This window comes from Homarus americanus, unplaced genomic scaffold (genome assembly GCF_018991925.1).
Source record: "Homarus americanus isolate GMGI-L3 unplaced genomic scaffold, GMGI_Hamer_2.0 scaffold31037, whole genome shotgun sequence".
In the NCBI taxonomy this organism is placed as follows: Eukaryota; Metazoa; Arthropoda; class Malacostraca; order Decapoda; family Nephropidae; genus Homarus; species Homarus americanus.
This window is the reverse complement of record NW_024722227.1, coordinates 25103345-25175433: the sequence shown is the minus strand read 5'-3', so window position 1 is coordinate 25175433 and position 72089 is coordinate 25103345. Positions and strand designations below refer to the sequence as shown.

Here is a 72089-nt window from a genome sequence, read left to right as displayed (position 1 = left end):
TTTATGCTAATCATAAAACCTTGGGAACCATTTTGACCTAGCGACACATTTGTAATATATTTCCGGAGTTGCTGGCGCATGACTTTCATAATCTAACTTAACACTGATTTTAATCAATCCAAAACAACGGGTATGTCTATGGCCCAACCTCGCTGGTTGGCGTTCGGGCGTCCATCAAGGGTCGCCAGTTGACATTCTGGAGCGTCGCCTTTTAGGTGCCATTTCGGTGCAGATGCCAGCGTGGGTTATTAGGTTCCAGTGTGTGGTCATACTTGCGCGGGGTAGTGATGGGTGGGCTGAGTCGCGGTTGTTAGTACACATTGGCCTGTGCATGCATGGAGATGGATTTCACTCAACCTGGCAGACTGTGTATTCTGATGTGTCACCGAACTTTTATTTTATGAAAATTAACGCCAAAAAATAAATTCTAAATGAATTATTTAAAGGATATAAGTATTATGATCAGTAAATATATGCATTACTGGCCATCCGGACACAAAGACAAACAGAAATGGCGCTAAGTCGTGGTGACCACCAGCACTGGCTATTAAGCACTGTCCTTATCTCCCTCACTGCCTTTTGCCCCAAGTTTATAGAGATTAATATATAGTTTTCTTACTTCTTTTTATTGTTTTGTATCATTTTAAAAGGTTAAAACTTATTTTTGGAAAAGTTGTTTTCTCGATTTACTGATGTGGGGTACTGCCAGCTGACACGTAGGAGTAAGGGGTTAACCAATATTAATTTGCACAGAAATAACGCATAGAAGAAAATCGATTCATATTAAATACAGGGTCATAGTATGAGTGGTTAATAGGGACAGAAAAACCTGATAATGAAACCACTATTAGGGAATTCATTCCCATAAAATTACTGGGGTATGTAATAGGGTCGAGGATGTCATTGGGACCATCACATTGTAAGTGACACTCATAAGTTTAATTTGGTATATTTTAACAGATATATATATACCTTAGAAACATTTTATTTAAACATTTGATTACACATTATTTTGTAATTATTTAACACAACTTATTTAAAGGTGCCCTATAAGTCATATGGGGTTGGTGTGTTGATAGGCTCCGCGCTACCTAACCACACACTCACACTCATTTCAGTGTAGAAAGTGCTCTAAGTAGTTCATTGAGACATGTATACTTCTCTCTTATAGCGTGTAACTTCTAACTGCTCATCCATCCCACTTGTACTATGCTTCAGCATAGCCCACTACACCCACCTTGCTTTGGCTTACGAATTTTGCTGATAAAGCTCCAAAATAATCCACCAGTAATGCCAAAGACACCAATAAAGGATTGTCATTATAGTTCTGGGCACTTTGAAATATTGCTGGACACAGGCGACTGGTACTTGAGCATGTGTATAGTGTGTGGGAAGGACCTTCAAGGGCTGGAGCAGAATTTCAATGCGGCACTCCAAACACTTGTTCTTCCGATGATTGACGGAACACGCCTAGAATCTCTTACCTCTTGAGGACTTTTTATTTGGGTGTCCGCGTTATTTTACCACTTAGAGCAAAACTACTTTATTGAAGACACTTATAATGAGGACCCATTGTGCTGCATAGGAACCTATTGTCGCCGAGTCAGCGGCGGTATGCTTTAAAAGAGCAAATGCAGGGGTAACCAAACCAAGAAGCATTGTGTTTATGGGTCATTTTTATGACCGCTTTCGAAAATGGGTTAGTGTTGCGGTATCCGTAGAACAGTAATGAACAACTTGAGACTGATTTGTAATAAAAAGATGTTTTTGTTTTTGCTCTCCACAGATTTCCTTCTCTTTTAAAAATTATCAAGGATTTTCCTAAAACCTTGAATTTGGTTTCCCAATAGAATTACTGTATATTTTGCTAGGTTAGGTATCCCTAACCCACAATTTAAAATTCAGCATACCCTGCCACCTAACATCATATGCTTGAGACCAATTTTGATGCCATTCTAAATCTTTAATTGTGATGGCTGTATTGATGAAATCACTTTAGCGACAGCAGATATATAAACTAACCAGCTTCTATTATCATTGGGTTAGAATTTTATTATTCAGTCATCCCCGGTTTGTTATTAAATTGAGTTTAAGACATCACTTGATATAAATCTCCTTATGAAGAGAGTTGTACTGTATTGTAGTTTCATCATCAAAGCTGATAATGAGAGACTACTATGCAATGTTCACAATTTCTGACAGTAGATATGAGAGTGATGACTAATAAAACTCTGTCCATACTGCCTGTAAAATTTAGAGACAGATCTGTAGTGGGTCTGCTATAATGTGTCCACTCCAGAACAAAGCGTGTAGAAGATTATATAAAGCATCAACACTTTAATAGTAGCTAGCCTCTTCTGTACTTTGTTGTACAGCATTTAACAGCCTTGATTGGTGTTACTAAAGGGGGTGGTTTATATGGGCTCTCGGGTGGCTAACTGCAAGGAGCGAAGTAATTTATGTGTAAAAATAAATCATAGCAAGCCTGGAGTTAAGCCATCTTCGAAGCGGACACTCACCGCGTAGCTGTGGAAAAACCCGCGTTAAGTGAAAGTTCAGCTTTGGCAAGGCACCGCGTATATGCGAAAACGCGTTAAGTGAAAGCGCGTTAAGCGGGGTAAAACTGCGCCATGAAAAAGTGCAGAATTCTCCATAGAAAATATTCCAATCATTGTAAAACAAACTTGGGTTGTTGGATGGTGTGGACTTAAATCATACCATATACAGGTGCTCCCCGACTTACGACGGGGTTATTAAGGACCCAAATCCAGGTCGTAAGTCCAAATGGTCGTAAGTCCGACAGATAAAAAAAATATATAATTACCGTAAATAAATTATTATTATTTTTTTTTAATAAAAAATCTACAATGAAATACAGTACAGTAAAAGTAATAAATAATGAAGAATGGATACAGTACAGTAAAAGTAATAAATAATGAGGAATGGATACAGTGTGACTGAGCACTTACCTTTAATGTAGTCAGCTGAATGCACATGTGGCCCCCATAATTTTCTAATTATACATGGATACTACATGAACTGGAAACGTTTCGGTATAGAAAATGTGCGCGTCATTTGAAAAAAAATGGTCACAACTGCGGCGGACGTAAGTCCCAACGGTCGTAAGTCCAAGCAGTCGTAAGTCGGGGACTACCAGTATAACAGCATAAGACACAAAACAACTTACAGTAACCAAAATATGAGTTATTATTTTAATTGCACTGTACTGTATTTTATTCCTTTGAGTAATTTTGTGTTTACTTATAAAAAATGAAGATATGATAAATTGACATGCTGTATTTCTCCATAGTTACTAAATGTCTGATTTTGGAAGAGTTTTAGTGTCATGTACACTTGATAAATCTGTACAGTACAGTATACAAGTAACATCAAGTATAGTACTGTAATGGAAGCCCCTCAAAATAGAGGGTGGCTGGCCCTAGGGCCACCTAGGCGTGAATTTATTTAAGCTGTAGAAGCTGTCACCAACACAACAACCACACCCTAAGTTAATGAGCTGCATGACCCAGTGTCAAGGAATGGTCCGAGAAGACTGACAACTCGCCAACTGCACTGGCTAACCATTACCCTGGAATACGTCCGCAAATCGATTAACATCCAGGTTCCCAATTACTGCTGGGTAGACAGAGGCAAATGGCGTAAAGAAACTTGCCCATAGTTTCACCCTGCCCGAGGATCGAACTCGGCTCCGCTCGCTTGCGAGGCGAGAATGCTGTACAATCATGAACTAAGACGAATATTAAAAAAATCTGTCTTGACCAATAAGGTTCCTTGTGAGGAGCTTACCCCTGAAAACAGTTTGGTTTTTTTATGACTCCGTGAGCCAAGTTCTGGATATATAGCATCTTTATGTTGCATTCACAGTAAATTGATTATGCCTTTAAATTATTTTAGACCTCAGAGGACATAACTCAGTCGAGTGTACATACCTGGAGTTGGTGGACGCTCGCCTCACTAGATGTCACAGCTTAAGGTTGAAGAAGCCACAAGTCCAGAAAACTGTCAGGGCAAACTTTTTGGAGTGAGAATTTGGAACTCTTGGAACAATCTGCTGGAGAACGTTGTGATGGCACTGAGTGTGTGCTCTTTCAAGACCATACTTGATCAACATTGGTGCAGTTACAGATACATTCTGGAGCCAGTACGTGCCAACAGTGTGTGACAGAGACATAACTTACCACCCAAGCAGCTAACAAGCCGATCAGTCACAAAGAGAATAAAGTATAATATAAAGTTAATGTATAGTACCATGTATATCCGACAACCCTCCAAAGTAAGTCAAACTATTAGTGACTCATTTTACATTCATAAGTTGCTTTAATTACATACCATCTGTGTTTAATGATACCTTTTATTATATTTGTTACTTGTCATCCAGCTAACCATTCAGCAGGTCCCTTACTTGTTGGACGATGCCTGTTGCCAGGTACTGTACTGTACTGGGCATGCACAACTCTAGGATGTACTCAACACATGCTGGAATATCTTCTGGAATACCTTGTTTATGCAATCTATTTCTCCTATTCATGCCTTCTACTAAAGGGCAACTGTTTTACAGGGTATCCAAAATGCCTTTAATCAATGAGAAATACAATTACAGTAAACTCTTACCTTGATGGGAAAGACAAAGATTAAATGAATACAGTACATGTACAGTATTTGGCTGTGGCTAAATGTTTTATTTTTCTACCCTGCGAGAAGTATATTGGATATCTACCTAATGGGGAAATTTCCAAAGTTATGAATTTGCAGTTTTCCTTTGAGTAGAGACTTTCACAAACCCTGTACTGTACTGTACTGTTATACATGGTCTTCCTATTTTAATTGTTACCATGTATCTTTCTGACATATTTCTTCACCATGATCCTCTTTTTTTTCTTTTCATTATTACTCATTTAATTTTTTTTTTTAAAGTCTACACAGTACATTACAGTGTAGTATTGGGATTGGTGATGAGAGAAAAATGTTACAATGGAACAAGTACAGTAATATAATACAGTAATACCTTTGAATTGACTAATTGATATTAAAGTTACCATGAAATAAAGAGGAAATTAATGACAGTAATTCTACCTATTTAATATTTAGTCTTTTTTCGGGGGTAACTAAGTAGAGAATCACATCACCTAAGTTATTGTCAGTTTCATTCATTTGATGATAATTGCTTGAATAACTATACAGTCTATTAAAGTTTTCTTTACTCACCCAATGTTCTATACAGTACTGTAAATATAATGGAGTTTATGGTCCAAGAAAGCATTTTGATGCATTAACAAAGAAAGCTAATGAAATAAAATTTAAATACAGTACAAGTACATTTTTGTATCAGTAGAATTTTTCCTTATACTTTATGAATCTTTGTATATTTTTTGTAATTACACTTGCTGTAAAAGATGTTATGGGGATACTTTGTGTGGAAAACCTGTCCAGTTAATAATAAAAAATATATATTCCTCCTCTCTTTCATTTCACTTCGGCTACATGAAGGAATGTGAAGATAAACATTCAAAATGAAGAGCCTTCTGATGCCTTGTACTGTACTGTACTGTAGTGTAGTCATATAAATTCATGGCAAGGAACTTCTCCAACTCTTATCATTTATCATAAACAGAAAAGAGAATTTAGTTATGAAAGTCAGTCTTTTATCATGAGTAGTTTATCAGTCAATTAATCTCAAAGTTTTTCCAGTTAACAAGCAGTAAGTAGCTACTTGTTCCAGTGAATGATTGTATTCACCTGAACACTCACTCTTAACACTAATAAAGTCTTTCGATGATCCTGCTTCTCCTTGACATACAATCAGTAGCATCACTAACATACATCCACCCTGGTGAATAGCTGTACTGTAGTTGTACCATCAGTCAAGTATTAAAAAAAATTAATAATAACAAATAGTACAGTTTCTACATGTTTTATAGCATCTATAACATTATGTTAATCACTGATTCTCTAATAGATCCTCTGTTATATTGAATTACTGAAATAAATAGGTTAGAACATGAATGTCTTTTAACTACTACAGGTAGTAGACAGCTACCAAACAGGGAGGTACTACCGCCTGGGAAGATATTGGAATCATAATGTGTTGTCTAATGGTAGACCCTGCTGCTATATGGCATCACAAAAATTGTGACCAAGTCCCAGGTTGCTAATCTGACTTTGAATCATTAATAATTATTATTATTATTATTATTATTATTATTATTATTATAATAATAATAATAATAATAATAATAATAATAATAATAATAATAATAATATTTTCGCCCCCCAGGCCCTGATGTGGGTCAATGACCTGTGCCGGGGTGGGCTAATCCCCATAAAAAAAAGGCACCTTCATTTTGCATTAAACTCCTGGAAATCTTAACATCACCACAATAAATAACAGTGCTTAACAGGATCACAGCTTCTTAATCCAATAGAGGCAAATATTTTAATATCTGAGAAGTCCTAGAATACATATACAGTACAGTACAGTATTTAGAACAATTGGTATTATGTGAAAATAATTCAACTAATATTAAAAGGCTGGTGTACAGAAAGCACCTCCCTGTCAATTGATAAATTACCAGTACTGTACTGTATTAACTTAGTTATAGATGTGAAATATTTCACTCAAGCACAAATACAGGTATACGGATTACTCCAACTACACCTGTACAACATCGTGTCCAGCCCATCGTCTGGGACCTCTTAGATTGACTGCCGGGATTTCTATCCCTGCAGCCAGAACTTTACATTATGTTTATCCGATCTGATGTCGACTACCGTTCTCCTGCTCTGTGTAAACTCCCTCAAAAATCTTTAGATCAACTTGAAAAGTTTCAGAACAGAATCATGAGATTTATCCTGGGTTGTCCCACCTCCACCAGGATAATCAACCGGCGGGAGGTTGAGTTGGCCGTAGACTAACGAACTGGTCTAGCTCAACCTACAGTGAATTACATGGACTCTTGGATGCAGTTGATCTCCTTCTCCAGAAGAGATTGAACGGTATAATCATTTGAGATTTTCAGTCTGCCCACCAGGCCATCTCCTCCTCTAAGCCTTTATGCCTCCCTTCAATTCAACAGTTGTTATGTCTATTAGCTTTAGCCCGTGATAATTCTCTTGTTAAGATCCCAGATCTCCAAGGCAAAATACTAGAAGATATAGACAACGAAACAGATACCCTTATACATCAAAAAGGCAATAGAAAACACCATACCAATCACAACATATCGAACGCTACCACACATCAGGACATCTCATGAATTGCGAATGCTTCAAGTACAATACAATAACATAATGATGTACATACAAAACTATCAACCAACAGCAGAGCTTATGAGAAACTTAAGGCAAATACAACAAAGGTTAAGAGATGAAAGCCTGATAGCACACCAACAGATATAGAACGAACTAATAAACAACCTGGATACCACAAGAAATGACAAGAACTTCTGGCAGAACGTAAACAAAATGCTAGGAAACGACAAACCCCAACAAAAGTACATAAAAGACCAAAACGGGAAAAACTCTTTGAAGAAAAAGAGATAGAATCCGCATACAGAAAAGAATGGAAAAAAATATTTCAAATATTAGAAGAAGAAAATGAGCAATTTGATGAGGAACACGAAAATCATATCTGCAGAGAAATGGCTGAAATGATACACAGGATAACCCCATACCATGTGGTGGACAAAACCAGGCTCAACCTGATAGAACCAATTACAGAAGGAGAACTGCTACACTACATCAGACACACTAAAGAAAAAGCACCAGGATTTACAAAAATCACAAGAAATATGATCCTATACCTACCCAACAACTGCACACAAGGCATCCTTGAAATATTTAACTCAGCTTTGGCAAGTGGATACTTCATTGATGCATTCAAAAACGCAAAACTCATATTCATACCGAAACCAGCCAAAGACCACACTCAAGTAATTAACTACAGACCGATTTCCCTACTCGAAGTTATAGGAAAACTATTTGAAAAGGCAATAAACAAGAGAATCAGAAAACACAGGAGCGAAAACGGACTACTAAACCCCAGACAACATGGATTCACTGAAAAAAGGGAACACATACTGCACTAGCCATAATCACGGAAACGTTAGCCAACAAGAAAGCAGAAAGAAACCAAGTCAACATTGTATTAAGAGACGTTAAGAAAGCGTTCGATAAAGTATGGCACCTAGGATTAAAATTTAAACTGCTTCAATTAAATCTTCCAGAACCATAGAAAAAATCGTCTGTGACTTCCTAGACGATCGCACGGCACAAATACAAATTGGCAGCTATATAGGACCACCCATAGAACTGAAAAGTGGAGTACCCCAAGGCAGTGTCCTTTCACCCACGCTGTACAATATCTACACAGCAGACCTACCAGAACCAGCTCCCTACAGTGAATACATAAGTTTTGCAGACGATATCACACAAATCATCACATATCGCAAATCAACAGCTGGCACAACATACTGCCTAATGCAATAGAGAACATCAACCAGTAAGAAAAAAGAGGAAGATACAAACGAACACCAACAAGTTCAAAAATAATACCAATCAGCTAAAAGGAAAAAGCACCCCATTATAGTAGACAACAGTGATTCCATATGCCATGGAAGGCACTGTCCTAGGGTTGAAGATAACAACAAAGGATACAAAACATTCATCACCGAAAAACTTGCAAACCAGAAACATGGTAACTAAATTAAAACGCTCAAAAGCCTGACAAAAAACAAGTTAAAATTATATAGAGCCTACAGTATGTCCAATCCCGACTAGTATATCCATCAGTTCCCCTACATGCAACAAACAAACAAACATAAAGAAACTGCAGACAATTCACTAGTAAAGTGACCCATTTGATCGATAAATATATACCCAAGACCAAACCCATTGCTTCTAATGTCTGAGGGATCCAACGTGAACCATGCGGCGGTCGACAAAATTAGAAAAACAGAAATTCAGAGCGTGGGTTGGGTCAAACGATGAGCAAGACAGGAGGATGTATGCAAGAGCCAGAAACAAGCAAAGATAGAGTGTAGAAGGGATGAAAAGGGTTCAGGAGGCTGGTTGCAAGTGAGGACAAGTCAAACCAAAAGGCGTTTTACGCTTGCCAAAATTGAAAACTTGAGTAGGAGTATCAGACCTGAGGCTTGAGGATGGTAGTTCACCCAGATTCTGACCAGGATAAAGCTGAGGCATTGAACAGCTTCTTTTCCTCGGTGTTCACAAGAGAGGATGCAACTAACCTTCCTGCGTTTGAAGACAGACGTTCGACACAGCACTGACCCACATTGTGTTCAGAAAGGGTATTTGAAATAAACTGTCAGGCTAAAGGTCCATAAGAGTCCAGGCCTGACATGGTGCACCCAGAGTGCTAAGAGTTGTGCAACGAGCTTGCCGAGCCCTGAAGATCCTGTTTTGTAAATGCCTGGATAAAAAGGTCCCCAGTGAATGGAAAAGTGGCTTATGTGAGTCCTTCTTCAAGAAGAGCGATCGGCACTCCACGAACAACTATAGACTGGTGAGCCTGACCAGCACAATATGTAAAAGTACTTGAGAGTATTATCAGAGATGCGCAATGGAACATCTACTAAAACAACCTTGTAAGGATTGCCAACACGGTTTTATACGAGGCGCTCCTGCTTAACACAATTGCTCAAGGTATTGGATATTTGGACCCATATTCAGGAACAAGTGGTAATATCGACAATATTTACCTAGATTTTGCCAAGGCTTTCGACAGTGCACCCATGAAGGCTGAAAATCAAACTGGAAAGTCGGAATTCGGGAAATATCCTTGCATGGATAAAGACTTTCTACATGACAGTAAGCAATAGGTGATTAATGACACGAAATCGTCATCATTACCTGTCACAAGTGTAGGGTACCACAGGGCAGTGTATTGGGCCCTGTTGTTTGTTTCATAAATGACATGCCTGACGTTGTACACTCCTCCATACAAATGTTTGCCGATGACGCCAAGTTATTTCGGAAATTAAGAACAAGCTGACTGTGAAGAGCTGCAGAAGGACCTCTGTGGGCTCAGGAATGGTGAAGAATGGTTGCTGAGATTCAATGTCACGAAGTGTTAGAGGATGCACGGCGTACCAATAGTAAGGAGGCGTATCATATGTCCCCAACGGGATGAAGAAACTGCACGAGTTGAGACTGAATGTTTGAAGGTCTAAGTGTGTATGTTGACAATGAGCTGAAGTTATTGGGCCGTACGAGAAGGTAAACCAGGCAAATAAATTATTGGGTCTTATAAGAAGGTCGTTCAGATATCTAGACGGTCCGTCCCTTATACCGATCTTCAGGAGTGAAATGCTTCCCCATCTGGAGTACTGTCACCCCGTCTGGTCCCCGAGATATAATAAGGACTGTCAGTTGGTTGAAAATGTTCAGGAGGCCACAAGATTGGTGCCTGCATTTCGGCACCTCAACTACCTAAGAGTGGGCGCCTGAACTTCTTATATTACGAACGGGCAGGGTGACCTAGTTGAGGTGTATAAGCATCTCAGGGCACTACTCAGTCGAGTGTCCTTACTTGGAGCTGGCGGACGCTCGCCCCTAAGGGGTCAGAGCTCAAGATTAGCCGCAAGTCCAGAAAACCGTGAGGGCAAACTTTTCGGGTGAGAGTTGTAAACTCTTGGAACAATCTACCAGAGAGTGTTGTGGCGGCACGAGTGTGAGCTCTTTCAAGACAAGACTTGACCAACACTGGAGCGGGTTCAGGTACATTCAGGAGCGGTGCATGCCCAGTATTTGCCAACAGTGCGTGATAGGGACGTGACCGATCAGGGCGACTACTAGCGAGCGATCTTTTGGTGAAGAGGATAACTGAAAAGGAAAAGTAATCAGAGACGTGACCGATCACCCAAGCGGCTAACGAGCCGATCAGTGGTGAAGAGGATAAAAGTAGAGTAAAAGTAAAACTTAGCCCTAAGGGATGTATACAACATCAGATATCCTGACATAGTCACCAACCGTCAACTACACTAACGAGCGCAAATAGAATCCCTAAACGTTTACCTACACCAACAATCAAAAAGAATATGGACAAAGTTAGAAGAAATAGAGGCTGGACCAATCATAGAATGGATGGAAGAGACAGAAGAAGGAAGAAGAGAACACTCGTGGTTCCCTCGCAGTAAAAGAAGAGCCCTAGAACCCACACCAACTCCACTCTATTGAAAGATGTAACGTTATCCCAGTGACAACCTTGGCAGCCCTACCACTTACAACATTAGATCATACAAAGACGGGATGTTCTCAGCAGAAACACAAGTACCTGCCCTAGACTCCCCACCATTGGCTAGGACACAAGACCCAAAAATGTAAGGCATAAGATTGCAACACTTGCTAAACATACAAACACCTGACATAAATATATCACCTAAGACGAAAATTAGCTGAAACACAAACATGAGAAAACAGAAGCACTTGGGTTGAGCCCCAAGACCTAGCATTCTACTACTATTTTCCAATTTCCTCGCTTTTCTTCTTGCACTATCCATCAACCCCAAGTCCCTCCAAATTCCACCATCATTCTTCAAGTCCGGTTCCCGCACCACCAATCTACGCACCAACATCAAGATCTCTTCATACTTCACTTCACCCATCGACTCGACTTGACGGAGCTCATTCTACTCTACTCTCCTGAACCAGCAAGACCTCTCAACAGCGCCTCACCAACCAGCTCCCTCAGAAAGCTCCTCACCCAACAGGACCCCTGAGCAAGCTTCTCACCACACAGCAACTCCCTAGCACTGCACTGTACATACAATATATATATAGAAAACGCATTGTGAGTTTCTATTCTACCTCCATCCTGAGTGTGAGATATCTTACATGTACGTACGTGTGTGAGTCCATACAAAGAGATAATAGACAAGCAAAGAGAATTGACAACTGGCCACATACAACGGCACCCTCAGTGTCAACACCTGACTGAATTACTTATAATAGGCAAACTGTACTACAAGCTTTGTCGATAAATTTGTTAAACTAAAAAAAAAATTATCTAACGACTTTTCGGGATAACTCTAGCGACATTTGGTCAGCACGAGTTGGCAATTATGGCAACTGTGCCAACCGTGCACACCAGGGAACTGGAAGATTTCCCGTCTGGTTGGCATGTGAGTCTTGTGACAAAGAAAATTAAGTAAATAAATAGTGGCCAATGGCTATTGAGCTGGGTTATGTGGTGAAATACCCTACAGTTATATACAGCAGGGTAATTTTTTATCGATGATATACTGTAGCGTACTGTATGTGGCCAGTTGTCAATTCTCTTAGTATGGGCACACAAACGTACGTACATGTAGATATCTCACACTCAGGAATGAGGTAGGATAGAAACTCACAATGCGCTTTCTGTATATATATTGTTGTACAGCGCAGTGCTTAGGAGTGACTAGGTGAGGAGAAACTTGCTCAGAGGTCCTGTAGGGCGAGGAGGTTTTTGAGGAAGCTGGGTGGTGTGGAGCTGTGAGAGATGCTGCTGGTCCGGTAGCCGAGTGTAGAATGGTCTCCCGATGATGATGATGATGATAATGGAGATAAAATGGCAATGGTTTGCCATGGGAAGGGAGAGAAGAGGTAAGGTAGAAGGAAAGTTATGAAACGGGAAGTAAAGTAGTAAAGAATAAGAGCAGGTGGGCTATCCACCTAGCAGAGACGATTTGATTGGCTGTGGTGAAGGCCGCACTAAGAGGTCGCCTGAGCTCAAGGGAACAGGGGGGGAGGAGGCTAAGCTAGCTAGCAAGGGGGTGTTTGTTATTGTGTTAGTTGGAGAGGTCTGCTAGGTCCCTGTGTAACTAGTAGAATACTCTCATCTTTTGTGTACTATTTAGTGTACAATAGTTCTGGCTCTTGAGGGTTATGGAGAAGGCTTTTTGGCCACCAGCTGTGTGATCTTGTGGTGTCCTCTGTTTTTAGTCGATGGTATAATTCGTCTTCCATTACTTCTAGTTTGTACCATACTGCCTGTGCTTGGCTGTATGTTCTTATGTTCAGTGGTAAAATATTGTATTTTTCGTGAAGGTCTTTAATTTTGGTTGTGTATGGGGGACGTTGTTTGGAGGCTCTGTGGATGGCTTTGTTCTGTGTTGCCTGAAGTTTTAATTGGTTGGTAAGGCTGATCGTGTTTAATGGTATTGGCGGGTATTCAAGATGGGGGCAGACAAGTGCTTTAAATAGGTGTAGTTGTATTTTCTCTTCCATTTTGCCGAATCTTCTTAATTTGGTAAGCTGTATTTGGGCTAGTCTATTGCGCTCTGTTATGTGTTTCTTTATTCCGGTTCTTGTTATTGTCAGCCCCAGTATTTTTCCTTCGTTTGAGTATTGTATTTCTTCGTTGTTTACTGTGATTGGTGCTGGGTTTATCCTTGAAATGTGTATGATCTTTAGTTTCTGTGTATTAGTTTTTATTTTCCATTTCTTCTCGTAATTATTTATTTGTATTATGGCACGAGCTGTTTTTAATGCCATCATCTGTTTGGCCTTGCCTGGATGGCGGATGATCTGGGATGACATCATCAGCATATGCGATGTATTCACCGTGAATTGGTGGCGGCATGTCTGAAGTGTAGATTGTATAAAGAGTTGGGGATAAATTACTTCCTTGTGGTACTCCACTATAAAGTCTGAAGCGTAGCGAGAGGGCCAATCACAGCGGCTTAAGCGTAAGGTGTGAAACGCTCTAATCCTGAGCTGGAGGTTGAAGGTCGAGACGAGGTCGGCGATCGTACCCCTACGTCCACTGCATAGACCTAGTCTCTCGGCGTAGCTGGCTGTACTAACCCTCTCTCATCATGAACGGTTACGAGTTTGATTACGTGGCGCGGATACGTCCGGATACGCCGACCTGCCCCAAGAAATTAAACCTCCTAGTTCTCAAGAAGTTCTTTGAAACTAATGAGATCGTGGGGGTCACCAAGGTGGAATGACTGAAGCTCCATGGTGACATCAAGATCACCTTCGCCGAGAAGGGTATGCTCGTACAGCTCGCGGAGATCCCAGACATCAACGGCATTCCATTTAAAATGATTGCCTACAAGTGGGACAACCTGAAGCTGGGTGCAATCTCCCACGCCGAAATTGCCCACGTGGACCAAGCAGAGCTGAGTGAGCTCCTCAAGGGGCAACTCCAAGTTGTGAAGAAGCTGTCCGACACCACTGCCCTCATCGGACACCATACAACCTTACCCAAGGAGGCTCAACTGGCCTGGGTAACTGTGCCAGTCAAGCCCTACTGCAGACCGAAACGCTGTTACAAATGCCAGCACTACGGACACACTGTAAACAAGTGTGAGGCGCAGGAGGACACCTGCTCCCTGTGCGGCAGCCCTAGACACCGCTACACGGTCTGCCCCAACAATGTTAAAAAATGCCCTGCTTGTGGTGGCCCACACTCCTCCGCCGACCGGACCTGCCCCAAATGGAAGGAGGAATGCAGGGTAGCCAAGGCTCGTCTTGAGAAAAAACTGAGCTACAAAGAGGCCCTCCTTGCTGTACGCTCCCAAGAAAAGAAAAAACCAGCAGAAAAGAAAACCCAAGAAAAGAAAACTCAAGAGAAGACGCCCACCACACAGAACCAAGAACACCACGTGGCCCGTGGAGCTGAAGCCCACGTGGTCAACCTCACCGTCTCTGACTTCTTCCACACCTATGAGGACTTAAGACACGAGGAAGACGAACAACAAGACCCAAACACAAACGAATGGACACTACAAGAGAGCAAGAAGAGGAGGAGAGTGAGAAGAAAATCGACATCAAGCTAAGAAGACCAAGACATCTCCTCCACACAAGAAACCAAAAACACAATCAAGCCGACCAAGCACTGAACATCCATGGCCCAACCCAACACGCACCTCACGCTTGACCTGACGCTAGCCTGGCTCTGTCTTGTCGCCTCCCGGCCGCGTCCGGGCGAGTTGCTGCTGCCTCCAACTTATACTCCCTCACGCAAGCGGTGTTTAGCCACTGCATCTATTCTCTCCTCCTAAAATTCACTTCAATCCTCCCTTTATTCTTCCCCTGAACCTCCTTCCCCCCTGTCACTAGCATTTTTCGATTCGATTCGAGATTCATTCTGGCCTCGGTTCCTGAACACGCAACACCTCCTCCAGCAAGCTCCTCGCTGTCCAGCTCTCATTCAACCAGGAGGCCAGCAACAGGCAACATCTTCTATAACGAAGCTCCTGCACATCTACCTCCTTCAACACGCTACTCACCGAACGTGTCTACTGAGCAGCTCCTCACCACACGGCATCTCCAGCACCAGACTGTCTTTCATATAATTTATATTATATAAGAAAACCACCACCTTAGAGTTTCCATCAATCCCATCCTGAGTGCTAGACAACATAATATCACGAAACCCTACACCATCATCTGTTTGGCTTTGCCTGGATGGCGGATGATCTGGGTGACATCATCAGCATATGAGATGTATTCACCGTGAATTGGTGGCGGCATGTCTGAGGTGTAGATTGTGTAAAGAGTTGGGGATAAATTACTTCCTTGTGGTACTCCACTATAAAGTGTGAAGCTTGGGCCTTTGTGATTGCCTATTATAATGTGTGCTTCTCTATTGTCTAAGAAATTACACAGTAGAGAAGTGAAGTTGTTAGGGAGTTCTTGAGTGGTTATTTTATATTTAAGTCCCAAGTGCCAGACCTTATCGAACACTTTTGCCACGTCCCTTAATACTATGTTACACTGTTCTCTATTATGCATTGCGTTTGCTATACTTTCGTATATAAGGGCTATGGCTGTGTTTGTTCCTCTGTGTTTCCTAAATCCGTGTTTCTAAGAGAGAGATTGGTCTGTAGTTTGCTACTGCTGTGGGGGCTTTTCCCGGTTTTGGTATCAGTCTGATAATTGCTGTCTTGAATTTCTTTGGGTAGTAGCCTGAAGCTATGGATGCATTGAATATATTTCTTAGTAGAAGTACCATGTTGTTAGGTAATTGCTGTAAAATGAGTTTATTTATTTTACTGACTCCAGGAGCCTTGTTCTTAAAGCTATTGATTGTTCTTACTATTTCGTCCACCGTGATTGGTTTGTTTAGTGGGGACATGTCATCCAGTGTATTCAGGTCGATCGTGGGTCTCGGTTGCCAAATATGGGTTATTTGCGACATATGGTTGGATACTTCCCTCTCTGTGGTCATGCAAAAGTTTAAGTTTTCTTCGTTGGTGATTTGAAAAATCTTTCTCCAGAAAGATCTAAATTCCGGTTCTTGTTCGGTTGGTTCTGTTAATTTGACTTGATTACTATTTATTATATAGTTTGACTCGTTGCTTGAGGTTCCCATTAAGTGCTTTATTTTCTGCCAGAACTGGTTCGGTTTATGGTAGTTCCCTTCCGTTTCTGAAATCAGCTTCTGCCAGTTCCTGTTGTATGTTTCTTTTGAGATGTTTTTTAGCTGTTCGTGTATTATGTTGTATATGTTTCTGCGTTCCGGTGTCCATCCTTGTTGTGTGATTAGTTTAATTAGGTTGCTAAATTGTGTCTGTATGATTCTTGATTGGTGTGAGTATTGAGGGTGTGGTAATGTTCGGTAAGTGGTCTTGGGTATGTTGTGTTCCATGGCCTGGCTGACGTGCTCATACCATATATCCAGTGATTGGTCTATAAGAGAAGTATGCCCGTTGTGTAATTGTATGGGTTGCGGGTTATTTAATTCTTGTTTGAAGTTTTCCCAGTTAGCCCGGTTATAGTTGAATCTTAGCCTGGCCGGGATCTGTATTGGGGCTGTGGAGAGTGTGGCTATGATAGGGAGATGATCACTAGTGGATATTGGGCCGGGTTCGAGTAGTATGTTTAGGTGGTGGTGTTGATTTGTTAACACGAGATCTGGGTATCCTGTGTGGCCTGCTCTGATGTACGTGGGGAATTCCGGTCCGAGGTGTACCACGTTGCCGTGGCTCACTAGTGTGTTCAGGACCCGGCCTACTGCGTTGTTGGTATGGTGTCCTAGTATGCGGTGTCTAGCGTTGAGATCACCCAGAAAGTATGCAGGTATGTTCCTCCTCATCAATCTGAGCATGTCTGCTATTGGAAAAATTGGTCGTCTTGGAGGGAGGTAGCAGGTGCCGATTATGATTGGACCCGTTGTGCTGTTAATTTCTATTGCCAGAAAGTTTTCTTGGAATGTATCATGGATTTTATGTTTTATACTTCTTTTAATTGCTATGGCAATTCCATCTTGTAAAGGATTTTGGCTGGGTTTTTTTTTGGTATACTGTGTAATTAAATATCTTGATTTTATTTGAATTATCCCTGCCGTGAGAATTTAGTATGATGACGTCTGGGTCTAGGGTACGATATATGTTGTATAATTCGTGAGCTCTTGTATGTGTCCAGGCCAGGACATTATGTTGAATTATTTTAAGTCTGTTGATTATGAATGGTGATGTCTCGAGCTTGTTTGCGGCATTTTGGATGAACGATGTTCTCCTGAAGACCTCCTCTCCGTATGCAGGCCGAGGCGAATTTTCCTGTATTTGGATTGCTCCACCTTTTCTATTCTATTATATTTGGTCAGGATTCTTCCTCTCTTTATTAGTGTTTCTATATGGTGATCTTCCATATTCGTATCTGTATATGTATATTTTACTTTTCCTTCCCTTATCTCCGCCAGTAGTCTCTCGGTTGAGAGTATTTGGGGGGCTGAGCAGGTGTAAAACCTGATACCGGTTTCCTCCCCGAGGTCCTGATTCTCAGTCATTTTTCTTGGTGACGGTGGTGGAGCCACAATTCCCATTTTGTTCTTTTTAGGGTTTGCTATATACGAACGCTTGTTCAGGTTGTATAACAGGTTCATGTTGTGAAATGGGTTCCTGCTCCTCTTCGTCTTCTTCCATTCCCTCTTCGCTACTTTCTGATTGGGGGGTTTGTCGGTAGTGGCTTGTGATTGGGTGACATGCGCCTGACTGGTGGTTTCCGCTGGTTTATAGATCAGGTTGAAGATTTCTGATGAGGGGACGTCGTTGGGGAATTCCATGTCTGGGAGGTTATTTGCCGCAAACATTTCCTTTACCCTTTTAGCAAAACATCCTGGTTTGGCAATATTCAAGAGGTGGGCGTGTATTATTGCCGTCATGATTTTAACCGACAGTTGACTTCCCAGGTTGAGCACTATAGGTTGTTGAGCTGGGGGTTGTGAGGCTACCTTTTCAAGGACTTTAGTTGTTTCCTTTGTTAATTTGGTTACAGCCGAGTAGGTCCTGTTTTGCTTTTCCTGTGCTCTTTCCTTTTCAATTTTCCTCCTTTCCTTTACAATCGCTTTCCCTGCTGGACAGCGTGCTGCCAGTGTTCTGTGGTCCCCATGGCAGTTCAGGCACCTAGGAGTTACACTGCTTTTGCATTCCCGGAATGTATGTCCCTCCTCCCCGCATTCGGAGCAGTATTTTGTGTTTTTGTTCGGGCAGTCCGTGGCTAAGTGGGTATATTTGTAGCAGTTCCAGCAAGGCGTGATGGGAAAAAATTCTTCCTCTTCAACTTGATTGCTGCCTATATGGTAGTAGGAGAGACAGAATCCTTCCTGTATTGCTTTTTGTGCCATTCCTATGTCCTGAAACCTAATTTTCAGCATAGATGGTAATTTAGGTAGTTTAACTACCTCCTCTACTTTGGCCCATTGATTTCTTAGTTCCAGGTCTCGTTTCAATTGTTGTTCGCTCGATTCTTCTGTGATGGTCTTGTCCAGTCTTTTAACTACTACAGTCTTCCTGGCTCTTAGTTGTGGTGGGATTACTACTTCGAATCGCTGCTTCTTCAATTCCTTTATGCTGTCATTCGATAGTAGGGAGTCAACGTCTTCTTCTGTCAGGCAGAGGGCGATGAATGAATCCTTGGTTGTAATAAGGCTCGTGATCTTTATTAGTAGTTTTGCACCGAGCAGTTCGGCTAGTGAGCTCTTCCGCGGTTCGGTTACATCCCCATCAAGGGAGCGTATCCTTACCCTATGTGCCCTCATTGTAGAGGGGGCAAGGTGGACAAGCCACCTTTTGAAATTCGATAGGTAGCCTACCTAGTCTGGGTGAGTTAACCTACCACAGGAATTACAACACCTCCCACCGCCTTTTGTCGGTCGAATGGTCGAAAGGTGGTTCCCGTGTATCTCTCCCAGAGCCCCGTCAGGGGAGCCTACTTCCCTAGTGTCTATCTAATCTGCTCACTTATAGGCGTGAGCCCTAGTGTACCTACTTGGGTGGGGGGGGTGGATACAGGATATGCGACCCCCTTTCCGGGTGGACCCGCACGATCACGGTTTCCCAGGAAGGCTCGGCGGAGGGATGGTTCTGCTCCTTCTCCCTTTCGTGTTCACAAACTCCTGGGAGGGAGGAGAACATTTACAGGGAGGACCCAAGGACGAATACACCTCTAGGATGCAGGTCCCCAGGCCAGAGCGAAATAGAAGGAAGAATAAAGGAGGAATAGCCACTGGTGCAAGAAACACCAGTGGGGTCGCGGCAGGCGTCCGCTACAGGAAACCGTCGCAGAGCACCCAATCTGGGCCGCCTCTGATCAGGAGTCACCCTTGATCAGTGGGGAGGTACAGAGAGGGCGTTGTCAGAGACGAGCTTCCCAAGTGTAGAAGTGTTGGTTGGTGAGGTGATATTTTGCGTTCCGGTCGTCAACGGTAAGAGACAGGCTAGCTGGCTTGGCTGTGAAGGATGACTTAGGAGAAGTACAAAACAAGGTATATATATAGAGGAGGGTGAGATCAAGTCCACAATGGTCAGGTATTAGGTAATGACCCTACTAATCTTCAAAAAGCACCGCAGCAGTCGGTAGTCAGGTCAGAGGGTAAGCTGACCCAACCTTCTCACCTGGTTACAAATCTTCTTAATTACGAAATTATCCAGTTTGTACATACCATTACTCAAATTAATGTTGACGGATTCGGTATGTTTAATGAGACTAGATTCTATGATGTTCCTACTGTCAATTGAATTACAAGGTAATATTGAGGAGGCATTATCCCAGTCAATGCAATGCTTATTAGCCCTCAAATGAACAAACAGAGCATTGGATTCCTGGCCTGTCCTAACACTATATTTATGTTGTTTAAGTCAATATATATATACATATATATATACAGTATATATATATATATATATATATATATATATATATATATATATATATATATATATATATATATATATATATATATATATATATATATATATATATATATATATATATACATGAGGTCCACACAAAATCTTTATAACTCGGCATTTAATATCTCGGAATTTAAACAGTATAATTCGGCATGTGTATGGTCTTGGAATCCTCTCTCCCTCACCATGAACGGATACGAGTTTGTTAACGTGGCGCGGATACGTCCGGACACGCCGACCTGCCCCAAGAAACTAAACCTCCTAGTTCTCCAGAAGTTTTTCGAAGCTAATGGGATCGTGGGGGTCACCAAGGTGGAGCGTCTAAAGCTCCATGGTGACATCAAGATCACCTTCGCCGAGAAGGGCATGCTCGCTCAACTCGCGGAGATCCCAGACATCAACGGCATTCCTTTTAAAATGTTTGCCTTCATGTGGGACAACTTGAAGCTGGGTGTAATCTCCCACGCCGAAATTGCCCACATGGACAAAGCAGAGCTGAGTGAGCTCCTCAAGGAGCAGCAGCTCCAAGTTGTGAAGAAGCTGTCCGACACCACTGCCCTCATCGGACACCACTCCACCCTACCCAAGGAAGCTCAACTGGCGTGGGTAACTGTGCCAGTCAAGCCCTACTGCAGACCGAAACGGTGTTACAAATGCCAGCACTATGGACACACTGTAAACAAGTGTGAGGCGCAGGAGGACACCTGCTCCATGTGTGGCAGCCCTGGACACCGCTACACGGTCTGCCCCAACAAAGAGAAAAAATGCGCTGCTTGTGGTGGCCCACACTCCTCCGCCGACCGGACCTGCCCCAAATGGAAGGAGGAATGCAGGGTAGCCAAGGCTCGTCTTGAGAAAAACTGAGCTACAAAGAGGCCCTCCTTGCTGTACGCTCCCAAGAAAAGAAAAAACCAGCAGAAAAGAAAAACCAAGAAAAGAAAACTCAAGAGAAGACGCCCACCACACAGAACCAAGAACACCACGTGGCCCGTGGAGCTGAAGCCCACGTGGTCAACCTCACTGTCTCTGACTTCTTCCACACCTATGAGGACTTAATACACAAGGAAGACGAACAACAAGACCCAAACACAAACGAATGGACACTTCAAGAGAGCAAGAAGAGGAGGAGAGTGAGAAGAAAATCGACATCAAGCTAAGAAGACCAAGACATCTCCTCCACACAAGAAACCAAAAACACAATCAAGCCGACCAAGCACTGAACATCCATTGCCCAACCCAACACGCACCTGACGCTTGACCTGACGCTAGCCTGGCTTTGTCTTGTCGCCTCCCGGCCGCGTCCAGGCGAGTTGCTGCTGCTGCCTCCATCTTATAATCCCTCACGCAAGCGGTGTTTAGCCACTGCATCTGTTCTCTCCTCCTAAAATTCACTTCAATCCTCACTTTATTCTTCCCCTGAACCTCCTTCCCCCCTGTCACTAGCATTTTCGATTCGATTCACTGTACTACGTCACACTCTCTAACCCTCTCTCACCATGTTTGATAACGTGGCGCGGATACGTCCGGATACGCCGACCTGCCCCAAGAAATTAAACCTCCTAGTTCTCAAGAAGTTCTTTGAAACTAATGAGATCGTGGGGGTCACCAAGGTGGAACGACTGAAGCTCCATGGTGACATCAAGATCACCTTCGCCGAGAAGGGTATGCCCGTACAGCTCGCGGAGATCCCAGACATCAACGGCATTCCATTTAAAATGATTGCCTACAAGTGGGACAACCTGAAGCTGGGAGTAATCTCCCACGCCGAAATTGCCCACGTGGACCAAGCAGAGCTGAGTGAGCTCCTCAAGGGGCAACTTCAAGTTGTGAAGAAGCTGTCCGACACCACTGCCCTCATCGGACACCATACAACCTTACCCAAGGAGGCTCAACTGGCGTGGGTAACTGTGCCAGTCAAGCCCTACTGCAGACCGAAACGCTGTTACAAATGCCAGCACTACGGACACACTGTCAACAAGGGTGAGGCGCAGGAGGACACCTGCTCCCTGTGCGGCAGCCCCGGACACCGCTACACTGTCTGCCCCAACACAGTAAAAAAAATGCGCTGCCTGTGGCGGCCCACATTCCTCCGCCAATCGGACCTGCCCGAAATGGAAGGAGGAATGCAGGATAGCCAAGGCTCGACTCGACAAGAAACTGAGCTACAAAGAGGCCCTCCTTGCTGTACGCTCCCAAGACAAGAAAAAACCAGTAGAAAAGAAAAACCAAGAAAAGAAAACCCAAGAAAAGAAAACTCAAGAAAAGACACCCGCCACACAGAATCAAGAACACCACGAGGCCCGTGGAGCTGAAGCCCACGTGGCCAACCTCACCGTCTCCGACTTCTTCCACACCTATGAGGACATAAGACACGAGGAAGACGAACAACAAGACCCAAACACGAATGAATGGACACTTCAAGAGAGCAAGAAGAGGAGGAAAGTTAGAAGAAAATCTACATCAAGCTAAGAAGAAGACCAAGACATTTCCTCCACACAAGAAAACAACACACACAATCAAGCCGACCAAGCACTGAGAATCCATGGCCCAACCCAACACGCACCTGACGCTTGACCTGACGCTAGCCTGACTCTGTCCTGCCGCCTCCTGGCCGCGTCCGGGCGAGTTGCTGCTGCCTCCATTTTATACTCCCTCACGCAAGCGGTGTTTAGCCACTGCACCTATTCTCTCCTCCTAAAATTCACTTCAATCCTCCCTTTATTCTTCCCCTGAACCTCCTTCCCCCCTGTCACTAGCATTTCATGTCTGTTCATGGCTGCACGCTGATTATTGGTAGGCGCCATAATGTAGCTCAGCTGGGAGTGGATTTTCTCCCCATAAACGCTGCTTGTCGCTGAGCATGGACCCCGCGGAATTCCACAGGTATGCCTGTGTGGTCTAGTCAACCATGTCGCTCACGGAGCAAATGAACCTGACAGCCACGCTCACCCCCGCTATTTAAGACCTGGACCGTGGTGACCTCTTTCTACCTACAGCCACCAGCAAGCAACACCTCCTCCTCCGCTCCTGCCTGGTGGCCCTTGCTCCCGCCGGTGACCATGGCGCCCTACAAGCTGCCTGTCCTCCTCTGAGCACCCTCATCAACCAGCTCTCCCTACACCACGCTTGGACTCACGCTGCCACCCCCCAGCACCACGCTGCATTGTACATCCAATACAATATATACAGAGAGCACATTGTGAGTTTTCATCCCATCCTGAGGTGAACATAAACAACCCGTTCCCCCACAGAGCCACTACAATGGCCTTTGCCTAACCTAATCTGGGGTTTCCATAATCTTATCTAACTTAACTGATCTGACTTCAAGGTCGATAAAACAATAAACTGTATGTAACTGTAGGCTTTATTACCAGGTGACGTGCTAGTAGTGGATTTCTCCCCAACAAACTGTTTGTCGCTGAGTAGCCGACCCCACGAATTCCCCAGTGTGTGCCTCGTGGTCTGGGTCAACCAGCGCCGCCATACATCACGGAGCGGAGGTCAACTACTAAGCCACGCCAACCCCCGCTATTTAAGACCTGACCTCGTGGTCATCTCTCTCTTAATACCTCCACCAACCAGCCAGTAACACCTTCTCCTCCTCCGCCTGGCTGGTGGTCCTCGCTCCCGCCGGCGAGCATGGCGACCCACAGGCTGGTCCTCCTCTGAGCACCCTCACCAACCAGCTCTCTCTACATCACGCTTGTAACCACGCTGCCTTCCCAGCACCAAGCCGCATTGTACATCCAATACAACATTGTAGTGGACGTCTCCCCTACAACTGCCTACAACTGCGTAGCCACAGCCACCACACGGCACCTCCACGCATTCCGACGTGCAGTCTCCTAGCAACCAAGCGAGAGCTGTCCCCAGATGGTACGGTTGCCTAGCAACGAAACTACTCACCGGCAACTTTCTGGGTTTTCCCAACATGATTCATAGAGGACTGGCGGCTGCTGCTGGGTATATAAGCTCTGTCTCTCCATTGAGATTCATTCTGACCATTCTTCTTGAACGAGCAACACCTCCTCCTCCGCCGCTGCCTGGCGGTCCTCGCTCCCGGCTTTCAGCGAGATGGCGACCACCAGCTGTCCTTCATCAATATCATCATCGAGATCCATTCTGACCATTCTTCGAACAAGCAACACCTCCTCCGCTTCGCCTGGCGGCCCTCGCTCCCGCCAGCGAGCATGGCGACCCACCAGCTGTCCTTCTCTGAGCTTCCTCACCAACCAACTCTCATTCTGCCCATCTTCCTGAACAAGCACCTCCAGCACCAGACTGTCTATCATATAACTTATATTATACAAGAAAACCACCATTAGAGTTTCCTTCCATCCTGAGTGCTAGACAACATTAATCTCTCGATACCCCTACAACATGTATACAGAGAGCACATCCTGAGGAACCTAAACATCACGCACCAACATGGAGCTTTTTTGCTGTTCGACCTGGCTCAATAGCTACCCCAAATAAAAAAAAATCTACCTGTATGATTTTAACACCCATGAAATTGTATACTCTACACTAGGCACCCAAATATAGACAGTGCAGTACATGTACTGTACGCTTCTCTTGACAAAGAGTAGCTGATTCTCACCTGAAGCAATTGTGCTGTTCTGTTTCTGCACCAAGGAGTCTTTAGTCTCAGGTCTGCACAGCCTTTAATGGGTCACCAGGACTACGGGGTGAGCGCCTGGATCTATACTATTTTACTCTTCAATGTAGCGCCAAAAAACTGAGAAAGTAATCAATGTTAATTTTCAAATAAGAACCAGTTGAATTAATCTAATTAACTTAAAAAAAAATACTGCTTTATGATTGATATGTATTTTTAAGTTAGGTTGAGAATATAGGTTAAAAAATAAAATATTCAGTAAATAACCCAGGCTGTTGAGTATTCGGGGGAAGTAGAAGTACATATATTTTGTTTGGTCTTTCTGAAGGACTAAACCAAGAAAAATAATCTCCGTTTATTTCAACAAACATATCTTCAAAAAAAATTCCTTTACATGAAATCTAAAGTTTTAAAAATGCTCAACTCAAATACAAATAATAGTTTAGGATATACTTATTATTACCTTAGTGGTTAATATTTCCACAGTGCAAAAAAGTATATTAATTTTCAATTTATTTTAAGTAATAATTCTGGTCTTAAAACTTAAAATTTGACATTAATTATGGGCTTTTGTGTTGGTTTAATAACTTTTCTTTGTTCAGGATATATATTACTGTGTTGTGTTATGGTGCAGAAGATGACTGGGGGTAAAGTGGATTTCGCCTTAATAAAGGAAGCAACAAGGATAGAGCTCGTTAAACTGCTAGACTCTATTCCTGGCACTAAGGTATATGTATAAGACAATTATTTATAGAGTGTAGAAGTAATAGTAGTTACATATGAATGATCTGATACACTGTCATGTTGATAGTGGGCGTATGTACTGTACTCAGTTGATGAAGTAATACTCTAAATGTTGCCATCTGTGTATATAGGTCCTTAAATTGCAATTCAATATAAATTAATTGTTTTGCAATGTTAGAGTAAATTCTGTCTGATTAGTTTCAATGAAATATATTGATTGCCAATCATATTTGGTGTCGTAAAGTCACAAAAAATTGGTAAACTTAATTTAATCTGAGTTGTGTTGTGTTAGGTTAGGTACATGCACTCGATCTATTAACTCGGATTAAATTAAGTTTACCAATTTTTTGTGACTTCGTGACACCAAATACCAGTCGAGAAGTGATTGGCAGTCCGATTTATTCATGTAGGACCATTATTTGACTTCATTGCGGCTATATTTGGGTAATTAGTCGGACCCGCAGTAAACAGCAACCACAGAATTCCGGAAATTCACTACACTCAATGATCATTTTTTTTTTTATATATTACATTAGGTTTGGTTAGGTAACACATTTGTTTTATCAAATTCTTTGGCTGCTGTAATCTGCAATTTTACCATTAATGATTTCAGGTGTGCAGAGCCAAGTGAAGTTAGGGCTCGTACGGTCAATTGATGATGGTAGCCATGCTTCGATTTCTCCACAAAAAACACTTTTCTTCTATGGCATCTCCGTCAGAAATTTATATTTTTCGAGTATTTTAATAGATAAAATTACCAACAATATTACTTGTTTAAAGTGGGCAGGGCTTTGAAGTTGAGGGAAAATGTGGGGTAAAATACTAAAATAAGGTCATTATTGACAACTGACCCGTGGACGAGTTATTTGTTTTGCTGTTTTTATTCTTACTCTATTTTCATTAGTGAATTCTGATATGATAATGATTTCTTGTGCAAATGCTTCGTTTTGTAGATAATTAGGCACCTAGGCGGTAATGTGGCAGTGATGTCTCATCCCAGGTTGTAAACAGCCAATGCTCAGTGTATGCTTATGAACCGTTTGGTAGGAACGGCTGCTCTCACATCCACAATAAAGCGTAAAATTACACCATATCATAGTAAGTTCTTTCTGTTTAATATACCAGAGGGTCTGGGGGGGCAGAGCCCCCCGGCTTGGAAGTTAAATAAGGTTAGGTAGATTTGTTTAGTTAGGTTGGTAAGGTCTTCTAACAATGCTTCTGCCGCATGTTTTTCTTATCAACTAAGGTTAGGTGAAGTTTAATATAGAAATAACCACTTTTTAACACATTTGCACAAACTACAACAGTGTCCACTATAAAAAACGGTGAAATTGTGGCGCTTTTAAAATCTTTTTCTATGAAACGTCGGCCACGGGTCTGTTGTCAATAATCATTAGTTATATCTTGTCAACAGGAACAACTTTTTCTAATACCAGTTCCATCGCAAATGGATATTAACCGAGAAAGTAAATTCACGTAAGAAATTAACGTAAATCTGCAGTTACTGCGTGTCGTCTGTTTGTTCACAACCGACCTGCTTGGTCTGAGTGTAGTCTCACATCCACAAAAATTTTTTAATTACACCATGATGCTTCAATAAAGTTGCTTTCATTGGTACCAGATATCAAAATAAGTACTTTCTGTTTAATATGGTGGGGGATCTGGGGGAGCCACCCATATAAGAAGTGAGATATGATTAGGTAGGTTTCTTTGGTTGGTTAGGTCAGGTTCTAGTAAATGTCACTAATTTATAATACTTACTATAATGATAAGAACATGTGTGGAAAAACTGAACGAAGTCAAACAATTCCTTTTGGTGGTAGTGGTGTTCTCAGACATTACCGAAGAAATCAATTATTTACCATTAATGTTCCATCGATAAATCTCCCAAGTTGGTGCTTGTTCACCTATGCAGTTAGACAGAGTGACTCGTCACCACTACTACCTCACACTAACCACCACACTCCTTTGACCACTAGTCACCACTACCTCCCCCCCCCTCACCCCACTCTCCCCTCCCACAATCGCACACTCACTATTGTGGACATAAGAAATGTTTATCCATGTTTTTTACCGTATGATACTCTTCTTTTGGGGGGGCACATTCTGTATGATGAATTGTGTGTGTATGTAACAGAGTAAGAGAATTTGAATAAAAATACTAATAAATAAAATAAAAGAAATACCACATTGCCAGTTGGCAATGGTAACCTCACTAAGGTGGACTAATTGGGGGAAGGGGTGTCCAGGATAAGGGGTGTCCACCTGAGAAAAAAATTTCTCCCAAAAATCTATTAAAAAAAAAAAGTACAACACCAATGTTCCAATTTTTAGATAAAAATACATGTTTTTTTAATAAAAAAAAAAAAAAAATATTCCCTGTACACACAAAGTACTGTACACTTACCCCAAAATGGAAGGCAGATCCAGCTGTACATGCCTCTGACTGTAAGTCTTGCAGTCACTCTGAGTCTGAGTGCTTTGAAATTCCATATTCAGTCCACATTTGTGAGGAGCAGCACCTTTTTTAGCTTGGACTTACAACAAATTATGTTTTTTTTTTTTTGTTACAGGAGACTGGAGTGGCTGAGATCTCTTCCACAGCTCCTTCTCACACAATCTGGGCGACTCAGCGGTGCGTTAGAAATGTTCATTATCTTTTTATGACCTTATAATCATTTATTTCGTTTTATTATATTTTGTACAATCTGTATGAATAATTGTGTGTGGATGTAACAGTAAAGAAATGCAATAAAAAATCGTATATCTACTTGAAATTATGAGTTGAAAATACAACAGATCTCAAGGTTGGTCCTGTAGGGAGAAATGAGTGATGTAGTGATGGTGGTTGGTGACACATGTTCATTCACGAGGCTCTACTTGGACCTACTTCTTCTCAAGTGTTTTTGCCGTATGGAAGGCCTGTGTTCCTGCAGTGTTTCTATGCTTCATTTCGTCTGCATCTGACAAGACTAATCACAGGCACTTCCAGCCCCTACCATAGATGCACCACAACTGATGCACGGAAAAACATACTGTACTCATCATATGAAGAATTCTAGAATGCTCAGTGTATTTTTCACTCCACAATTTGGAAGCACAGTACAGGTATAGGTGTGGGGTGAGTGTCTCCCATGCTTGAAAATTCTCCGTCCCATTGAACTTTATTCATTTCTCACCCTCACGGGTCCATAAGAGCAGAAAAAGGCTCGTGTGCGAAGCTGTGGCTAACACACCCAGTTTGAAATATTGTTGTAGGGTATCATAATTTTTTCATTTTCCAATAAGCAAGATATGCTTTCCTTACACCATACTGCACTAATTCATCATTCAAGTGGCACCACTTTATCCTCCTGCATCTGTTAATTAAGATAGGTTTTTATACACGGGGGGGTGGCTAGGAGGTAAAGTCAGTTCCTTCTGGTTTCTCTGGTTAAGAAGTTTTGCTTTTTGTCAGATATTTGTGTGATTTTACCTCACAATTTTCCTCTACTTCAAAGCCCTGCCCACTTAATACAACCAATATTGTTGGTATTTGTGGGGGGGGGGGGGTCATATCTCCATAACTACTCATTTCTGACAGACTGTAACTCATTTTTTTCAACCTAACAAAGGATTTTTCTCTTGCAGGCCGTTGTGTGGGATGAAAAGCTTGCAGGAGCCTTCAGTCATGTTGCTGATTATGCCTTCCTGCGAACTCATGATGTTTGCAAGATGTTTTACATCACGGCCAATAAGCTTCCTCCAAGCAATGTTGCTCATATTATCTTTCTTGCTCGGCCTCACACATCGATCATGGATCAAATCAACCAGCAGTTGAGAATGTAAGAACAAACTATTTAAGGAATTCATAGCATTTTCTGCACCCATTATTGTACTTTGTATGACAGTTGGTCTTCCTTTGTCTGATACAATACAATACAGTACAGTACAGTATTGTGCCCATAATATACCTCATCTCATTGTGTGTGTCTCTTTAATGTGTCTTATCAGACAAAAGGTTCTATCCAGTCCTGGTGAAATACACAAATTGACTAATGAGTTATAACCAGAGGAAGAATGAATTAACCTACCATAAAACTGTACAGTACAGTATTTATGTTTTGAGGGTGTACAGTATCTCTTGCTTATTTATGCCATTTTAATTTCTCCCCAAATAGTTGGCTTTTCATTTTCGAAATATACAGTCAACCCTCACTTTACGGGGTTAATGTAACCCACAGGGTGCCGCGGAAAGTGAGGAACGCGTACAGTGAATAACATAACATATGGGATTAATTGAAATAGAGTCCGGGCCGACCCCCAAACTCCACCTTTTGACGACACACAACTATGTTGTAGTAAAAATATTATCTTAACTTTATGATGGTATGCACACACAATTAATAATTAAGAGAAATATCAATAATATTAGGTGTTTTAACACTTACATTAGTAGAAAAGATGGCTGGGCACACGGGGATGGGCGGTTGGTTCCGAGGCAGAGGGCAGATTATTGGCCCTCACCTGTATCACTTGTATCAATTGTATCACTATCCACCACAGAGACTTGCAGGGCCTCTTTGTCAAACCTCCCAAAGTCCATATAAGTCCATATCCTCACTATAATTATCACTATCACTGACTTGGGCCGGCTGTGGTAGGGTGGCGGGTGAAGAACTGGTAATGTTTTGATGACTGGGTGACCTTGTGCGCACCATGTTCGCGCCGCTTACACAACATGGGGTACACGCACCGCGGAATGTGAGCATGTTAAGTTCCGGCAGGGCACCGCTTAAACGTGGAAACGCGGAATGTGGGACCGCGTAAAGTGAGGGTTGACTGTATAGGTTAAAAAATATTCAACTGCTGATGCACCATCATGATATGTTTGTCCTCTGCTTTTAAGTGTTATCACCTGCAGTATCTTTTAAGAATTATTTTACCTGTTTCAATTTGACAACTTACATTGCTTTGTATTCTTTAATTGTTGCTGTTTATTCATTAATGCTTACATTTCTGGTATAGTACAGTGTATACAGTATTCTCCATGTACCATATTTTACGGCATTTGACTCACTTTTTTGTCTGAAAAAATGGGTAGAAAAAATCAGCCTACGTCCTATATGTGAAGTTGTGGTCTCCCATAAGTTTATGAATCCCCCAGTTGCTGTCTCCTGTAGGCTAAATTATACCTAACACAACTCCAGAATTAAAAATATGTTATTCCTTATTTAAACATGATTAAGATTTTTAATTAATTAACAAAATTATTATTGTAAAGATAAAAGGTTGATCTATAACTACTCTGTACTGTACTGATGACGATAACCTGAGACAATTAACATTTGTACGGCAGACACCCAACTCTTCAGAGGCAGCTAAGCAGTAACCATTTCTGAACTCATACAAGCATTACAATCTATTAATGCCATCCCTGCAACATTCATTTTTATGTCTACAAATACCTGACATAAATGAAGATTTACAGATAACTTTCTTTTCACATTTGTGTCTGTTAACATTGCTGGTGGCATTGTAGCCAGGTTAGACTTGTCTGTAAACAGGCTACTGGGCCAAGCTATTGTTTTTCAACTCGTATTTTTGGGTAGATATACATAACTTTCTTCATTTATTTTTACTCAGTTAATATTGTGAAAAAAGTAAAAGAAATAATTGTCCTAAGGGCAAACACATAAAAGGAATATACATTTCTTTGTACACGAGTTAGCTGGCTTAGTGTGGGAGCGGGAGGACGGCTAGGCAGTTGGTGGTGGGGGGAGCGTTGCGAGGGAATCGGCGGAGGTAGCAGATGTACAGTACAGTACTGTATATGACTGTGTTACACTTTCATTGGGCTTTTATTTACTGGTGTGGCAATAGTATTTTTTGTTGTAACTTATTTATTGGTATTATTTTTATTTATTCATCACATTTACTGGTACTGTATATATTATTTTAAGAAAACTATGGCTACAGGAGGAAAATACTGTACACACAAAGGTTTTTCCTAAATATCCAGGGTGTACTCCCTGCTGAAATAGGGGAGTGCGTCTTATGTGGCATAAAATGCGGTACAGGTTGACTCACCAGGGTGACATAATGGAAGAGCAGTCAGCAATACAGTAGCTTTTTTATGTTGTACAACTGATCAATAAATTTCCAAACATTTTTTAACCCCTTGGTCATCAAAGTACAGTACAGCTTGCCCTTTAAATTCATGGGGGTTTGGATCTCAAAATGACCACGAATTGCCAAAACCGCGAATATCATTTGCTGACTGGGGATACATTTTTACTCGTGTGCAAAGAAATGTATACAGTATTCCCTTTATGTGTTTGTCACTAAGGACAGTTATTTCTTTTACCTGTACTGTATATGTGTGTAGCCACACACTCACACACACACACACACACACACACACACACACACACATATACAAATAATTTCATGTCGATCCACAATGAAAACGTGGATAAGATAAATCTTGATAAAATCACACGGGGAAAGGGAAACAACGGAGCACCTTAGCTTTCGTCTTTATTCAAGACATCTTCAGTTGCCTCTGAAGATGTCTTGAATAAAGACGAAAGCTAAGGCGCTCCGTTGTTTCCCTTTCCCCGTGTGATTTTATCAAGATATACAAATAAATAAATAATAATGGGAAAAATCCTCTCACAAATAATCAGAAACAAGACAACAAAATATATCAAAATGTAGAAAAAATTGGGCCCTTCTTTTTACATAGGAAAAGCTGTAGAAACGTATTTATAATAATATTTTCGTGTAAAGTACTACTTACCAATCACTCAGTAAAAATCAGTATCTGGCACCTTTCTCAGCAAGCTAACCACAGAAGACCGTTGTCACGAGAATCAGTTACCCATCAAACATGTGAGACTGAGCTGCAATCGTGAGTTGCTCTCACGCCACCTTTATCGGCCCGTATCTCAGAACGAGTTTTTCTAACCTTTAAATCTCAGGGGCTTGGCCATTTATGGGCCAATTCTAATAAAACAAAAACTAAATAGTAGAATAACATACTGTGCATAGCGTAATATTTAGATTTTCTTAAACAGTACAGTGGTCCTTCGGTTAACGAACACAATTCGTTCCAGAAGGTCGTTCGTTAACCGAAACCATTGTTTCAATGGGATATTGGGTAATTGGTTCCAGCTCACCGAAAAGTACATAGAAAGTAAAAAAAAAAATGTGTATGTGTATGTAGAAGGCTCCTGGTTGATGATGATGGGAATTAGAAGTGGGGGTGAAGGAGAAAGGAGAAGAGAAGGAAGTGGGGATGGAAGAGAAATCACCCCATGCTTGATGCTGTCATTTCACCAATAAAATTTTAACTTCACCAGGTGTTATTCAAGATTATTTTCTTTAAATCAACACTGCACTGCACTATAGTCAATTTGTTAAATAAATTTCAGAATGACCAATAATTATACTGTAAAAACGTAAAAATACTCTGTGTTCAAGAGACCCACAAGCAAGATGTTTCCTCCACTGAACAGAGATACAAACTGAGGCCTTGGTGGCTGATGGGCACACCAAAAACTAGTTCCCTGTACAGTCAGTTCTGCTATAACGCGATAGTTGTGTTCTTGTAAAACATCGTGTTGTAGAAATTCGCGTAATAGAAATAACAGGGCCTATGGAGAAAATAGGGTTAGGTGCAGATTACTACTCGAAATCGAAAAAAATTTAGTAGTTAGCCTAACACAAAGGATAGCACAGTCTAAATAAATGTTACATTCATATCTAATAATGAAATCATACAGTAAATGCAACACTTTACCTTGAAAAAATATGAATATAACTTGATGGGGGAGAAGGGTGATTTTGAGGTTGATAACATCGAGCTTCTCTTCAAGGGTTATAGCCTTTCTTTTACGATCATCACCGGGAATGCAATCACCAGAACGCTTCTTGGAGATATTTTTCTTTCCCATATTCACAGTTAATACCACAAAATTGGAGAAATAGTAAGCAAAAATCGCGTTACAGCAAACAAGCGTTCGCGTTATACAAATATCGTTCCTCTATTCATAAATCACGTTAGAGCCAATTCGCGTTGTCAAAACACGCGTTATAGCAGAACTCACTGTACTGCAATTATGTTAAATAAGTGTTAAAATGACTAATAATTTTAATATAAAACTTGGAAAAATGTTTAATAGCACAACCTCCTTGATATTTACTCCAATTTTAACGAATGTAAGCCCTAGAACCGATTACTGTTTTGGCGGACTAATCTTCCAGCTGGTGAGCAAGCCAAAACATGTCGAAACGTTTTCGTAAGAATTTCGTTAACCGAATTTTTGTTCGTTAACCGAATTGAAGATTCTTATGGAAGGTAATTCGTAAACCGAAATTTCGTTAACCGAGGCGTTCGTTAACCGAGGGACCACTGTATTTGGCTTGGTTTATTATTTGCTGATTCATCTTTATAAATATTTGGAGGAAAAAATGTAAGCTTGCAAAAAAGTTCATGCACTCAATATGAAAGTGATAATGAGAAATATCTACATGTTACATTCAAGAAGAGTAGATTACCTATAGTATTATGGAGCAGTAGGATATTGAAAATTGATAAGAATATAAGGGAAAAATCAGATATCAGGGATAAGGGATTAGGTAGAACCGATTTAGGGGTATACACCCGTAGTAACAATGTACAGTATCTGGTGTCCTTAATTGCTGACAGGAAATTGATATTGATTGATCAATTATTAATGAATTTTGTGCTTCAGCCGGAAGCTTTCCTTAAAATAATATACGCGGTACCAGGAAATGTGAGGAATAAATAAAAAATATACAATGAATTGGTTACACCAAAAAATATTGCCAAACCAGTTAATAAAAGCCAAATGAAAGTTTAACACAGTCGCCATTTGCATACAGTCAACCCTTGCTTTACGCGGTCCCACTTTACGCGTTTCCACGTTTACCCGGTACCCTGCCGAACACGGAATGCTCACTTTCCGCGGTGTGTGTACCCTTTTACGCGGAGAGCGGCGCGAGCAGGGTGCGCACATGGTCGCCCATTCATCAAAACATTACCGAGTTCTTCACCCGCCACCCACCACAGCCGGCCCAAGTCAGTGATAGTGATAATGATAGTGAGGATATGGACTTTGAGGGGTTTGACAAAGAGGCCCTGCAAGCCTCTGTGGTGGATAGTGATATAATCGATATAAGTGATACAGGTGAGGGCCAATAATCTGCCCTCTGCCTCGGAACCAACCCCCCATCCCCGTGTGCCCAGCCATCTTTTCTACTAATGTAAGTGTTAAAATACCTAATATTATTGATATTTCTCTTAATTATTAATTGTGTGTGCATACCATCATAAAATTAAGAAGTTATTTTTACTACAACGTAGGTATTGTGTCTTAAAAAGTGGAGTTTGGGGGTCGGCCCGGTCTCTATTTCAATTAATCCCATATGTTATGTTGTTCACTTTACGCGTTTCTCACTTTACGCGGGCCGCCGTGGGTTCAATTGACCGCGTAAAGTGAGGGTTCACTGTACACTCCCTGCTTCACCATAATAATGAAGACCAGCTGGAACGCTGATTCCCTAGCAACACTCCCCACCAGCTACACTCTGTGCTGTCCTCCCATTATGTGTTTGCCCTTAGGATAATTATTTCTTTTACCTTTTTACACAATATGTATGTAGGATGGTGTGTGCATGTAACTGAGTAAAAATAAATGAAGAAAGTTACGTATATCTACCCAAAAATATGAGTTGAAAAAACCATAACACCTCACAGCTTGGCCCAGTAGCCTGGTGGTTACAATGATGAGCTAACCTAGATACAATGACATGATTAATCACTATTAAACACTATTCTATCAGTAAACACTAATAATAACAGTAAATTCAGTTAAATATGGCAGGGAGTGAGGAGAGTTACAACTGCAGACAACACACTAACTAGCAGTCACTCACTCCAGTAGCCAGTACAGTATGGGAGAAATACATGACCTTCTCTTCACTTGTTTGTGCACCTTCCTGTGGCTTGATGAAGGTGGTTGAGGGAGCCATCACAAGGAGCACAGTAGCACACAGGTGAAACAGACAAGTGTTTAACCCAGACTGTCACTGAGGCAGAGTGAGTGGCCCAGCCACCTGGTACAAGAGACACCTTGCAGGACGCCATAAAACTTACGTCCCGGCCGTGAAAATGCTGCCAACTTTAAAACTACCTGCAGACATTCTTGGGTACATCCAGGGTGTCATACGGGAATAATTAATCGAAGGCCGCGAATTGTAAGGGCATGCTGTACTACAGTCCTGTAATAGCAGCAGTGGGGTAGAAATCACCCTCTCACTGAGTTTACTGGAAGTGCCAATAAACAAGTATTTAGAGCTTTCACCTGTGCCTGTAATTAATAGAACATAAAGAAATGAAATAATAATATCTCCGTTAGCCAGAATCCCTCTTAACCGGAACTTTCCAATAGCCGGAATTGAAATTTTCTCGGAATTTTTCTGGAAAATTCTCTTAATTCCAGGTTTGAGAACAAATGTTGAGGTTGAAAATCAGGAGCATTTTCTGAAAATAAATAAAAAATCAGGAAAATCTGTCCAAAATTTTATTTCGGGTCTGGGAGCAAATATCTATTAATTATGAAGTAATGCGCAATTATCGGAAAATCTGAGAAAATGGTGAGAAAATCACTCCAGACCAGCACCTGGGGACAAGGGTTCTTGACATTATGAAAGACTGTGCCATGTTTAGCCACACCTCACGTGGTTGGTGGGAAGACCAACCTTTTGGGTGATGCTGGATTTTTCTGCTCTGGGTCTATACTGTATATAATTACTGTGCAAATATAAATACAGTACAGTGGTCCGTTGGTTAACGAACACAATTTGTTCCACAGAGTCATTCGTTAATTGAAAATTTCGTTAACCGAATCCATTACAGGTATTTCAATGGGATATTGGTTAAATGGTTCCAGCTCACCGAAAAGTACATACAAAGTAAAGCCAAAATAAGCATAAAGTCAGAAACACTCCTAAAATTCCCCTAAATCGCCCTTAAATCACTATACAGTCAACCCTCACTTTACGCGGTTAATGTAACCCGGAGGGTCCCGCGGAAAGTGAGGAACGCGTAAAGTGAATAACATAACATATGGGATTAATTGAAATAGAGTCCGGGCCGACCCCCAAACTCCACTTTTTGACGACACACAACTATGTTGTAGTAAAAATCTTATCTTAACTTTATGATGGTATGAAAAAACAAGTAATATAGAAGAGTTAGGTTAGGAAAAATAAAGGTTAACATAGGAAAAATAAAGGTTAGGTTAGGAAAACTAAAAGTTAGGTGGAACACTTACGGTAGTAGAAGAGATGGGTCGGCATACGGGGATGGAGGCTGGTTCCGAGGCAGAGGGCAGGCTACTGGCCCTTAGGTGAATCACCATCACTGTCACTTACAGTTGTCAGGGCTTCCCTGACAAATCCCTCAAAGTCATCTTCACTGTCACTATGACTGGCTTGGGCTGGCTGTGGTGGGTTGCGGGCGAAGAAATCTGTTATGCTTTGCTGACGGCTGGTGTTGATGTTGTCGTGATACACCTTGCTGTAGGGCTCCATAGTCTGCAACAGCTGGGTAGTGACGATTTCATACCTGTTTGCGTCAGGGTCGTCGGAAAGGAGGAGCTTGGCTTTCTCGATACACTCGATGGCACCCCTAACATTACTATGGGATAAGTGTTGTTCTTCTTGGGATGACGCACCACCTGCCTCTTCACTGACGTCGTCATCATCATGTACCATCTCCTCGGTAGTCACATCATGTTCCATTATCACCTCCATGATGTCGTCGTTGGTGGTCTCGGAGAAGCCTGCAGCTGTAACAGTCTGCGCAGCTTCTCTGGCAAGGTCCACTGCTACTGCAACAGTCTGAACCTCACCAGTCACAGATTGACTCCTCCTCTCACCTGGTATTCCATGCAACACATGTCTCCATGCGTGACGAATTGTAGCAATAGACAGCTCACCCCATGACTCCACCAAGAAGTCCACAGCTTTCTTGATGTTAAATACTCTCCAGAATTGTTTGAACAGTATTTTTTGCTGTGCCAACTGTTGATCCTCATCTTCTTCGCTCTTGCTATCGGTGGTGGTGTCACTCAGGTTACGCAACTCTTCCCTGGTGTTGGTGCAGTCGTTCAGGAGTTTGAATTTTTTCGTAGAGAATGCAGCTTTTACATTACAGATTAACTCTTGGTCCCTGGGCTGTTATATAGACGTAGTGTTGGGAGGAAGGAAGACCACTTTTACGTTGGGGTGACGATCTAACAGTAGGGGCGAGTGTCCTGGTGCGTTGTCCAGCAGCAACAAAATCTTGAATGGCACATTCTGTCGCTCGCAGAATTTCTTTACATCGGGAACAAAACAGTCATCAAACCAGGAGAGGGACAGTGTAGAGAACATCCACGCCTTACGTGCAGTCATCCAGTGGACATTTAGCTTGGTCATGTCCATGGTTTTGTAGGCGTGCGGCTTGCGTGCTTTGTGGATCACCGATAACTTGAGCTTACAGGTACCGGAGGCGTTGGTGGTAAACAGGACGGTGATGCGCTCCTTCTGCATCTTCCGGCCCCGAATCTTGCTGGCATTCTTTACAACGAAGGACTTGGAAGGTAGCTTTTTCCAGAAAAGACCAGATTCGTCCATGTTAAACACCTGGTCGTCAGTATACTGTCCTTCCTCCATAATCTCACGTAAAAACGGAGGAAATTCCCTAGCCGCAGCACGATCAGCACTCGCTTCTTCACCACCAATGTTTATATTGGTGATGTTGTTCCGGATCTTAAACCTCTGTAACCACCCAGAGGAAGCATTAAAGGGTTTGGGCTCTGTAATTCCCATCTTTCGTGCCACTGCTATGTACAGTTCACGTGTGTACTCCTTAACAGAGCGCGTGTCGACCGCCATGTTCCGTCGCGCCTGACGCACCAAGTACCTCACAAGTAATTTTTCTGTCTTGAGAAGCACCTGGTTGTGAAAATACTTGATCATAGAAGCACCTGTAGACTTTGTGATCTTCATGTGCTTCTTTATCTTGGCTGCATCCTTCTTTATTGTTCGAATCGTAGATTCATTCACACCATGCTGGCGCGTCAAATCAACCTGCCTTGTTCCTTTCTCCAACTCTTGAATGATGGTATACTTCACCTCGTAGCTTAAGGAACGTAGTGTCTTCTTTGGCTTAGTGCCGCTGGGTCCAGGTAAGGAAAGGTTTCTCTCTGGGGGCGGTGGTCCGGCGGAAGCCATTTTACAGAACAATGGATACATGTTTATACGGTCTGGCGTGGAGGGATGAAACTGGCACGGCTAGGTCAAGCATCGTCTTTCCTCCCTCCCTCCCTCCCCCGGGTGGACACGTCATAATACTTTAAGCCAATTACAGCTTGCAGCAGAGGGGGGTAGGGATGCATGGCCAATCACAGTCCGATACATCATATGACGTCAGTGATAACGCAACAAAGACACTCACTGCGCAACCTTACCGCGCGGCTTGCCCAGGCGGAGGGAGGGAGGGAGGAGGAGGGAGAGGCGAGAGCACAGGCAGGCAGGCAGGCGGGTGGGGCGAATCTAAAAATAGCGTCGCGCCGGACACTCTCCGCGTAATGGGGTTCACGCACCGCGTAATGTGAGCACGTTAGGTTCTGGCAGGGCACCGCGTTAACGTGGAAACGCGGAATGTGGGACCGCGTAAAGCGAGGGTTGACTGTATACAGTATATACGTACATATACACTAGAACTCTTAAATCACTACTGTAATGTGATAGTGGTTAATCACTATCACATTACAGTAGTGATTTAAGAGTTCTAGTGTATATGTACATATATACTGTATATAGTGATTTAAGGGCGATTTAGGGGAATTTTAGGAGTGTTTCTGACTTTATGCGTATTCAAATTATTCGCTGTCTTGCAAGGATTCCAGCAATGCATATATATTCTCCTAACTTGAGTCTGTGATATTATATAAGATAAAAACTGTAAGTCTAAAACCCTGCCTGGGCAGATGTGGGGAGAGGGAGGGAGGGGGAGGTGAGGTGATATGTTTGACAGTTGGTGCTGAAGGTCTAATGTGTGTTTATTTATCAGTCCTTAAGAGAGATTAAGCCTTTCTCTTATAGAATGCCACTGAAACGACCTGGGAGAATATAATTTACATTGCTGGGATTCTTGTAAGGTAGTGATTAATTTGAATATAAACGAGCTAGACATGCCAAGACACTTACACATCATTAACAGCACTGCTAAACCATTGTCTTATAACATTTTACTTATAATATCTATTTTAAAATTAATTGATACATGATGGCTCTACAGGACTACTTTTGCACTTAGACAACTGATCAATGAATAAACCAGGGCATCATGTTCTGATAAATACGCTACAATATTATTTACTAAGTGCTCAAGACAGATTCTGTGGTAAGCATCAACCCTCTTGAGCAGTGGCAACAATGATGATTGAGAGATGGTGAGTGCTGGCAACATTATTAGGGAGAGAGATGTCAGCTGTTACCGCTCAGTAAACAAGCGACTGAGAATATACTACGTAACGGTAGCTCATCTGGGATTGTGTGTCGGTTTTCTCCCTGGCTATACACAGTTATGTACAGTATCTTAATATAATTCATATTATCTATAATTTATTAGTCAGTAATGTGTGAGGAAACCGCTACCACCAGAAGGAGTTGTTTGATTTTGTTCAATTTACCACAGATGTTCTTATCATTATACAAATTAATATATCATATTTTTTTTTATTATTTATCACCTGTACTGTATCCCTTCAACATTACCCCTGCCTCTGTCATTCCTACTGTAACTCAACAAAATATTGTTTATTTGTTATTTATTAATTAGTAAAGATATTTTACTGTAATGATTTGTGGTTATTAGTGCCAGTACCCTTCATATACAGTCAAATACTTATTTTTACCTTATTATTTGGCTTGTCATTTAATTTTTATGCAAATTGTTGATTATATATTGCATTTTTTTCATAGTAATATTTAATATTTTATATTATCAATGATGAAACATACACCATAAGAGGCTGATCATACCAGAATGCAGTCTATAATACTTAATACTGTACAGGTAAATAAAGAACGGTGGCAATGAAGCAAGGCACTGAGTCTCACACGAGGCTGGAGTGTGTGTGTGTATGTGGTGTTGGAGGGTGTGTTGTTGGTGTTGTAGGGTGTGTGTGTTTGATGTTGGGGTGTGTGGGTGCTGTTGGGGATGTGAAGTCGATGTGTGTTCCACACACACACACACACACACACACGGGAATTAAGACAACAGGCTTCGAGGGTGAGGGTCTTGTTGTGTGACTGCCTGGTGGTGAGGTAAACATCAGTTGTTGTGGAACGCTTGGCAACACTGGTGCATGTTACCACTCGTTTCCACTCCATCTCTCTAATTACCCACATCTTTCTGCTTTCTCACTCCATATTTAAAAATATGATGTACCATAATGTTGAAGGACTACAACTTTGCTCATTTATACTTATACTTATCACAATCTCCTTAAAAAATACTAGAGCTTTTATCTTTATTCAAGACTTCTTCAGGTCATGAGACCTGCTAATCCCTCACCCTACCTCCACCTGATACTGCATCAGGTCAGGTCAGTTTCACAAGACCCACTAATCCCCCACAGCTCCATGGGAGTGGAAAATACCAGTCTTTGCTGTAACACACAACTTCATTCATGCCCATATATATAGATTTTTAATTTTTAAATATATTTATTTAACCATACTTTTAGATAAACTATTCTGAATTATTATACTAAAGAAATGGAGTTTCTAACTTAATTAAACTAGAGCAAAACATCCCCAGCACCCAAATATGTTCTAGGGAAGTGGGCTAGTGTGCGTCTGTGCAAGATGTCTAGTTTAGATACCCGGAAACTTTTCCAGTACTGTAACTGGAAAAGATTCCGGGGATAAGGAATTTTTCCAGGTTTGAGAAAGCTGTATGGTTACCCAAAAATCTCTCATCCCCAGAAGGAAGTGCTCAGCACCAATTGTTCCGGCTAACGGGGTTATCACTGTAATATGAAAGTTGTTAAGCAAACATTTTATTACAGGGAAGATCTTCAAGGAAGTACCAAAAAGGATTATCATTTATGGCTGGTACCAAGGATATCCCTCTTGTGTGAGCGCCGACTACAAGAACATGGAGTGCGTGGATCATTCACAACTGTTAGAGAGCTGCCATTGTTGCTGTTTAGACTGGACTGTGACTTGGTGTCCATGGAATTGCCTCTCTGCTTTCGGGTTAGTTTGTATTACTGTACTTTGTAAGTTTGTAGTATCCAGTGTACAGTACAGTCTACCTTTACAGTATTTGTATTACAGCAGCATGTTTTTCCACAGCAAACTTACTAAATTAAAACTTCAGTAGAGAGACGTAGAAGTACTATAACAGATACCTATCTATTCCACTGTTCAACTACTGTATACAAAATATTTCTGCCAAATAATTTAATAAGTTTTCAAATTTGAATGAAATGTGGTCACTGCAACAACTTCATATCATTAGTATCTGGTAGAGAATGATAATCAGTGGGGTTTTTTGTATTTATTTATCAGAATTATGGTTCTTGTTGGGTGTTGAGTGTAGAAATTTGTCTTGTCTGTCTGTATGAGGCATAAGTTTCACGCAGTATCGTGAGAAAGACCTTACAGATTTAGATTAAATTTGTACAACTGTGTTTCATTGTTATCAAGACTAAGTTTGAGAATCTGTTTTCTATGCAATTTATCGAGTCATATTTGCCATTACAGTATTTGTATATGTACCTGGGCCTATACAGTACTGTCAATTCTTAATACAGTACTCCAGATAGATATATGAAACATTTTATTTTCTTTCAGGATTTGCAGTTGGATAGTGACCCTACAAGTGTTTTCCTGGTAGCTCAAGCTCTGATGACCATTCAGGGTGTTTTCGGTCTTATTCCTAACATATATGGCAAAGGTCAGTCAGCCAAGCAAGTGTATGAACTGATGGTTCGAATGAGAAGAGAAATGGGAGGAAATGAACCACAGGTGAGTTGAAATATATAAGGAATCATTGAAGAAATACAGTACAGTATAGGGGCTTGAATAAGGAAATGTTCCCTATGCAACTTGTCCAACTACTGTACGTATATATGAGATAGTACTGTAATCATTGTGGTACTTTGGGAATGTTCTGTATTCTGTCTTGTTTTAACTTCTTTATACAGTAGGCACAGAAAAAGATGTACTGTACTTTATTGATATTTGCAGTGTACCAGGAAGGGAACTGCTTCTCCACTTGGCAGCTGGACTTGTAATTTTTAATACAGGTATCCTTTGAGATATGAATGGGTTATGTTTAAAAAAAATCATTAAGTGATTTTTCATATCGGGAATGGAAAAACATATGGGAAAAATAAGGCTCGGTTCCCTAATGACAAAAATACTCTTATATCATATCCCCAAAAAACACACCCCCAAAAAAACTACCAAACTAATGATAAATATTACACCACTACCTAATACGTTACAGACATTAAGAAAATACTAAATAGAATTCTAGATGAAAATATGCAGCTAAAACTATTAAGGAAATGCTAAATCAAAGTTTAACACAGCCGCTAGTGGCACCATTTGCTTAGACACTGGCTGCTTCACGCGTGGCTGCCCTAAAGCGTCACCATAGCAACCAACCCAGCCACTTCTGCTGACCGACACACAAAAAGAAATATTTATTCCCTTTATGTTTTTTTACCTTATGATAGTTATTTTACACATTATATATACAGTATAGAATTCTTTGTGCATGTAACTGAGTAAAATAAGAAATTATGAAAAAAGTTAAGTTTATACAGGTGCTCCTCTACATACGAACGAGTTACGTTCCTGAGGCTTGTTTGTAAGTCCAATTTTGCTCTTGTAGATACCAAACATATTGTAAAAATTTAAAAGATTATCGATATTTAGTACGGCTATACCCTTTAATACAGCCTTAAAACCTGGCTCACTCTTCTCCTCTTCGGTAATGTTTGTTCTATATGGAATTTTCTTCAAAATAATCCAGTCTCATCCACATTAAACACCTGTTCTGACAGGTAACCCCCCTCAGTGATGATGTTTGTATCTCTGAAAGTTTGTAAGTTGAACGTTCTTAAGTAGAGGAGCACCTGTATACCCAAAATTACAAATTAAAAATACTCATAACATAACTCCTACCTCAGCCCAGTTGAGTGAATACTACAGGGATGTGGCCGCCCCAGCTGACTTCCAGGGACGTGCGAGTTGAATTTTTGCCCAGACTCAAATTCGTATAAGTGGGGAAAGCTTTCGTAACACAAAATAGAGGTGTCAATTTAGGAAATTCATATAAGCGAATTTTCATATCTCGAATGTTCGTACCTCGAGGGATACCTGTACAGTAAATCAGATGGCAAGGGATTTTTATATAAACCTCGGTGTGTAATGGACGAGTTGTCGGTTCTGGGTAAACACAAGAAGTACACTCTGTAGAGTGATATGGTATACAATACAGTTGTACCCCACTTAACGCGGTCAATAGAACCCAGAGGGTCCCGTGTTAAGTGAAATCCGCGTTAAGTGAACAACAGAACATATGGGATTAATTCCAATAGAAACCAGCCCGACCCCCAACTCCACTTTTTGAAGACACATAACTATGTTGTAGTAAAAATAACATCTTAATTTTATGATGGTACATGCACACAATTAATACTTAAGAGAAATAGAGAAATACAGTCGCCAAGTTAATGTCCATTCAAATAATGGACTCAACTCCCTCCCCCTCTCACACTACACTGCCGGCTCTTCCCTCTCTGAGAAATTTTTGGGGGAAAACCACTAAATTTTAATAAATAATACCTCAAACTAAAGTTAGGATAATACAATTGACATTGCTGGATTCCTTGTAAGACCAGGAATATTTTGAATATAAATGTCATATATTTTGCACAAAAGATAACATAGTTCCTCAGAAAATTTTTTTATCTAAAATTTGTATGTCTAATGCAAAATATATGATATTTATATTCAAAATGATCACCAAATTATAAGAATTCCAGCAATGTAAATTATATTCTGGCCGGGTAATTTGTATGAATTTTATGAGCTAAAACAAATATCTTCAGTTAATAAAAAAAAAAATAATCTTCAGGACACTATCTGTCAATCAAAGTACCCCACCTTGCCTTCCCCCCTCTTCCAACCGCGCGGTCAGTCCCAACCCTCCCCCCCACCCCCCCACCAATCATCCCTTCAAGAGAAGAGTGGGTGAAAAATTTAGATTTTAACATTTTGTATTAAATAATACCTCAGATTAAAGTTAGGATAATATAATTGACATTGCTGGATTCCTTGTAAGACCAGGAATATTTTGAATATAAACATCATATATTTTGCACAAAAGATAACATTCTTACTCAGATTAAACATTTTATCTAAAAATTTTATGTCTAATGCAAAATATATGATGTTTATATTCAAAATGATCATCAAATTATAAGAATTCCAGCAATGTAAATTATATTCTGACCGGGTAATTTGTATGAATTTTATGAGCTAAAACAAATATCTTCAGTTAATAAAAAAAAAAAAAATATTCGTCACAGGGTAACAGATGGTCGGTCGGTCCCTCCCTCCCTCCCACCCTCCACCAACCGTCCCAAGGAGATGTGTGGGAAAACCAGAATACTTAACTTTTTTGTAATAAATAATACCTCAAACTAAAGTTAGGATAATATAATTGACATTGCTGGATTCCTTGTAAGACCAGGAATATTTTGAATATAAATGTCATATATTTTGCACAAAAGATAACATAGTTACCCAGAGAAAAAATGTTATCTAAAATTTGTATGTCTAATGCAAAATATATGATGTTTATATTCAAAATGATCACCAAATTATAAAAATTCCAGCAATGTAAATTATATTCTGGCCGGGTAATTTGTATGAATTTTATGAGCTAAAACAGGCAGTCAGGCAGGGTGGCGGGTGGCGCAAATCTAAAAATAGCGTCTCGAGCCGGACACTCACCGTGTATATGTGGAAAAAATCCGTGTTAAGTGAAAGTTCAGCTCTGGCGAGGCACGGAGGCACCGCGTATATGATAAAACGCGTTAAGTGAAACCGCGTTAGGCGGGGTAATACTATATAATTTGTAATAAAAGTTTAAAGTCCTGCTATAATAGTCAAGATAAGTTTATTTCTCTAGAAACAGGGCCGCCATTTGCAATGACGTCACCACCTTCTCAGCACACGACGCAGGGATGGAGATACAAGTCAAGTGAGAAGTAATGACATTGTCTGGACTTTGTTTTGATAATGCCTGATGCTAGGTAAACATGACAACATAGTGCTGTTATTGTTTTGAGGATTCACTAATGAACCACTGGGATACATCATCATTTATATTAATTAATGGGTAAAATTTTACTTTTACTACCATAAGTATTTGGATGCTTAGATTCATGATAGGTTATATTTGGTAAATTTTAAGTTTTGGTCATCCCTGTACTTAGACATGCAGACTATGTTTTTTCTGATGGTTTGCGATGTGTTATAAGCAATTTAGACCTTCATTTCTATTGGAAATAACTAGTTTTGAGTTACTACCCCCCCCCCCCTCCTTACCGATGTATGTTAAGCTAATCTTATAACTTATAATATAACTTATCATTCCCTAATCTAACCTAACCTAACATCTAACCTGTATTTTTTATGCGATCGAAAAATGTTTTGCGACAGAAATTCCGTACAGATAAAGTGTCTTATTGTTTAAAGTACTTAATCCCATCGTTAGAATCTTAAGGTTCCCCAGATGACCAAAACCAAATTAATACCAATATTGTTTGGAATGTTTATACTATGAAATTTGTAGTAGGGACAGCTAATATCCATTGAATTAGTTAATGTACTTAGCAATATTTATATACAGTCAGTCTCCGACGGGGTTAGGGACCGACGACCAGGTCGTAAGTCGAATTGGTTGTAAGTCGAAAATGCGAAAATAAAACAGTGGTCCCTCGATTAACAAACGCAACTGGTTCCAACTCACAGAAAAAGTACATACCGTACAAAGTAAAGCCAAAAAGTGCATAAAGTCAGAAACACTCCTAAAATTCCCCTAAATTGCCCTTAAATCAATATATATATATATATATATATATATATATATATATATATATATATATATATATATATATATATATATATATATATATATATATATATATATATATATATATATATATATATATATATATATATATATATATATATATATATATATATATATATATATATATATATATATATAGTATTACCCTGCCTAACGCGGTTTCACTTAACGCTTTTATCATATACGCGGTGCTCTGCCAGAGCTGAACTTTCACTTAACACGGATTTTTTCCACATATACACGGTGAGTGTCCGCTCGAGACGCTATTTTTAGATTTGCCCCACCCGCCACCCTGCCTGACTGCCTGTTTTAGCTCATAAAATTCATACAAATTACCCGCCAGAATATAATTTACATTGCTGGAATTCTTATATTTGGTGATCATTTTGAATATAAACATCATATATATTTTTGCATTAGACATACAAATTTTAGATAAAAAATTTTCTGAGTAACTATGTTATCTTTTGTGCAAAATATATGACATTTATTTTCAAAATATTCCTGGTCTTACAAGGAATCCAGCAATGTCAATTGTATTATCCTAACTTTAGTTTGAGGTATTATTTATTAAAATTTAGTGGTTTTCCCCAAAATTTCTCAGAGGGAAGAGCCGCAGTGTAGTGTGAGAGGGGAGGAGTTGAGTCCATTATTTGAATGGACATTAACTTGGCGACTGTATTTCTATTTCTCTTAAGTATTAATTGTGTGCATGTACCATCATAAAATTAAGATGTTATTTTACTACAACATAGGTATGTGTCTTCAAAAGTGGAGTTTGGGGTCGGGCGGTTTCTATTGGAATTAATCCCATATGTTCTGTTGTTCACTTAATCTCGATTTCACTTAACACGGACCCTGGGTTCTATTGACCGCTATGGGTACAACTGGTATATATATATATATATATATATATATATATATATATATATATATATATATATATATATATGTATATATATATATATATATATATATATATATATATATATATATATATATATATATATATATATATATATATGTATATATATATATATATATATATATATATATATATATATATATATATATGCATATATATGCGTGGGTGCGTGCGCGCGAGCACTAGAACTCTTAAATCACTACTGTAGTGTGATACAGGTGATTAATTTTTATCTCTTGTACTAAATATTTGGCGTCTATATTCAAATTATTCGCTGCCTTGCAAGGATTCCAGCAATGCAAATTATATTCTCCTAACTTTAGTCTGAGATAGTATATAAGATAAAAACTGTAAGCCTAAAACCACCAAACCCTGGAGGGGGGAGGGAGGGAGGGTAGGTGACAGTGACATGTTTGACAGTTGGCACTGAAGGTCTAGTGAAGTATTTATTTGTTTATTTATGTCCTTTAGATTGAGTTTTTGTTTTTTGCTTATAAAATGTCATAGAAGTGACCGGGGAAAATATAATTTACATTGCTGGAATTCTTATAAGATAGTGATTAATTTGAATATAAACGTCATATATTTTGCACAAGAGATACAAATTTTAGTACATAGTACATTTTAATAATGTAAAAATTTTTCAACTGTATTTTTGGGTAGATTTACATAAATTTCTGGGTGTCTCTTTTTCTTCTCAGCTTGCCAGCCATTTTAAAGGGAATTACAAACAAAAATTTTGTCAGTACACAGCGCGATCACTGACGTTGGGACTCGAAAATACGTAATTTGAATTTTTTTTTTTGGTACGACTGCGGCAGTTGTATGTCCGGGTGGTCGTAAGTTGAATAGGTCGTAAGACGAGGAGTACCTGTATTCAATATAGTATTACAGTATAGTCTCGGTTTACGCGGTCAATTAAACCCATGGAGGTCCGCGTAAAACGAGAAACTCGTAAACGAAATAACAGAACATATGGGATTAATTGAAATAGAGATTGGGCCGACCCCCAGACTACCCTTTTAACGACACAATATGTACGTTGCAGTAAAAATAACATCTTAATTTTATGATGGTATGCACACACAATTAATATTTAAGAGAAATATCAATAATATTAGGTTTTTTAACACTTACGTTAGTAGAAGAGATGGCTGGGCACACGGGGATGGGGGGTTGGTTCCGAGGCAGAGGGCAGATTATTGGCCCTCACCTGTATCACTATCCACCACAGAGGCTAGCAGGGCCTCTTTGTCAAACCCCTCAAAGTCCATATCCTCACTATCACTGACTTGGGCTGGCTGTGGTGGGTGGCGGTTGAAGAACTCGGTACTGTTTTGTTGACTGGGCAAGCAAGGTTAAATAGACCAATCTCAGCTAGTGGCGGAGGGAATGCGTGGGTGGTAAGGATGCGTGGCCCAATCACAGTCCGATACGTCATCTGACGTCAGCGATGACGTATGAGCGACCTAGCGCGCAGCTTGTCCGCGTCGCTTCTCGCATAAATGCTGAAATGTACGGCGTAACTAATAATTGCCGCGTCTGGACACGTGTTGCGTACCGGTAAATGACCAACCGCGTATAAGAAATCCGCGTAAACCGAGACTATACTGTACTGTGTTGCACAGTAAAGCACAATTAATTATCTAATAATATTTATTTACATAGCCTATCAGCCGAGAAGGTTGGATAACTACATCCAGGGTTCATCAAGGCAGATGAAATAAAGTTGCCAAAAGTAGATATGTTTATGATTGTAGAGTATATCAAGAACTCCGCCATCCAGCTATGAAGCACGTTAAATTACATCTGTCATCTGATCATCTCAAGCCCATCCCCTGGCCATGGTCGTCCCTAGTCCTTCCACAACATTAAATATAGACATCAGTGACGAAAACTTACATTTTCCAGACATGAAATAGAGAACAGTGTTGAAAACTTCCATGTTGGAGTTATCGGTCTTTTGCATCATTTTAGCAGCCAGCAAGTAAATACACACGATGATACTTGAGCAGTGATTTATTTTAACCTAACAATAAGGTAAGCCTGTGTATATCAACATTGTATATGGCCACAAGTCCTGTATTTCTGCTGGTAACAACACATACACCACAGCTGGCTGCCTTGATGCTTGCGCTAATCTGTGACGTCACAACCAATCAGAGCTTTTCGCAGTCACGTGACTTTTTAGCAACTTTAACTCTTATTTTTTTTTACACATTTTGGCCCAATTTATTTAAAAATATCATTGCCATAGTGAATTTCTGCATTTTCTTTACCCATTGACCTGCCATCTTAGGAAAAAATTCCGACTGTCAGCTCGTCCATTATATCACACAGGTCACAAATGGTTATCACTCTTTTCCTTCATTAAATCTAAAGAAATATCATCTGGGACTATACTGTGGTATAACATGGGCTTTGGTCACTGGTCGGAAATTCTGAAACAAATAAACTGAAAATAAAATAAAGATTAAACGATTGGTTGATTTCTTTTTTATTTATCTGTAAATATATTTATGGTTACTTGTTTATGTATTGATTAGTCTTACTGCACTTGTTTTATGTCTTGTAATATGAATATACTGTAATGTGATCTATGGAACAGAATAGAATATCACATTACAGTAGTTTTATCTTTGTAGGTAACCCCCCAGATAGATCAGCTGATTCTTATTGATCGCTCTGTAGACCTGATCACACCACTGGCAACACAGCTGACATATGATGGACTAATAGACCAATTCTATGGCATCAATAATTGTAAGTGTCTTTTTCTATTTGAGTAGTACAGTACCCCTGTACTCTGTATATTTGAAAATGTCTTAATTTCCACCATAGTGTTCAAGGAAGCAACATGTTATCAACTGAATGACACTGATATTATCTTTTGAGTACTGTACTTTAGTCTTGCATACAGGGCACTCTGTTTAGTGGTCATATTAACAGTTCAAAATTAAAAAAATGACATTTTTGTGTTTATAGTGTGTTTATGGACCTGGGCCTGAAAATCATTTTTGTGCCAGCTTAAATAGCTATAAGTAAAAATTTTGTTGTGTTGGGGAATGTGTATCTCCCCAACACCTGAATTTTTGTGCATGTTTAATTTCAATAGTTCAGAGTTTGCAAGACACTAATATTGAGGCTCCTGTATGCTATAATGTCTTCATATGTTTTATATAATTATTGTAGAAAAAAATCTATATAGAACTGCAGCATTAATTACAAACTCAGTAATGATCCTCTTAATTTTTGTACTGCAGGTACAGTGAAATTACCTGGAGAGAAGTTTGCACAGACTAGCTCCGACTCTCCTCCGTCTGATGATTCATCATTCATGGACACAAAGACGGTGCAGCTCTCCTCCTTAGAGATCCTTTATGCAGAGATTAGGGACTGCAACTTCTCAGCTGTGGGGCCTCGTCTTTCTCGACATGCAAAGTCCGTGAAGGCTCAATATGAAGAACGCCATGCTGCTAAAACTGTGGGGGAGTTAAAGCAGTTTGTTCAAAAAATTCCCCAGATGGAAGTGCACAAGCAGTCTGTAGCTACACGTAAGACTCATTAGATTACATTATAATACACAATATAAAACCTGTTCATGCGCTAGTTCTCCTCAGTCCCAAGATTTGAATTGATCCTTTTCCTACTATTTGTATCTTCCTTCATTTATTAATATTTAAAAAGTATTGGCACGTGTCGAGTGTTCTCAGAGTAATGTGGTTACCGTACTGATTAAATTCAAACCTCCAGTTCTTGAAGACACATTATCAGTGCAGGAAAATTTTCTTGAAATAATTTCCATGAGCATTTAACTCTTTAAGTTATAAAACATTTTTTCCATCCCTGTTTTTAGAAATGATTATACACAAAATGGAAAAGGATGACCTTGGCAAAGTTATGTTCAAAGTGGGAAGTATGAGTAGATGGAAGATATTAAGGAACCATAAGAGGAAATATGGGTAATTTTAATATTTATAAGATTTTAGGCATTTTATGACTGTGGAGAAGACAAATAGTGTTCGTTAATTGAATATAATAATAGATTAGACAGGTAAAGGGTCGTTCATATCACTTCTTCCACATATTTCCATACTTCCATGAATGACTTGCACTAAAAGAGTGTAGGTGTTGTATTCCCTGCTGAAATGGAACAAAAGAATAGCTCCATGTATACAGTACTAAACCCAAAACACTGTACTATGGTCACTCCTCCCAGCCTAAGGTTAGAATTAAAGGGTTTTATTATGAAGAGTCGTTTGTTTCCTGTTCTATGTGTGACAGACTGACAGACTCTATAGTGCATTTCAACACACCCAGTGAGGATGTTGATGTTGGTCACCCAGTGAGGATGTTGATGTTGGTCACCCAGTGAGGATGTTGATGTTGGTCACCCAGTGAGGATGTTGATGTTGGCCACCCAGTGAGGATGTTGATGTTGGTCACCCAGTGAGGATGTTGATGTTGGTCACCCAGTGAGGATGTTGATGTTGGTCACCCAGTGAGGATGTTGATGTTGGCCACCCAGTGAGGATGTTGATGTTGGTCACCCAGTGAGGATGTTGATGTTGGTCACCCAGTGAGGATGTTGATGTTGGCCACCCAGTCTTAGAGCAGAAAAGGCTTGCAGTAGTAAAAATAATGATGATAAATAAATTGATAAATAAACAAATCTTCATATAGGTACAGTAATGACTTGTCTATAGAGCAAAAGTTTTACTGTGGAAGAAGTAGAGTTTGTTATTATATATATGAAGGAATGTAAAGCATTTAATGTCATGTATGAATGTCTGTTTAGGAAGGACCTGTTCTAAAATTTGTTTCTTCACATTATCTTTTGCAGACACTACCATAGCTGAATTGATTCAAGAACAAATTGCCTCAGGTATTTTCCGACCCGCACTGCAGATGGAGCAAGAGTTTTTGAAAGGACTTGATACAGATAAAATAAGTCCTTTTATAGAAGACTGCATCGCACAGAAGGAATCTTTGAATACTGTAGGTAAAATAATTGTGTTCTTCATTACCTATCATATACAGTATATTCTTTCCTTATTTTTGCAAAAAAGCTCTAGAGATAACTTATCTTGTATATAGAGTAATTGATGTTTATGAATCATTTTACTTGTAGGTAATGACTTATGGAAGCAGTTTGTAATCATTATAAGAATGTCTAAGTTCTTACAGTATCCGTTTCTCTCATCATTATGCTGGTGTTTGAGAATGATAGGATATTATTGTACCTGCTTTTAGTAGTACAGTATTTCATATTACACACAACATGCAAAAGTAAAAGATACGGTATATGATTTTACATAAAAATTCTTAAGAAACACAAACTAAAGTATTGTGGCAGATGTGACAGAAATGCAGAAAATTAGATGTGTGGAAAATAATTAAGAATACAGTAGTACCCTGATTTACGGATTTACGTGGTCAATTGAAACCACGGGGTGCCACGGAAAATGAAAACCGTGTAAAGTGAACAACAGAACATATGGGATTAATTCCAATAGAGACTGGCCCGACCCCCAAACTCCACTTTTTCCGACACAATACCTATGTTGTAGTAAAAATAACATCTTAATTTTATGATGGTACGCTCACACAATTAATATTTAAGAAATACACTAGATTTTTAACATTTAGTAATAAATAATACCTCAGACTAAAGTTAGGATAATATAATTAACATTTCTGGATTCCTTGCAGGTCAGGGAATATTTTGAATGTAAACTTCATATATTTTGCACAAAAGATAAAATTTTTGCTTTCTGTAAACCAAATTATTACATTAGATCTAAAATTTGTATGTCAAATGCAAAATCCATGATGTTTATATTTAAAATGATCATCATACTGTAAGAATTCCAGCAATGTAAATTATATTCTGGCCGGGTAATTTGTATGAATTTTATGAGCTAAAACAAATATCTTCAGTAAATAAACAAAGAAATATTCTTCAAAGACACTATCTGTCAATCAAAATACCCCACCTCGCCCTAGCTGGGTCGGTCCCTCCCTCCCTACCCCCCACCCCCCACCTTCCCTCCCTACCAGAGAAAGTTTGGGAGAAAATAGTATATTTACATTTTTAGTTATAAATAAAAACTCAGACTAAAGTTAGGATAATATAATTGACATTTCTGGATTCCTTGCAGGTCAGGGAATATTTTGAATGTAAACTTCATATATTTTGCACAAACGATAAAATATTTGCTTTGTGTAAACCAAATTATTACATTAGATCTAAAATTTGTATGTCTAATGCAAAATCCATGATGTTGATATTCAAAATGATCATCATATTGTAAGAATTCCAGCAATGTAAATTATATTCTGGCCGGGTAATTTGTATGAATTTTATGAGCTAAATAAAAAAAAAATACATTATACTTCACCGCGTATATGAGTAGATGCACCGCGGAAAGTGAAGTGAAAGGTGAAAGTCCGGTTCTGGCAAAGTACCACGTAAATGACTAAATGAGAAATCGATGAGAAATCGCGGAAAGTGAAACCGTGTAAAGCGGGGTAATACTGTAGTTATACATGTGTCATTTATAACATGCAGAGTTTTAGATCATTACCAGTACAGTCATCAGTTTTGAACAATTTTCAATTTGTTGTCTGAATTTACCCACATTGCTTTTCAACTAAGTGCTCCATCTTACTTACATACTCCCATACTGGTGCTAATGTGTACATGGCCCTGCTCTGCTCCCACTCTTTTGACCTTTCCATGTTCACTCACCTCATGAAGAAAATTGCATTAGCACTCACAATAATAATAACTTTATCTTAAGCTTGACACTCTAGTTTAGCAAGGCAGACAGCTACTGCTGTTGCTTTTCCTATCATGTGATAAAATGTACATAGTTTTTCTCATCTTCTGTGCAGGTGCTCAGATTGATCTGCCTCCAGTGTATTGTGAATAGTGGCTTGAAACCCAAAATTTTGGAGCACTACAAGAGGGATGTAATTCACACTTATGGATTTGAACATTTCCTCACCCTGGAAAACTTGGAGAAGGCTGGTCTTCTTTATGTTCAACAAGGACGCAGCACCTATGCTACAGTCCGCAAGACCATGCAGCTCACAGTAGATGATGTCAGTGAGCACGATCCTACAGACATGTCTTACGTTCACTCTGGGTTAGTCATCTTAGGTTTCATATATTGTTTTGACATGGAAAAGTTCACATTGCTCTGGTACCTATCAGTGACTGGCTCAGGAAGCTTTAAATCATTCAGTTAAAGCAGGATCCTTTTGCCCATTTTCCCTATCAGGATAGTAACTCGGTCTTACTTCCTTTATCACATCATATTAGTCTACTTGCTTTATGCTGAAGGACCTCAGGTATATATAATTAAAATTTCAAATTCGAAGACAATACAGTGAACCCTCGAAGATCTGGACTAAAAGGGGGGACCACTTGGCCGAAAAAGCTGATTGTCCGTATCTTCCGGTGAATGTACTGAATATTTAAAAACGATAAATAATTATATAAAAAACACCAAAAATACAGTACAAGTACAGTGGTCCCTCGGTTAACGAACGCCTCGGTTAACAAATTACCTTCCATAAGAATCTTCAATTCGGTTAACGGAAAAAAATTTGATTAACGAAATCCTTACAAAAATCATGTTTTGTTTTGAACATCAGCTAATAAGCTGAGGAGGTACTCAGCCAATTCATTAATCTCTTCTATGTTTACATTCGTTACCAATTGAGTAAATATCAAGAAAATTGTGCTCTTTAATATTTGTGCATTTTTTTATACAGTATTAAAATTATTGGTCATTCTAAAATTTAGCCATCCAAGCTCTGCTTACATAAAGTTTTTCAACTTTTATTTTTGGCTCAATAAATGTAACTTTATTCATTTATTGAAACTCATTTACATGCACACACTGTCCTTAGGGAAAGCTGAACTGTACATGTACTCAAAATAATGTACAAAATGATTACTAAAATTTTTGTCCGGTGCAAAATTTTTTGTCCAGTGTAAACTATGGCATGTTTACATTCAAATTAATCACTATCTTATAAGAATTCCAGCAATGTAAATTATATTCTCCCCGGTCACTTCTATTAAATTTTATAAGCAAAAAACAAAAACTCAATCTAAAGGACATAAATAAACAATTAAACACTTCACACCACAGGCGCCAACTGTCAAACATGTCACTGTCACCCCTCCCTCCCTCCCTCTCCCCCATCTGCCCAGGCAGGGTTTTAGGCTTACAGTTTTTATGTTATATAATATCTCAGACTAAAGTTAGGAGAATATAATTTGCATTGCTGGAATCCTTGCAAGACAGCGAATAATTTGAATATAAACGTCATATATTTTGCACAAGAGATAAAATTAATCACTTGTGTCACATTACAGTAGTGATTTAAGAGTTCTAGTGTATATGTACATATATTTATATAGTGATTTAAGGGCGATTTAGGGGAATTTTAGGAGTGTTTCTGACTTTATGCATTTTTGGCTTTACTTTGTATGTACAGTACTTTTCTGTGAGCTGGAACCAATTACCCAATATACCATTGAGACAATGGTTTCGGTTAACGAACGACCTTCTGGAACGAATTGAGTTCGTTAACCGAGGGACCACTGTACTGTATTTTACGGCATATAAGACGCACCCCCCCATTTTAGCAGGTAGTATTTAGGAAAACTTTTGTGTGGATTTTCCTCCTGTAGCCATAATTTTCTTAAAATAATATATACAGTGCAGCTTGCCCTTCAAATTCGCGGGGGTTAGGTTCTCAAAATAGCCGCAAATCGCCAATTCCGCGAATAACATTTGCTGACGGGAGGGGGTATACATTTTTTTACTTGTGTACAAAGAAATGTACACAATGTGTTTGCCCTTAGGACAATTATTTCTTTTACCTGTATTGTATATGTGTGTGTGTGTGTGTGTGTGTATGTCTGTCTAATATACAATACAGGTAAATGAGATTACTGTCTCTAGAGCAAATGGCTCTCTGTCCCAGCCGTGAAAGCCCCAGCAACTTTAAAACTACCCATAGACATTCTTGGGTACACCCAGGGTGTCATACGCAAATAATAGAGGACCGCGAAATATAAATCCACAAATTATCCGGACATACTATACCAGGAAATGTGAGGAATAAATAAAAATAATACCAATAAATAAGTTACAACAAAAAATACTGTACTATTACCAAATGAGTAAATAAAAGTCAATTCCCTAGCAACACTCCCCACCAGTTACACACTGTGCTCTCCTCCCATTATGTGTTTGCCCTTAGGACAATTATTTCTTTTACTTTTTTTCACAATATGTATGTAGGATGGTGTGTGCATGTAACTGAGTAAAAATAAATGAAGAAAGTTACGTATATCTACCCAAAAATATGAGTTGAAAAAACCATAACACCTCACAGCTTGGCCCAGTAGCCTGGTGATTACAATGATGAGCTAACATAAATGACATGATTAATCACTATTAAACAGTTCTATCAGTAAACACTAATAATAACGGTAAATCCAGTTAAATATGGCAGGGAGTGAGGAGAGTTACAACAGCAGATAACGCTCGACTAGTGGTCACTCACTCCCGTTGCCAGGCATACAATCAAAATATGTATAGGAGACATACATATCTTGTAGTTTGATTTGAAAAGGTGATGGGGCCCAGTTATAAACAAATTATATTAACCTTACATTTACCTATGATAACATAATAAGAAACACCATCATTACTAGAGTCAGTGAAATAATATTCCCACAAACAACAATTGATAACTCTGTTTATGTTTCCCGCCCCGGGCACCAGTGTCCCGCATGCTGACAACTTAGTTACACGAGCCTAAGATGATCTTTGTTTTGTTTTGGGAATGCTTCTTAGGGAGGCTTCTTAGCTCTCAGAACCCCCAAATTTTGTCCAAATCTTCCGAAATCCTGATTTACCGGGTCTGAAACTTGGAGGGTTCACTGCCAAGGTGACTCGTGCAGCACAAAGGAAAGTCAATATTCAGTGAAGGGATAGGGAAAACATTTTACCCTATATTTAAAAGACTATAAAGTCATTCTCAAAATCAGTGTTGGGCAGAGATCCACAGATTAACTATAGAGGGCGAAAAATATCTGGAAATTAAGTTGTGTAACACCGTAACACCTGACTTCTTTCATGACTATTACATACAGTATTTGTTTATTCATCCCAATATGAGATAAATTCATGTACAGTAGTACCCCGATTTACGCGGTCAATTGAACCCACGGGGTACCGCGTAAAGTGAACAACAGAACATATGGGATTAATTCCAATAGAGACTGGCCCGACCCCCAAACTCCACTTTTTCCGACACAATACCTATGTTGTAGTAAAAATGACATCTTATTTTTATGATGGTATGCACACACAATTAATATTTAAGAGAAATACAGTCGCCAGGTTAATGTCCATTCAAATAATGGACTCAAATCCCACCCCCCCTCTTCCCAGCTCACTAGCTCCTACCTCTCTGAGAAATGTTTGGGTGAAAACACTAGATTTTAACGTTTAGTAATAAATAATACCTCAGACTAAAGTTAGGATAATATAATTGACATTTCTGGATTCCTTGCAGGTCAGGGAATATTTTGAATGTAAACTTCATATATTTTGCACAAACAATAAAATATTTGCTTTGTGTAAACCAAATTATTACATTAGATCTAAAATTTGTATGTCTAATGCAAAATCCATGATGTTTATATTCAAAATGATCATCATATTGTAAGAGTTCCAGCAATGTAAATTATATTCTGGCCGGGTAATTTGTATGAATTTTATGAGCTAAATAAAAATAAAAAAATTATACTTCACCGCGTATATGAGTAGATGCACCGCGGAAAGTGAAAGTCCGGTTCTGGCAAGGTACCGCGTAAATGAGAAATCGCGGAAAGTGAAACCGTGTAAAGCGGGGTAATACTGTATTGTACCTCCATAATTTTGGTGATTTCAGTCACAGTGTAGAAGTAATGCATTTCATTTTCCCCCTCATGGTTTAACACCTTTCTTTTCTGTAGTCAACTACTTTTGTCATTCACTTAAATATTTTGTCATGCAGATATGCACCACTCAGTGCACGGCTGGTGGAGTTCTTACAGTGGCCAGGATGGCGAGCAATCACTGGTGTACTTCAAGTTTTGCCCGGACCAACACTGACAGAGACACAGCAACTTCCTAGTGCCCTCAGGCAAAGAAGTAAGTTTATTGCCCCCCCTCCACCCCCTTTTTTTATTATTATTTTTTTTTAATTTAACTCAAATCTTAGTGAATAACTTGGATGCCCAACTGAACAACAGTGGTGTGGTACAGTATTGTTTTATGGTGAGGGGGGTGGGTGGGGTCAAGGTACCAATCCATTTGGGATCTATCTTTGATATCAATACAGTACAATATGTGTTTCATTGTTTATGAAATAAATCATTTAAGGAAACCTACTTGGAATGATTAGTTGAAATATAATAGAAGTGAAGAGATGAGACAGCCAGGAAGCAACAGTTTTTGTGATGAGCAGAACACAACATTAAACGACTTGGGGGATGAAGGCCAATGGTTCAAAAATTTACCTTTTAACTCAGGGGGTCCTGGGGGTCTGGACCCCCCTTTTTCATCAGAAAATTACAATATTTTTTCTGTGATGCAGTATTGTACTCAGGGCTTCTTTTTTTTTTATATATATAATCAAAGTAATTACTATTGGCCTCAGAATATCTCCTATTATCAAGTGCACATGACCTCACAATGTCTATGACACTGGTCAGATTTGAAAAAAATATGGGGGGGGTGGGTGCTTACAGTGCCCCCCAAAACACTCCAACTAGGTAGGCTGGCTGTGTTTGCCATGTCCCCCCGCCCACAGCTTCTTGGACTCCCCCCTCCTTTTTTTTATTATATTCCTGGATCTGCCTCTGGAAGTTATTGTAGGAGTAATTTAATTTAGGATTTCTGGAAAGTTTTAAATTTTTTTAAGAGCCAGATTTAAAAAACTACAAGTAAAACCTTGATAAATTGGACTTCAATATACCTGTACTGGAATTCACTTTTTTGGACTCTTAAGATGCTCTGGTCACCAGAAATATTAAAACAAGAAATAAATAAATAAAAATAAGAAATGAGGAAGATTAATAAATAAATCCTATGAAATGAACCAAACTTACTGAATATACTGTAGGCCTAGTGAGAACTAAGACACTTGAGTATGTGAGCAGGCTGGGCCTGATCAGGTGTTGCAGCATTCACCAGGTTTATTTATTTATTGATTCAGTATTATATTCTCATATGATTGGCCTCTTATGGTTTATGGTTCATCATGATTAATATAACGTCTTCAGTAATAGAAAAAAATACAATACTGTATGTAATTTGTAATATAACTCGAAAATAAAAGGATAAGCTGTATTAGAAGGTTATTTACTCAAGATACATTCATGAGAGCTTTCAGCAGACCAGCTCACAACAGGGGTCACTATAACACATTGTATAGTATTTGATATGAAGATACCTTCTTAAAAATGTTATTTAATACCTTTGAGTGTTATATGATGGCTTAATATGGCTACTTGTACACTTAGACAATTGATTAATGAATAAACCAGAGTATATGCAGATACATAATACTGTACACTGCAATATTACTTATTAAGTGATGACAAATACACTACAATAGTATTTATTTATTAATGGGGGGCCGGTGGTAGAAGCGGTATCGCTCTTGCCTCGCAAGCAAGATGTCACGGGTTCTATTCCCGGGCCGGTGGAAGTTGTTTGGACATACTTCCTAGCCCCCATTAGTCCCTGTTCACCTAGCAGTAAAGTAGGTACCTGTTGTAAGTCGAAAGTTGCGAATTCGTATTCAGGGACAAGTTGTTGGAGCTTCCAATAACTTGATGACATAAACCATCGACTCTTCAGGCTTCTACACCCTTGACTCTTCAGGCTTCTACGCCCTTAACTCATGAGACATAAAGGCAAGCATGAACTTAGCATGCTTCCCTGTTGGGCGCTAAAACGCTTCTGCGCTTCACCTTACACAAGGATGTAGGGGGCCAATACAAAAAAAAAGTATTTTTTAAGTGATGATAAGTACACTACTTTACTGTACTAATTTACTAAGTGTTGAAGACACATTGTGGTAAGCCAATCAGCTGTTTGTTCTTTGTAAACAAATGACTCATGGCATTCAGTGTGGGATTCTTTTTTCAGGAAAGCTGATTCTTTAAGGATAATATTTTATCAACCTGGCACCAAGTGATCCTAAATTATATGAGAATTGTGGTGGAATTGCATAAAGAAGTGTTGAAGGAATCTTAGGGGAGAGAGGGGGAGGGAGCCACCCACCCATGCTACCACCCCTACCCTCTGCCAGCTGCTCCCAGATAAACATTCGTCTTCCACATACAATATACTCCTACACTTATTTTATCTTTATAGTACTGTACAGTTTACAGTTTACTCTTTATTCATAAGACAAATACAGTTCTGTGGTTACTTACATATAACACTTTACAGTAAATAACAATCATCTGATGACAACAGTTGTTGACAACCAAACTTAAGTTTCGTTTTCAACCCAGAGAGTTCGGTTTAATTTTTTTATTGTTGATGTAATATTCTTTTAATAATCTTGTTAGACAATTAAAGACCTTAGTTGTTGAAGTGCAGTAATAACATAACTAATTTTCTTTAAACAGTTCAGATAAGCAGTGTTAAATATAGACCTGTCATGTCACAGTGTTGGTGGGTGAGTCACATGCAGGCAGGTGCTGTATTTGTTCCTCAGACTTGCTCTTGTCAGGCATGTCTCTTGTCTTTAACTGGTTTAACCATTACATGGCTGTAACTGTTCATTAAACATTTGGCTCTGAAGGTACATTACAGTATGTTCTAGAAAGCTTATTTTCTCTTGCAACATCATAAGTTATCCTACAGTATGGACATGTTTACAGCTCTCTTTTGTTATTTAGCATTATTTTTTTTAATCACAAACAGGAGGTTCAGTTGGCTCTGTGCAGAGTGGGGGAGAAGGCGGGACAGCTTTGGTGTTCTTCATTGGGGGCTGCACACACTCAGAGATAGCTGCCTTGCGCTTCTTATCATCAAGGGTTGATCAAGGTAAAGTTCAATCTAATGTGAAAAGTTAAATTCGGTCTCATTGGTCGAAGAGCCATTAGGGGCAGTGCAGATACAGCATACAGTATAGTCTAGTATAGTATATTAAGCCCGCAATCTATACTGTACTGTATTATAATTGAATCACTTGCCTAATGATTCCTTTGTATAATTTTAGATGGCAATGATTATTGGCTAATAATATGTTTTTATCTTTCCTCAGGTGGGCCAGAATATGTCATAGCAACCACAAAGATTATCAATGGAAATTCATTTCTTCAGTATCTTTCTGATGAGCTTGGCGGCGAGTAGTCCTCTGTGTCAAAGTACATGAAAAATAGTTTGTATTTTGAACAATCATGAATAAGCCAAAAATTAAGAGCAGCAACAGTAATAAATAAGTTTATTGTATGATAATACTGTTCATAATTGTTGCTGCATGCCTAACTTAAGAATAGCCTGAATCTACCCAAATAATTATAATTTTTGAACTGATGTTGCAGGTAATCATAATTGTTACCAAAATACCATGTACAGTAAGTGAGAAAATGAACTGGAACCACCTATTAAGTGTTACTGTACAGTCCTATAGATGGTGTTATTATTCAAATGGCAGTTGTCATTTATTAGATATGTGAATTATTCAAACTTAACCTAACATACTAAATTTAAGGTAAGCCAACCTTTTAGTTATGTGAGGTTGGATAGGTTTGGTTTAGTTTGTCAATTTCAAGAGGTGATTGTAAATATCCCAGGAAGAATCCGAAGGAAAAACACAAAAATGCTTAAATTAAAATTCCTGGGGTGGGTATAAGTTATTCTTAAGGTATGGAACAACTTTTCTTTTATACAACAAGTCTCTAAAACATATAATTTAGGCACAGGAACAGTAAAGTACTAACAGTTGTACAGTACTCTACTCCTTTTGATCTGCCTCAGTTAAGATTTGTAACAAATTCCTTGCGAGTTCATTTTACAAAGTGATTAGTAATTACAAATATATCTGGGAAAATGAGTTGATAAATATAACTTTCTTTAATATTTGTACAATACTGATTATATTATTTAATGTAGGATTAAGAAAAGAGGTTTGTACTGTGTATACAGTACAATAGGGATAAGATGCATTAATAGTTATGATTTTTAATCCAAGGAGATTATAATGTTGAACCATGGTGCTTTCAGTGCATATGTGAAAATATGACAAGTTGTATGATTGTAAAATCATTTATATTATTTATTTGAAAACATTGTATACAGTATTTCAGTCAGCTTATGTACAGTAAACCTAAGCAGAGTTTTTGTGAAGTTAGTTTACTTTCATTGGATATAAACCTAATGAATCTTATACAAATTCTGTCATTTGGCAAGAATATCTAATGTTAAATAAACATAAGTGAGATTTTGGCTTATTTAGTATAGTATAGTTTACACATACACATATGTGCATCCCCTCTTTATCACACACACACCCACACAGCCTTCCGGCTGCCATGCTCTTTCAATAAACCGTTAATTATTATTATTATTATCATTATTATTACATACACACATCCACACACTTACTTACTTGCTTATGGCAGTCCATCGAAGTCAATGACGACGTTGCTCCAGATGATTGATGAGTTATGTGTTATTTCTCGGATGCTACCGTAGATGACTATGGAGTCCAATCCTGGAGGCGCAGATCTTGTTGAATAGGTGACAGGGATGTTGTTCATTGAGAGGAATTGTGCCTTGAGCCCTCTGATATCGTTGGGCTCATTTAGTAGCTCTCTTTTGGTTCAGTGAGGTCTCAAGTGTTTCCGCTCCTCCATGGCATGTTGAGTGCCATAATGTCTTGGAAGCCGGTGGTCTGGCATCCTGATAACAGGCCCAAGCCAGCACAAGTGTCTTTTGGCTAGCATGGTTTCAATGCTGGTCGTGTTTGAGCGATGATATAGTTCTTCACTAGTCACTCTATCTTCCCAGGATACGCTTAAGGCATCAAGTGTGGAACTTTTCCAGCATTTGTATATGGCGTCTGTAGGGCGTCCAGGTTTCTGAGGCATATAATACTGTAGCTATACAGACCGCGAGATAAACTGCAGTCTTCGTTCCATATTTAAGGTCATTGTTGAGAAAGACTCTTGTTCTCAAACGTCCAAATGCAGCTGAGGCTAAATTGATTCTGGTTTGAATTTCCATATCCAGTGAGCAGGTGGGTGTGAGAGTGCTACCAAGGTACTTAAACTGGGTTACTATTTTGATAGGATCTCCATTAATGTAGAATTGTGGTGCTTCTATTGGTGGATCAATGGGCTGAGCAAAAATCTCAGTCTTCTGGGTGTTAATTTGCAAACCAAGCGAGCTGTAAATACCTGAGATCACGTCCAGTGCACGTTGCAAAGATTCTCTGTTACGTGTCATTATTGCACAGTCATCTGCATACTGTAGTTCTGTGACCTGAGTTGTTAAGGTCTTTGTGTAGGCTTCCAGACGTCTCATATTAAAAAGGCTACCTTCAAGACGGTACCGTATGCCCACACCTGCTTCAGGCCCAAGGGCATTGTGTGAGAGTTGTGCTACAGCCAGCAAAAAAATGTTAAACAACACAGGTCCCAGCACACAGCCCTGTTTTATGCCTATTTGGACACTAAATGGTTCTGACTGCACACCACCCACTAGTACCCAGGCTTGCATTCCATAAAGCAACTGGCGGAGGATGTTTAAATATCTTGGTGGTACACCGACCCTCTCCAACATAGTCCACAAAAGTTCTCTGTTTACTGTGTCGAAAGCTTTGGAGAGGTCAATGAAGGCGGTGTAAAGGTCTACATTTTGCTCTCGACTCTTTTCTTGAACTTGCCTAGCAGCGAAGATCATGTCTATTGTACTGCGATCCTTCCTGAATCCACATTGGGATTCAGGAAGAGTGTTCTCCGTTAGGTGTTGGATAAGTCTTGATAACATGACTTGACAGGATCTTGCCAGCAACTACAAGGAGGGAGATGCCCCTGCTGTTACCACAGATTGCTTTGTTACCTTTATTCTTAAAGATTGTTATGATATTTGCATCTTTCCAATCCTGGGGGATGGTCTCTGTGGCCCATATGGTGAGTAAGAGGCTATGGAGGCGCTCAGTCAGATGGGGACCTCCATGTTTGTAAATTTCAGCAGGAATGCCATCAGGTCCAGCGCTCTTGTTGCTGAGCCCTCGTACTGTATTGCAGTTTCCACTTCTTGTAGGAGTGGGGCTTCATCCAGGAGGTGCAGGGTCGGCATGGGTGGGATGTTATCCAGTGCTGTAGGTGTTATTGGATTAATATGATTTAGAAGTGTGCTGAAGTGCTCAGCCCATCTTACTGCAATCATTTGATTGCTTTTGTAGAGTGTGGTGCCATCTAAAGATCTTACTGGTGTGACATTTCTTCTTTGTGGACCATAAATGGACTTAACTGCCTCATAGAAGCCGTGTGTTACTGACATCAACAAAGGCTTGAATTTCTTGTGATTTTTTGACCCACCAGTCATTTTCCATGCTGCATAACAGTCTTTGTGTTTCTGCATCGTGGGCTAATTTTTTGGTTTTGAGAAGATCATGGATGGTAATCCTCAGGTGTTGGGGTTGAATTATCATGCGAATCCTGGATCTTATTATTAGCCTATGGTCCGTGCCACAGTCTGCACCCCTCATGGTTTATGATTTGCACTCTTAGGTCATTTGGCAACTAATAACATATTCAAGGAGGTGCCATTGGTTTGATTGGAGGATGTTTCATGAGGTCTTGTATTTGGTTTTCATCTGGAACCAGGTGTTAGTGATCAAAAGATTGTATTCTGAGCACAGTGTAAGAGCAGAGTCTGTGTTTGTTCATCTTCCCTACTCCATGCTTGCCCAGAACTTTGTCCCATGTTTCATAGTTTGTTTCAATTTTGCATTGAAATCCCGTAAAAGTAGAGTTTTGTCAGTTGGTGGTACATCTGCAAGAGCAGTTTCCAATCCAATATACTATAGAAGTGGTCTTTTGTTTCTTCATTAGCATCAAGGGTGGGTGCATAAGCTCTGAAGATGGTAACATAGCGACCTTTGACCAGAGGGATGCGCCATGTCATGAATCTTTCGTTTATTCCAGCAGGCGTCTCAGGGATGTTGCGAAGGAGTGATGTTTTGACAGTGAAACCCACCCCATAGTCACGGCGCGTGTCTTCTGGGAGCCCCCTCCAGAAAAAGGTGTAGTTCTCCCCCACTTCCGTCAGCGAGTCCTCCCACCTCAGTCGTGTTTCACTAAGAGCAGCAATATCTATGTTATATCTCTTGAGCTCATTAGCGACCAGGGCAGTTCTCCTCCTTGGTCTTTCTATCTCCCCTCTGTCCAATAAGGTTCTGACATTCCAGGTAGCAAAATTAAGTTCTTTCTTAATCGGATTATTTTGATTGTTTCGACTGCATTATGGGATGACTCGACGGCTGCAGCGGGCCGCCCGAGCAAGAGTCAGACAGCATTTGTTTGGGACCACCTTTTCGAGGTCCCTCCATTAGGAAGCAGTTGGGATCTGCTTGTCATGATGGAAGCTGCCGAAGAGACACACTGCCCTGTCCCATGTCTCAGCGACCATCACTCCACCACCGTCTACGTGCAGGTCGGAGCTAAACACTTCCAGTCACATCCTTGACCTGTGCCCCCACTCGTTCCCATCGCCGTAGGTCTTTTCGAGGTGATGATGAGATGATGAGGTTGATTGGAACAAAGGGCCTGCGTAATGAGTGGATTTTGAGTGGGCATGATGGAGCGCAAACGCCACCCCCACTACCTTGGCCTTCCCGAGCAACTGTCGGTGGCATAAGAGACCCATGACGACCGACTGCTGAGCGGGGTCGCAGGAGTCTGCCGAGAACGCGGTTTATTGTGCTTTGCCTATTGCGTGACTCCAAACACAGTTTTTCGTTAGTGGTTGACTCCCGTAGTCTTGCACTTTACCAGTTAACCCACAAGACGGTGGGACGGGTTGGTGGGTGCCAGGGCATGTCCACACGCCGGTGGGCCTCCACACCGCACCTCTGGGGCACCCACACATACACACACCCACAACCACACACCCACACATACACACATCCACACCCTCACATACACCCTCACATACACACACCCACACATACACCCCCACCCCACGCACGCACGCACGCATGCACACACACACGCACGTGCACACGCGCACACACACACACACACACACACACACACACACACACCTCTGCAGCCAATTACACACACAAGAAAAAGCCAACAAACATAATACCTTATACAGTGTAACAAACATAATACCTTATACAGTGTATATAGTAACACATACTTAGATTTTAGCAACTGTAATTTTCCATGAAAAGAATACATGTATAATGTACATTCCTTTTGTTTTAGCTTGTTTTCTTATCCAGCAATATTTCTTACTGGGGGCTGAATGTAAATTAGAAAACAATTGTTCAAGAATGGTGATGGAATTCTCACTATTAACTTGATTTAGTGAGAAAAGTAAAGTATGAAGCATTCAAGCAAAGTAGAAGTTTCAGTCCAAACTTTACTTCAGTACCTGTATAATTTTGGAGAAATGCACTACAGTAAAGAGTACCGGATTTATTCCATTGGGAACAAAGTTGTCCTCTTCACAGATACATTCAATAAATTTTTTTATCTTAATTCTTTTAAAGCAACACTCTACTGGCACTCACAGTGGTGGGAGTGCACATCTTGGTCACATTGACATATAGCAGGGATGTCAAACTCATGGCCTGCAGGCCAATTGTGGCCCTTGGGATGGTCAGGTGTGGCCCGTGAAATGACGGTAAAATTTGTCATCCCGTGAAATTAGGATAGAAATAGATATAATCATGTTTATTAAGTAAAATTAATTTTATTTACTTAGGATCAAACAAATCCATTCCTGGTAAGCCAGGTAAGGCAATGTGTGAAGCTTTAAACTTCAGTCCTGCAAATATTTGATACAGACAGCACTTGTGTTGGCCCTCGAAAGGTTTTGAGTTTGACACCACTGACACCCTTTATGCAGAATACTTATGAGCATGAGAGCTGATACCTCTCTGGGTTCTGATGCATCCAGGTCTTAATAAAAGATGTGCACAATATGTTAAGCAGACTTAGCAGTAATCCTTAAAACATTGCTCAGTATTGGCAGTAATACTGTAATGGAAGAATAGAATACTTCAAAGATGGTTGTGTTATACAAGAAAGAGATTTGTAAAATAATCTGTAACTTAAGCCCCGTCCACACAATCGAGCACTGCCCGACGGGCACTCGCTTAATGCCCGTTGTTCGGGCAAAATTGACAGGCAAACCAACGGAGTGCCCGTGCTTGTGGTCGAGCGAAATCACCAGATAAGGCCGTCTGCTTGGTGGTTTGACCGTTTGCTGCCGGGTATGGATGGACGACCCTGCCAGACAAACGAAGTTAACCTTGGAACCCTGGCTGCCAGTTTTTCAGTCTCGTCACAAGTCACCACTGGAAAATGTCTGTTCCTCCGTCCGCCACAGACTAAGGAAACATTCATTGGTCTAGAAAAGAGACCATGGTGTTGATTGAACTCTATCGTCAGCACCCTTGTCTATGGAATGTCAAAGAGGACATGTACAGGGATAGGGACAAACGTGCAGCAGCACTGAGACAGATTACAGAGGACATGAATAGAAGCGGGACTACGGTTACCACAAGTGATGTGAAGAGAAAAATTGAATCACTTCGAAATCAGCATAGACAGGAACTAAGAAAGATGCAAAAATAAAAAAAGTCTGGAGCTGGAACTGAGGACATTTATATTCCCACATTATGGTGCTTTGATGCACTGCAATTCCTCATTGATGGTGACACAATTCGACAATCTGTTTCAAACATGGATACTCACACTACAGAAGATATGTCTGAGGTACATTCTCATCACGAGGTACGTATGCAAGCCTCTCTCTCTCTCTCTCTCTCTCTCTCTCTCTCTCTCTTTGGGATGACTGTTATCACATATCCGTACACTCACTCCTCAGCACAACTAGCCAGCCTGCTGGAGGGGGAGGGAGGGTGGGTAGGGAAGGAGAGGCCCGCCTCCTGCTAGCGAGTTTTGAGGTGAGGTCTCACCAGTGCTGAAATTATCCTTTCTTGCCGAGAATGAGTCATGTGCATGTTCGCCTGCAATACCTTTTGAAGTATAAAGAAACATGTTTCTGAACAGATTAACGAAAATCACTAAATAAAGTATGAAATATAAATGAGGTGCACCAGGCCTGGCAGCAAACTCAATTTTCAATATGTTTTGTGGTAATTTGACCGTGTGAATCTTCAGAATCAGTTAATTATTTTTATTTTTTGGAAAAAAAAAATACTCCATTCTAGTGTCACCGAACAAATCCCATCCATAGGCGTAAACTGTAAAGTATACATTTCAGAGTATAAATAAAAAAAATATCAACTTGGAAGCAAATACTACTGTCATACATAACCCAAATACTGTACATGTCATCATGTATATAATTATTGTCATACATAGTAAGTACTGTATCATCATGTCAGATTCAGTGCTATAAAGCGATAGTTGTGTTCTTGTAAAACATCGTGTTATAGAAATTCGCGTAATAGAAATAACAGGGCTTATGGAGAAAATAGGGTTAGGTGCAGATTACTACTCGAAATCGAAAAAATTTTAGTAGTTAGCCTAACACAAAGGTTAGCACAGTCTAAATAAATGTTACATTCATATCTAATAATGAAATCATACAGTAAATGTAACACTTTACCGTGAAAAAATATGAATATAACTTGATGGGGGAGAAGGGTGATTTTGAGGTTGATAACATCGAGCTTCTCTTCAAGTGTTATAGCCTTTCTTTTACGATCATCACCGGGAATGCGATCACCAGAACGCTTCTTGGAGATATTCTTCTTTACCATATTCACAGTTAATACCACAAAATTGGAGAAATAGTAAGCAAAAATCGCGTTACAGCAAACAAGCGTTCGCGTTATACAAATATCGTTCCTCTATTCATAAATCGCGTTAGAGCCAATTCGCGTTGTCAAAGCACGCGTTATAGCAGAACTTACTGTACATCAGTTTCATATAAACCACAATGCCATACTGCTGCTAATGGGTCATTCCCTCTTGCCAGGGCACTCCACCTTCTTCATTGCAATATTCCATGTACTGATAGCGTACATTTTTGGCATCAATAGTGGCGTTCCGTCCCACTCTTCGCAACCCCAGTAACTGTGGAGTTGATCGCCAGTGTCTAGGGGTAATTATTCTATTTGATAAATCTTCCAAATCCAAAGATCCTTCAGGACGTGCATATTGTGTCACTTGGACTCTTCTCAGGAAATTATGGAGAACAGTGCAAGCTAAAACCAGTTTTTCCACAGTACGTCGGGCCCTTGAGAGACGGTATGAAAAAAATGCGCTGGCTACGAGTTTGCTTATGGTGGGGAAATTTGTTTCAGGATATGACGCTGCAATGGAAATGCGTCATCTGCCACAAAGACGAATGGTAATGTCCTGTGACTCCCGGGAAGCATCATATCATCTGGCAGGCGGGCAGAATGATTTGCAATATGGTGACTGAGGATGGTGTTATCCCACACACCGCCGTCTGATACAAGTCCATTAGTACCCACGTCCACGTAAATAAATTCGGAGTTGGCATCACACACGGCCATCAGTACGATGCTGTGGGTCCCTTTGTAGTTGTAGTAGTACGAGCCACTACCGGCTGGAAGCCTTATCACAATGTGCTTCCCATCCAGGGATCCCAAGCAGTTTGGAAAGTTCCATTTTTCCCAAAACCCTTTGCCACATGCTTCCATTCCTCTGGACTTGTAGGTGTCTGTAAATACATACGAATAAAGGGCATGTCAGCATAGTTATGTTCATTCTCTATTATACACTTTCATTTACTTATCGTCTCTCTCTCTCTGTCTCTCTCTCTCTCTGTATTGTACGTAATATGTATGTATATATTTTGTGTGTCACTATTAACAAAGGGCTTTTGTATATTTTTTTTTTATTTATAGATATTCAACGATACGCTACTGCTGGGACTTGATGATAATCCACCAGCCACTGTCACTGGTTCGGCCACGCCCACCGTCTCTCGTATGGCTACACCGACTGTCTCTCGTTCGGCTGCAGAATCGAATACTCGTGAACCCTCACCCACACCGTCAACACGTAAACGACCGACCAAAAGGGCTTCTGACGATGCTGATAATATCCTGAAAGAGGCCCTCCACCACCTGCAGTCATTATCTTCCTCCGAAAATATTATAAATGATGCAGACATCTTCGACAGATGAGCAGTGAAAATAAAATACATGCTCAGAAACTTATTTATGAGATCCTTTATCTGGGGAAACTAGGTAGGCTTTCCTCCTCAACGATTATTATGTAAGGGTCATTTATTGAATGAGGGTGTTGGATACGCGTACTTATTATAATTATTGATGCATCATTAGTGGCAAACAGTGATAACTGTTGTTAAAACATACTCCAGTTTTTTATTTTTATTGACGAATATGCATGTTGGTTTGGTTTACATGTCTTTATTGTTTGGAGTGGGTCTTCAGATATTTAATTTAAGACTACATACGCTAGGGAGTATGTAATTATGTTAAATACAGTGTATAATAAGTTGTCTATAGCGTTTTGGAAGCAACCTTGTGTCCTAAACAGGTCCATCATGTATCATGTGTATGGAGGGTTATCCCCTTTTACAAAAACAGTGTTATTTTCATTAATAATCGATAAAAACCGGAAGCCCCACTAAGCCTACTATAACACATAATAAGACATGTGTTACCATGGGAACCTCTCGTGACCGTCAAAATTGAATAACTATGTATACTACAAATCTCACCTGCAAGTAATCCTCCTTGAGTACTTCATATATGGCTTAACAAGTTGCAGGTATTATGGTAGACAAACTTTGTTTTGATATCCTCGTTGTATACTGAAGCGACGTGTAGGAGCACCCAGTTGAAAGAAATATGAGCGTAGCCTCTAGACGAGCCTCTGGAGATATGCTCCGCCTCATAACGGTATCTTGTTTTTTTATGTATGGTTCCAATTTAGCGAGAAGTCTATAGAAGGTGTTGGGGTCCATTCTCATGTAGTTAGTGAAGTCTCTCTCATGTTCACCTTGCAGTTCACGTAAAATCGTGGCATGACTTCCCTTAACTTTTCTTTGAGATAACAATTCCTTGCACCATTCCCTTTTCTGTTTT

General features: G+C 40.1%; 1 protein-coding gene across 1 annotated transcript; it reads left to right on the top strand.

The window, feature by feature from the left end:
- Positions 1-25351: 25351 nt before the first annotated feature.
- LOC121862429 (vacuolar protein sorting-associated protein 33A-like) lies at positions 25352-66969 on the top strand. Its single transcript, XM_042360724.1, has 11 exons — positions 25352-25507; positions 29155-29348; positions 41658-41847; positions 42448-42621; positions 50339-50456; positions 50957-51247; positions 52537-52691; positions 54591-54844; positions 58785-58921; positions 61712-61834; positions 62055-66969. Exons 1-11 carry the CDS (start codon positions 25406-25408, stop codon positions 62141-62143), a joined length of 1827 nt encoding a protein of 608 aa, XP_042216658.1. The 5' UTR covers positions 25352-25405; the 3' UTR covers positions 62144-66969.
- The last annotated feature ends 5120 nt before the right edge of the window (positions 66970-72089 follow it).

What these genes read in the sequence shown, in the direction of transcription:
- LOC121862429 (XM_042360724.1), top strand. Translation starts at nt 25,406, where the DNA reads ATGGTGCAGAAGATGACTGGGGGTAAAGTGGATTTCGCCTTAATAAAG. An exon ending in ACTCTATTCCTGGCACTAAG is followed by an intron (nt 25,508 to 29,154) that starts GTATATGTATAA and finishes TTTCTCTTGCAG; the next exon opens with GCCGTTGTGTGGGATGAAAA. An exon ending in AATTGCCTCTCTGCTTTCGG is followed by an intron (nt 41,848 to 42,447) that starts GTTAGTTTGTAT and finishes ATTTTCTTTCAG; the next exon opens with GATTTGCAGTTGGATAGTGA.